This window comes from Trachypithecus francoisi, unplaced genomic scaffold, assembly GCF_009764315.1.
Source record: "Trachypithecus francoisi isolate TF-2019V2 unplaced genomic scaffold, Tfra_2.0 Lachesis_group17, whole genome shotgun sequence".
NCBI lineage: Eukaryota > Metazoa > Chordata > Mammalia > Primates > Cercopithecidae > Trachypithecus > Trachypithecus francoisi.
The window spans coordinates 88875401-88947489 of record NW_022681462.1 but is presented as its reverse complement, the minus strand read 5'-3'; the positions used below and the strand labels follow the sequence as shown (position 1 = coordinate 88947489).

The window sequence follows — 72089 nt, the reverse complement described above, 5'->3', positions numbered from 1 at the left end:
CTCAGAGAAACAACCTAATTTTTACCCGGCTCCACCAGGCTTTTGTCATCCATCACTGGGGGAGTAGACATTATATCTGGCAAAATGCCCTCTGATTCTCTGTTTGTGCAAAACAATATCAAAAAAACTAATTAATCCCAGCCGTGCATGGTGGCTCAAGCCTATAATCCCAGCACTTTGGGAGACCAAGGTGGGCAGATCACCTGGTCAGAATTTCAAGATCAGCCTGGTCAACATGGTAAAACTCCGTCTCTACTAAAAATACAACAGTTAGCCAGGTGTGGTGGTGCAGGCCTGTAATCTCAGTTACTCGGGAGGCTGAGGCAGGAGAATCGCTTGAACTCAGAGGCAGAGGTTGCAGTAAGCCAAGATCTTGCCACTGTGCTCCAGCCTAGGTGACAGAGCAAGACTCTGTCTCTAAAAAAAAAAAAACTAATCCCATACTCAATCTCTTTTCTAGAAGGAAAAATAAAAGCTCTGAAAACTTTAGGTAGGAGAGTAACTGTGAGTATTTGGTAACTAGGAATGACCTAGGAGGAGACGAAATGGAAAACAATTTACACCATCATACTGCAGAGACACAGAAGTCGTCTTTCCCTCCTGAACTCCTGCAGAGAATCAGAGTGTTTTAACCTCCAGAGAGTAATGAGTTTAAGAGACTGTGGCAAGATCACCCCTGGAATAGACATTGATGTCCTCACAATGGTCACTATTAGTGCTGAGCTACCATCAAGTGGCTCTGAAGACATCAGACAAGAGATGAAAGAAAATAATTTCACAGATGTCAATCGAAAACTGTTGCTGAGAAAAGTTAATATGATCTGAGAAGGACTTCATCCCTGATTGACAAAGCTTAGTGGTGGAGATGAGAGCTATTTCAGTCTGGGCTTAAATGTAGAATGGGATTCTATTTTAATCTATACATTAGTTAAGATAACATGCCATTTATACAGATAGACTGTGGTTTCTCCAGGGCACACTGACGGGTTTTGTTTACATGGGAGCTGTAATACATCTATTTCTTGGTATCATATGAGGCAGATTAATCAGTCTAAAGTGTGGCTTTTTGGAGGTTTCTGGAAATAAGAGAAGAGATGACATTTGAGATTTGTGGTCATTAGTTTAAAGAGAGTTCAACCAGCCCGGTTATGACATGATGGTATTTTTTCCCCGTCTGATAGTATAGAGATGCTCAGGTACAACTCAGTGTAAGGGAATGGCTGAGTTTAACCAGGTTGGGAGTTTAGGGACAAGGGTAGTATGAGTGAAAGGAAATAAGGGAGGTGGTAACTTTTCAAAGTACTGAATATGGCACTGACGAAGGAGCCACAGCTTGATCGGGAGAAGACTGAAGCCACAAGGAAGGTGAGAGAGTGAGAAAGTGTCAGGATCAACGGATCGGGCATCCTAATTAGGTCAGAGAGTTGTGAGGTCAGTAGAGCATAGGGGTAAATGAAGTGGAAGCCTGATAATTGAGTCACTTATTGGGAGCCAGACTTATGAGTAAGTAGTGTGGTCTTTGAACTGTGGTCCATAGAAGGCAGAAACCCCTCTCGTGCATTTAGAGGTAAAGGTGAAGCACTGAAAGAAGATTCTATAAAGGTGAAATCTTTTTAGCGGACCTAAAGTACTGTTCTCCCTGCAGTCTGCCTTGCAGGTCTGTGCTGAAAGCCTGGAGTATCCTCAGACCATCCCTAAAACCTCAGTGACCATAAGAAGCCCATCCAGTGGCTCCCCTTCTCTGCCAATGGAGGCATTTCCATAACCAAGCTCTGACTATTCTTCCATCCTCTGGTCAGTTCTTCTCCAAATCCATTCCCAGCTCTCTCCTCTCCTTCTACAAGTGAATGTCAAACTCATTCTATGTATTAGGCCCTGACAATGACACTAAATTGCAAACTCATGCTTTGCTGTGGCTCACTCAGCATGAACAAGCAAAACACGTATGTGGGACATACATGTTTACATGGAGCAGAATAGTGGGGGGAAGAGTGCTCAAATGTCCTTACGGTGAGAAAAAGGGGTGGTGGGGTAGCTTCTCCTACCCTCAAGTCTCCTACCTCCTCTATGCAGCAGTTTTCACCTCCCCATGTTCTGACTGACAGGACCAAAAGCAGCATGCCCCTGGTGCCATGTGACATCTCAGTGCCCATCCTACATAGTCAGTGGAGTAAAGCCAGTGGAATGGACAAGGGCTTATTTCCATGATAAGCTCTAGATTTTTCTGTTTCTTTATAGTCTAACTACATAAATAGTAATAAAAATCTATAGTGCAGAGAAGTCAAAGGATGCTTACTTAATACCTTTGATATCCTAGCAGCTATACTAGAGGCATTCCCAGTGATAACCACTGTTAATGTTCATAACGACTTTGAAATGCTTGGGAATAACTGGCCCTATTTACACCAGATAAAATTGAGACTCAGAAACCAAATAGCTTGTTCAGGATACCGTAGTTAGCAAGCAAAGTTGCTCAGACTTGAACCTCAGCCAGTGACCCCCCCAAAGTCCATAATTCTTCTATCATCATACCGTGCTGTCTTTAGTGAAATTGGAGTTGGGGGAAGGGGAAGGGAAACCGTGGTTTCTGTGAAACACAGAACACGTAGTTTGGGGATGTTCTCCAGAAGGCTCAGCCTGAATCCACATCAAGTGTCTTTGAATGCCTGCAATTCACATATTGCTCTTGGGCACTTTCTGATTTGTCCTGCTATAGCAGAGGCAGAGCAACAGCAATATCTGGTTTCAGTGAATGCTAGACTAGGCTGCAGCTCAAAGAAATGCATGAAGAATATCAGTTTCACTTTTTGTCTTATGTTTAAAACAAGGCTTTTCCCCCAACAAGCATGTGCCGCTGAAAACGTCCTTCATAAGCTCCCAGTTGTGATTTCGCTTGAATAAACCATGTGTTCTGATGAATTTTAACCTTCACAAACCGATAGATTGCAGAGCATTTCAGCCTAAATCATGTGAAAATTAAATATTCAGTTTGAAATTTGCCAACCATCTTTCTGGGTTTTTCCCTCTTCTTGAACCTATCTTCAAAATTAAGAAACGTGATTTCAGAATGTTAATAACCATTAGCTAAAGTATTTTTATTTAGAATTTTAAAGATGAAGCGTAAATTATTTCAATAATATTGTCTTCCTCCAAAAGCATTTAGGTTTAAGGTGAAATTACTTATCAATTTCTATATAACACACTCAGGGATCACCTATTTCAAAGGTTTCTCCTTACCAGCTAGGAAACACTGCCTGGGTGGGTCAGACAGCCTGTGGCTGGGGATTCAGGACAGTCAAGTCAGAGCCTCCTACCTGTCTAGCAATGTGTGGTAACCTGGGTCATGAGAACTGCTGGAGCCTGTGGCCTGGAGATAGAAATGAAGTATGGGGGCTCCCACCTAGAGGCCACACCACTAGCCCAGGTGCTGAGCCCTGTTTCGGAATCCCTCACAATATGGCCTTTCCTCTGTAGCTGTGTATCTATCCTGACTCCCACCTTGAACTCCAGCCTGGCTGTGGAGGGACAGCAGTGGCATGTGACCTGGGCTGTAAAGAAAGGGCACAATATGAGTGTGCAGAGATAGAGGCATGGGCATGCTGAGGAGAGAAGCAGAAGACGCCCAGGGCATGTGGTTGAAATGTTAGCAACTGCAACTTGAAATGAACATAGAACTTAAGGAACCCTCAATTGCATGTCATGTGTCAGTATAGAGCCTGCAAATGGTAGGCTCTGGGAATAGAACTTAAGGAACATAGAACTTAATAGGAAATAGAATGTAAGGAACTTAGAACTTAAGGAACCCTCAGTTTCATGTCATGTGTCAGTATAGAGCCTGCAAATGGGAAGCTGGGGGAAATAAACAAGGTTATATCCCTGTGGTGGTCTTTGGCATGTCAAGTATAACAGAGGTCGGCACAAGCAAAATGCTTTCTTCAGTTCCAAATTCCAATTTCCCTCCAGAGAACAATCATATTTCCCTTCAGCTTACTTAGAGTGTGAGTCCACTTGGGGAAGAAAAATCAGAAAAGAGAGGAAGAGAACATGAAGAGAAGAAAAGGCAGCAAAGACATAGAGATTTCTCACTCAAGTGGGGGGCTCAGCACTTTATCTGCAGGGTGTTCTTCCCAAAGCCCACAGTGCCAGTCTCATCATGAAAAAAAAAAAGATACGACAAACCCAAATTGAGGAATGGTCTACAAAATACTCACCCTGTACTCAAAATGATCAAAGTCATGTAAACAAGAGAAGAGGGAGAAACTGTCACAGTCCAAGGAGGGAGGGCTACTGAGGGCAACATGGCTGGGATCCTGGAAAAGAAAAGGATGCTCGTAGGAAACTGGTAGAATCCAAATAACACCTGTAGTTTGGTTTACAGTGATGTATAATGTTGAATTCTTAGTCTTGACAAATGTACCATGGTTATATAAGATGTTAACATTAGAGGAAAATGGATGAAGGGTATACAAGAATTCTGTGCTATACTGGCAGCTTTTCTGTAAATCTAAAACTATTCCAAAATTTAACTTATTTACAAAACTCAAGAGAATCAAAGGAAAAGCAACATGAGCCTTAAAATACATTATCTGACTTCTTTGGAGAGAAAGAGAGCTGTATAAGACTTATATAAAAGGGACCAGCAGTATATGCTTTGGAGTTCATGGACAAAGTTACATAAACCTATGTACTGGCAAACAGATTTATATAGATTAAATAAAAGTTTCCCAAAGTATCTTGCACATGAGTATTATCCTCTACCTATGGGTGAATGGAGGCTCTTAGGAGGAAGGATAACAGCAGTTCATATTTATTGAAAGACTCTGTTTAAAGAACTATAAATTTCCAGAACTTTAAAGGCACGATCTCTTTTAAATCTCACAATCACCTTACAAGATAAATGCTATTATTGTCTCTCTAGACAGAATAGGACATTGGTTACATAGAGTGAGTTTAAGTACTCTACTTACTCCAGGTCTACATAGCTAGGAAAAATGAGTTGGGCCTTGAACAAAGATGGCTGGTACCTGAGTCACATACACCATGATACTCTTCTGTTTCTCAAAACGTCATCCACTTCCCCAGGATCTGAGCCATCTCTATGTTCTGGCTCCCAGCTACGCCCTAAGGATACAGTGAAAAGCCAAACAAATATGGTGTGCTAGATATATGTTTTCAGCCTTTATTTCATTTGCTCCTCATAATAATTTTGAGAGGCAAATGGAAATGCTATTTTTATTCCCATGTTATAGTTAAGAAAAGTGAGACCCAGGATGTCAAGTAACTTGGCAGAAGCTAATGACGGAGAAATAGGGTGGGGGGTTGGGCAAAAAGTCTACCACTCAATTCCCTGAGCTCCTAGCTTTCTGCGTATGATAATCCTCCAATCTGGTTGATTACTACTTTGCTCCATCCATGCCTTTAAGCTTCATTGATATGTCCCAATGAAGAGAATTTTGAGCAGGACTTGGATCTGCAGAAGGATCCACCCTGAACGAGTGAAAATCTGGTTTGCAGAGGAAACCTGGAGACCAAGGAGGCTGAGCCATTGAGATATGCAATGTGAGCCCTCCTGGGAGAAGATTGGGGTCCTGATGAGGCGAGTTCCTGGTGGAACTCTTGCATCTGTCCAGTCTACACAGATGTACACAAGCCTGCTTCCTGAATGATGTTTAACAAAAGCCTTCTCCACCCAAAGAAATGTAACACTTTACCTCCCAAATGCTACGGGTGCTTCCCCTGAGTATTTTAAGGTCTTGTTTGGCAAAGAGACTGTGCTGGTTTCTAGAGATCAATGAGCTGATGGTCATGCAGGAGGCACTCAGCATTTCTGATTGGCATACTTAGCCAATGTCAGAAAGTCAAGGTAAGGGAGGTCATGGAGTCCTGGTATAAGGGAGTCTGTTATTCCACTTGGCTATTAACCACACAGTTGTAAACTTTCTCTTCACTTTTATTAGGTTGGTGCAAAAGTAATTGCGATTTTTGCCTTTATGGCAAAATGGCAGAAATACAGGCAAGAATGGCCTGTGGATTTAGATACTTGTTCACTAATCACAAACTCAAGGACAGAGAAAATGTGGGGCAAATGGCTGTGTACACAGAGCAAGGCCTCAGCCCAGACAAGACAAACACAGCAGGTACAAAGGAAGCAGGGGAATGGTGTGATCCTGAGTGTTTTGGAAAACATTAGAGGCTTGGCCTGGAGGAAAATTGAGACAGGGAAGGAGAGACCTTAGGCTGGACAGGTCAGTCATATGTCAGGTGTAGTCTTAATGCCTGATTGGGTTCCACAGGTGCTGAAAAATAAGCTCACTTACCCATCAAAAGAGACCTGTAGGCCACAGAAACCATTAGCAAATATCACGGAAGAAACAAAATCACAGGTTCCTATTGTCTGGAGCCACAGCACTGGACAGTCCCTGGGTTTGAATTAGAAAGAGAAGCAGGGGCAGATTTGCAGGGCATTGAAAATCCCACAACAATCACCTTAACAATCACCATGAAACTTTGGTGTCCAGAACTCAAATCTTCAGGGCTGGGCCTTGAGTTACAAGTGTCAGGTAGAAGGGGGCTGTTTTTACCAACCCCACATCCTGGCTAGGGAAGTGAGAGTACCATATGAAGGAAAAGAGGTAGAAGACTTCAGGTCCTGGAGCCACCAACTCTGCAGTGGGGGATGAGAGAAAGAATGGGAAAAGCAGGCACAGTCAGAGAAACATCTCCAGCCCTGGCTTCTGAGAAAAACAAGATTCCAACTAATGTTAAGCACTACTCCATTTTCACCAAAAGTAGAGAATTCCCCATGTTAGAGATTTTTAGCCTGTTTTTTTTTTTTTTTTTTTTTGCAGTCAAAAACGTGTATGGCATTTTATGATAGTTCTGTATCTCCAGAATACACAGATCTATGTGTAATACTGCACAGAGTTTATGAACCCACTAAAATCAACGGGATCCAAAAACTCCAGTTGAGCCCCTTGCTCTGAATCCAATGCTTTTAGGGCTCTCGTGGGCTACTCCTGGAACACAGAATAAGCAAAATTGTGAGCCAGCCCAGTTCTCTGAGTTACAGCCCTGACACACAGGAGAGGCCTATGAAGCCACTTCTTTTTTTTTTTTTTTTTTTTTTTGAGACCGAGTCTCATTCTGTCACCCAGGCTGGAGTGCAGTGGCATGATCTTGGCTCACTGCAACCTCCATCTCCCTGGTTCAAATGATTCCCCTGCCTCAGCCTCTGAAGTAGCCGGGATTACAGGCACCTGCCACCGGCTAATTTTTTATATTTTTAGTAGAGACGAAGTTCACCATGTTAGCCAGGATGGTATCCATCTCCTGACCTCGTGATCCACCTGCCTCAGCCCCCCAAAGTGGTGGGATTACAGGCGTGAGCCACCACACCTGACTGAAGCCACTTCTTTACAGGTGTTCAACCACCATGCTTGTTGTATAGAGGCCTTAAGGTTTGCCCAGCTCTGAGTCTAAGTTCAGTCACCTCTACAGATGGTACATTCTGTTCTGGAGGTAGACAAAGCTCAAACTGACAGCATTAGAATCATCTTTTATCTCTCTGGGTACATCTAGGGTCTGAATTGTAGCACCATGTCAGTTTGCTCCCACCCTACACTGGGAACCCTATGCCATTGCACTGAATCAGCTCTTCCCAGTAAAAGGATTTAAAACATTGCAAAATTAGACTGGCTGAGTGAGGATCCCTAAAGCACTGTGTAACCTGCTGACATAACAGCTGGACTACAGCCCAGTGTATAGCCAAAGCCGACATGAACCCTTGACATCCTACCTCTGGGGGAGGCTGAGCCTCCATCTGCCCTTTTACTTCTTCTCTACATACCTTCTCACTTTCCCTTCCCTTAATATCTGACTGTTCTCAAAATTTGTTCTCTAATAATTATTTTTTCAGGCAAGAACACAAAGCACTCAATCTTTTTATTGACTTATCCTGATCTCTGTAAGCCTAAAATTCCTGAGATTGAAACCCCCATGATACATCTCCTACTCGGCCAAATGCCCCCTCCTCCTGCAGACAAAGGAATGCCAGAAGTCCACCTACTCTTAGCCCAGTCCTCCAGGCGACAAGTGCCCCATATCAAGAAGCAGTAGAGAATCCAATCCTCTCATTCTCCTCACATACTACAAACCTGGAGTCATTGAATAAGCATCCCCTAATAGGGAAGAAAGAATTTCATTTCTAGTGGCAGTCAGCAGGAGGCAGAGGCTCTTCCAGCTTAATGACTTGCAAATCAAAAGCATGAAAACCAGAATGCACCTTTGAACCTCCTTCCCATCCAGCCTAGATGTCCTCATAATTTTCTTCCATAGAGTTCCTGGTATTTTTGCTACCAGAGCAATAACCTTCTCCATGCATTTTTTACATGTTGGAGGAGGAGCTGTCCAGTGATCTCAAAGCATATGTTTTTGATTCTCATAAGATTATGGATACCAAAGGAATAAAAATGGAAATCACTACCGCCAAGATATGAAAGAAAGTTTGCATAGTAAAATAATTTAAACCTAACATTTGGACCCAATAAGGCAAACGCAACATTTTTTCCATATTTTTGGAAAATGTGCATTCTCTTTACATTAAGTGGTACCAATAAAAAATAATGATTCTCACTCCGTTTATTTCTATAAGTTAGATTGGCTTATAGTTTTCCAGGACATGGTTTTCTATCAAGCTATATGGCAAACACCTGGGCATAAAATACACTCCGCTATTTACTTCCATGTGGGAAAAATGGGTCACCATTCCTTTCTTTTAAATCTAGAGTAAAGGTCAGCTGAAACCAGTTAGCATATTTAGTACTCAGTATCTGCCGAGAATGAGTGTTACATCAACAATTTGTGGTGATGGTGAGCAAACCCAGGAAGTTCCTTACAGACAGGGAGGGCAATTGTTTTCCAATTCCAGGCCAGATGATTCTGCAATACGTGCTGGTAAGAACATGTGACTCATCCTGGAATGGGATAAAGAAACACAGAAGACCAAATAATGAAGAAGGGCTAGAAAACATTTTTGTACGGACTTCATATGTGAAGCTACTACTCTGGGGGGAAATCCGTCCAATGAAAGCATGGCCCTGTAAATGTTAGAGAAGCAGTGGCTGACCAGGATGAGGAGATGGGGAACTGGGGAAGTGGGGAGGAGTGATGGAGAAGGGAAAAAGGAGAGAAAAGAAAGACAGGGGAGATGAAAAATGGAAGAACGAGAAGAGATTAAATAACGGTTGAATCTGGAACTCACATTGTTTAAAAGAAAGTGTTAGAAGATCTCCCTCCAGTGCTGAGGTGGTCAGAAAAACCAACATGAGCCTGGAATGGCGGGGCGATCACTAAGCTCAGACCAGGAGCTACGGTTCCACCACTGCTGTAACTCACTGTATACAAGCTTCCGGCTACTGAGGACCACCTTTTCTCACCAATTAAATGTGACAAATTCCCTCCTCACCCATCTCTGAGGCCTGTTGGAAGGCTCAAAACAAGATGAATGCAAATGAACTGTGATAGCTATAAAATATTCCACATGTGGAGTGTGAAAGGTGGACGGAGTGGAAGATGGTGAATTATTTACTATTCCTTGGTTTAAGTCTCAGCTCTTTGTAAATCTTCATGTCCTTGGTGGCTATCTATTGAGACTGAAATAAAATCACCTTGAATGCCTTGCCCACCAACTGTAGGAGCCCCAGCATCTCTGGCAATATCTCAGAGGATTCTTAGGGTGGTTCTATTTGTCCCAGTTCCTTCTAGCTCCAATTTCCCGTTCTTCCTGAATTCTTAATCCTGCTCCAGTTTCATCTTCTGCAGGTGTGGGAATTTCTCGGCCATCACTGGAGCTTACCTTAGTTTTTGCATGTCCCCCACAGTACTACAGACACTAGCCTTAGCATGTAGAGACTTTCCATGGGGATTTGAAGATATAGGGTGGGGTTACACTGCAGCACAACAACCAACCTAAAATTAAATGCCAGTGATTCCTTTTTTAACATCCCTTGCTTGTTAAAAACGCCTCACTGTTATCTCTTTGCAAGAGCCCCAACCCGCTGCCACCCAGATTGAATTCATTTTCCTTCGCTTGTATCCCATCAAGCATCAGCCCCTTTACTTCTGTCACTCTTCTCCCTGCCCCTCTTGTTTGGTTCTGGCCCAGGGGAATCACGTCTTCTGGGGAATATCTTTTTAGATACCCATGCACAGACCAATCACATCAGAGGCTCTAAAAGTGGGGTACATGCATGCATATTTTTTTCAAAGCTGCTCAGATGATTCTAATGCACAGTCAATGTTGGAAGCCACATCCAGTCTAGCTCAGTTAAGTCATGTCCTGGGGTAAAGCTCACCTTCCATACTCCAAAGAGTCATCAAAGTATTTAGCAGAACAAAAGACAATTCTCTCCCTCAGAGAATGATGCCAGTTTCTTTTTTTTTTTTTTTTAACTGAACATTACTTTCCCTGCCACAGTGTTATCTTAAGCAATTTGCCAATGATCCACACTTTATGATCCAGAGGTCAGGATCATTCTCCAATGTGAGCATTTCTTGATGAGTCCCTTGCTCTCCTGCCCTGGCTCATTTTCCTAGGCCACAGAGTAGCACCGTGGTCAGGGAAGAAACCAAGGAATCCACACAGAGGAACGTGGTGTCTTTGTTGAGAGATTTTATGGCAGTTAGAAATCCAAACCGAACATTAGTTTGGAATAATGTTGACAGAAACATTCGCAGCTGTGATGAAAACAAAACAAAGCTAAAAAGCAGCTCCATGGTGGTGGTGGTGTCTTGTTTTAAGAGTAGATAGCAGAGATGAGTCATTTTTCTGAATATTTCTTTAAATTTCCAAATACATATGAGTGCCATCTTATTTTGTATTTAACCACTTATGTCATCAGCCTAATGTTGTATGTCCTTAGCAAGCCTCTCAACTTTTCCGAATTTAACTAAAATCAGAGGATTGGGACTGGTGAGCTCTAAAGTTGTTACTGATTTCCTACGAGTTTATAATATCCCAACCCCTCCAACACACACACATCATTTTGTTTATTGATTTATAGGCTATGGAATGATGTTGCATATACATCCTCTCCTTTGTCATCCTAACAACACTGGGAAGACGGCAAGCAGGGCAACGATTATTATCCATTTTTCTAGCAAAGAAATCTCACATTCAGAGAGCACAGTGACTGGCCCCAAGTACACACTGCCAGGACATGGCAGAGCCATTGCTTTGAACACGGTCCTCTTACTCTGATTTAGGAACCCTTTCTACCTGTCATGCCTCATCTCTGCTGTCACCTTGCTACCACTGTCTCTCTTCATGTGCATATGCGTGCATGTGTGCATATGCACACATGCACACACATGTACACACCCCTAACTCACAGAGAGGCTATGTTCTCCATAAACAATGCCACCTGACAAGGATTGATCAAGAAAGGATGTTAGATGCCCAGGAACATCCATACATTCTGTTTCCCGGATGGAAGACAGAACGCAAGCCTGGCAACTATGACCCACTCGCAGACTTTTCTCCCTATTTCCCCTTCCATCCGGCTGTGCCCTCACGGACTCAGCCCAGAGACTCTGCATATCTGCTCTCAGGACAGGTGCTGATGTCAGGCTCTTCCATAGTCTGAACAAGTCTGTGTCACCTGCCCCTGGGGGAAAGCATTTTAGACTCTTCCTTTATTGGGGAAAGAAAAGGTAATTCATAACCTGATAGGATTAGACCTAGTGCAGAGCTGCTAGAATGTTCACTAACTGTTGGGTTTCTGGATCTTGGAGCCAGAGGGCTTGGTGGAAGGCTAACTCATCTCCCTGCCTTAGGAGAGGTCAGACCTGTCACAAGGCAGCAGCAACAGGAGAGACTGTGGGAAGCTGAGCCCTGCTGGAGCCACACCCCTCCCATTATGTGAGTCAGGCCCTGTTTCCTTCTATAGGGTCTTTCTGTGTTTGCCTGAGAGCAGAGCAATCTAGTCCTACCCACAAGGAATACTGAGCCCTGCTCTCTTTGAAGCTCAGAGCTGGTGTCATGAGATTAAGAGTTCGTGGGAATTCCAGACTAAGCAGGTGACTTTGGGGTGCCAGCCTCCGAGAGTAGGATGTTTGTGATTTTGAGTTACCTTGATAAATCTCTTCAAGCTCAAGGCTGTGCAGAAAACCTTGGGTGAGAGCGAGGAAGATGAGTTGTGGGAGAGGGTAGACGCCCTTAAAATGCCACTAAGAAACTGTTGTGTAAGGGTCTATTTCACCACCGATTGCTGGGAACCATAATAAAATCTCCTTCCTTGCTCCCCTCTGCATCCTTCCCCTGTGCTGTTCTCTGAGACCCAGGCTTGGGGACTGAACACATATGGGTCTAGTTGGTGGATGCTGTTGTTCTCCGAGGCTGTAAATTCAGATCGCCACAAATCAGCTTCAGCGCAACTGCAGCACCAGACACGCAGGCGTTCACATTAAAGTTGTGGTGTCCAGGCTGAAATATGGCTGCATGTGTTTCCTTCTGTACCGCCGGCCTGCTGGAGATGCCACCCTGTCACAGATGGTTTATGGAGCAGGGCAGAGAGGATGGAGCACAGTGGCCGGCTACCACCCCAGCCAAGGCGCCTGCCAGCTTTGATCTCCTGCTGGTCAGCCCCACGTCATCATAGATGGTGAGTGATTCCTGACCACAGCATTGTTTGTGCTGACTGTTGTCTTCCCCAAGTAGCTCTTTGTGACATCTCACTGTCACCAGCTAAATACAAAGCATTCTCTGTCCTTTGCTTTATGAATCTGAGTGCTCCTGTATTGGGTGCATATATATTTAGGAGAGTTAGTTCTTCTTGTTGAATTGATCCCTTTACCATTATGTAATGGCCTCCTTTGTCTCTTCTGATCTTTGTTGGTTTAAAGTCTGTTTTATCAGAAACTAGGATTGCAACCCCTGCCTTTTTTGGTTTTCCATTTGCTTGGTAGATCTTCCTCCATCCCTTTATTTTGAGCCTATGTGTGTCTCTGCATGTGAGATGGGTCTCCTGAACACCACAAACTGATGGGTCTTGACTCTTTATCCAATTTGCCAATCTGTGTCTTTTAATTCGACCATTTAGTCCATTTACATTTAGGGTTAATATTGTTATGTGTGAACTTGATCCTATCATTATGATATTAGCTGGTTATTTTGCTCGTTAGTTGCAGTTTCTTCCTAGCATTGATGGTCTTTACATTTTGGCATGTTTTTGCAATGGCTGATACTGGTTGTTCCTTTCCATGTTTAGTGCTTCCTTCAGGATCTCTTGTAGGACAGGCCTGGTGGTGACAAAATCTCTAAGCATTTGCTTGTCTGTAAAGGATTTTATTTATCCTTCACTTATAAAACTTAGTTTGGCTGGATATGAAATTCTGGGTTGAAAATCCTTTTCTTTAAGAATGTTGAATATTGGCCCCCACTCTCTTCTGGCTTATAGAGTTTCTGCCGAGAGATCTGCTGTTAGTCTGATGGGCTTCCCTTTGTGGGCAACCCGACCTTTCTCTCTGGCTGCCCTTAACATTTTTTCCTTCATTTCAACTTTGGTGAATCTGATAATTATGTGTCTTGGAGTTGCTCTTCTGGAGGAGTATCTTTGTGGCGTTCTCTGTATTTCCTGAATTTGAATGTTGGCCTGCCTTGCTAGGTTGGGGAAGTTCTCCTGGATAATATCCTGCAGAGTGTTTTCCAACTTGGTTCCATTCTCCCCTTCATTTTCAGGCACACCAATCAGATGTAGATTTGGTCTTTTCACATAATCCCATATTTCTTGGAGGCTTTGTTCATTTCTTTTCACTCTTTTTTCTCTAAACTTCTCTTCTCACTTCATTTTATTCATTTGATCTTCAATTACTGATACTCTTTCTTCCAGTTGATCGAGTCAGTTATTGAAGCTTGTGCATTTGTCATGTAGTTCTCATGTCATGGTTTTCATCTCTATCAGTTCGTTTATGGATTTTTCTGCATTGATTATTCTAGTTATCCATTCTTCCATTCTTTTTTCAAGGTTTTTAGTTTCTTTGCGCTGGGTACGTAGTTCCTCCTTTAGCTCAGAGAAGTTTGATTGACTGAAGCCTTCTTCTCTCAACTCATCAAAGTCATTCTCCATCCAGCTTTGTTCTGTTGCTGGCGATGAGCTGCGTTCCTTTGGAGGGGGAGATGCGCTCTGATTTTTTGAATTTCCAGCTTTTCTGCACTGCTTTTTCCCCATCTTTGTGGTTTTTATCTGCCTTTGGTCTTTGATGATGGTGATGTACAGATGGGGTTTTGGTGTGGGTGTCCTTTCTGTTTGTTAGTTTTCCTTCTAACAGTCAGGATCCTCAGCTGCAAGTCTGTTGGAGTTTGCTTGATGTCCACTCCAGACCCTGTTTGCCTGGGTATCAGCAGCGGAGGCTGCAGAAGATGGAATATTGCTGAACAGCAAGTGTTGCTATCTGATTCTTGCTCTAGAAGCTTTGTCTCAGAGATTTACCCAGCTGTGTGAGGTGTGAGGTGTCAGTCTGCACCTAGTGGGGGATGTCTCCCAGTTAAGTTACTCAGGGATCAGGGACCCACTTCAGCAGGCAGTCTGTTCATTCTCTGATCTAAACCTCCATGCTGGGAGAACCACTGCTCTCTTCAAAGCTGTCAGACAGGGACATTTACATCTGCAGAGGTTTCTGCTGCTTTTTTTAGCTATGCCCTGTCCCCAGAGGTGGAGTCTATAGAGGCAGGCAGGCTTCCTTGAGCTGCGGTGGGCTCCACCCAGTTCAAGCTTCCCAGTGGCTTTGTTTACCTACTTAAGCCTCAGCAATGGCGGCACCCCTTCCCCAGCCTCACTGCCACCTTGCAGTTAGATCTCAGACTGCTGTGCTAGCATGAGGGAGGCTCCGTGGGTGTGGGACCCTCCAGGCCAGGCATGGGATATAATCTCCTGGTGTGCCATTTGCTAAGACCATTGGCAAAGTGCAGTATTAGGGTGGGAGTTACCCAATTTTCCAGGTGTTGTGTGTCTCAGTTTCCCTTGGCTAGGAAAAGGAATTCCCTTCCCTCTTGCGCTTCCCAGGTGAGGTGATGCCTCACCCTGCTTCAGCTCTTGCTGGTTGGGCTGTACCCACTGACCAGCACCGACTGTCCGACACGCCCCAGTGAGATGAACCTGGGACCTCAGTTGAAAATGCAGAAATCACCCATCTTCTGTGTTGCTCTCTCTGGGAGTTGGAGGCTGGAGCTGTTCCTATTCGGCCATCTTGGGCACACTCCCCTAATCATCTTTTAAAGGTCTTATATTGTAATACTGTTACAATGGCCATTAAATTTAAAAATTGTTTTTGGAGGGGACATTAAAACCACAGCAACAACCTTCTGAGAAGCAGCAGCACAGATGCTATTATTCTCAGTAAAATCCTTCATTTCCCCAAAGATTAAGGACCCCTGCTATAAGCAATGAGGAGCCCTTACAAAGAACCACAGAAGAACGGCCGGGCGCGGTGGCTCAAGCCTGTAATCCCAGCACTTTGGGAGGCCGAGACAGGCGGATCACGAGGTCAGGAGATCGAGACCATCCCGGCTAACACGGTGAAACCCCGTCTCTACTAAAAATACAAAAAAAAAAACTAGCCGGGCGAGGTGGCCGGCGCCTGTAGTCCCAGCTACTCGGGAGGCTGAGGCAGGAGAATGGCGTAAACCCGGGAGGCGGAGCTTGCAGTGAGCTGAGATCTGGCCACTGCACTCCAGTCCGGGCGACAGAGCGAGACTCTGCCTCAAAAAAAAAAAAAAAAAAAAAAAAAAAAAAAAAAAAAAAAACCACAGAAGGTGTCATCCTTCACTGACAGTAAGTGAGCACCCTCAGATACCCAGTCATTTAGTCAACAATCCCATAGTCAACCCCACAGTCAAGAATTGTCAGGAGTGGGAAGATAGACATAATAGAATTTTATCCTCCAGGGGTTGCAGTCAGCTAGAGGTGGTGATAGGCATACACATCATCTTGGTCAGAGGTCATACCAAGAAAGAAGGGTAAATAATGCTTTGGCAGCTCAGAAGCCAGCGCCTAGAAATTTTCCTTCCTCCTTAATCAGCAGTTGTGCTGCAGTAAATAGAACACTGGACAGATGTTTCCCTTATGAGTTGACCTAAGATAAACTATTCCATTTCTCAGAATCTCAATGTCTTCATTTTTTAAATGGATATAAGAATCCTGCTAGGCTACCTCACGGGATTGTTGCAAGATTCTAACAAGATAGAAAATACCTAGAACCTGAAAATCCTTAGGCAAAATACACTACGCTTTCCCTTTAGGAGAATCCAGTCTTTAAACCCAGCTTCCTGCCACTTAAAGTGTAAGTTGTAAACCAGCATAGTCTATGCTGATTTACAAATCTCAAACCCTATCTCAAAAGTTGGAAATCCCAATTTGCAAGATCCTCCAGGTGTGCAAATTAAAGTTTGTATTTGTATGCAAGTTAAAGTCTGACAGCACTCATCTGGGCTATTCTTAGCATAATGTTTTTATAATCTGACAGAGAAGAAAATCCACTTTAGGGCATAGCTGATAATAAGGGAACAAAAGCAGGGACTACAGTTGCCCAGGTATGTTTTGGGCTTGCTGCCATTCAAATCAAGCTGGGCCTCCTCAGAACAGAGGATGTGCATAGGGACATTAGCTGCCTGGAGCACAAGATGCAGGAGCCACAGTCTGGGAGCCAAATCTAGAACCAGCCTTCGGTGCACAGAAACCTTGGTCCTGCTGGATGCTGCCGCTGCTGCACCATAGACATATGGTCTCCTTGTTTCTCAGGTCAGAGTGACACCAGCATACTTGCATATATCAGCACACTCAGAGGGGATTAGGGAACATCTGTAGAGCACAGCCTCCTGTATTTTGCTAATTTTAGGAGCAAGGAGCACAAGGGGGTTCTCAGAGTGCCTGTGTACAAGCCCAACCCACCAAAGTGCCAGTGGGGTGGGGCAGTTCCTGACAGTCAGCAGCCCCATCACTGGCCTCTGCGTGACCATAGCCAACAAATAGACAACAGAGTTGAGAGTCTAGGGCAGCAAGGTCCAGGGGAGGCACCGGAGAAATCAGGATCTGTGGGGTGGCAACAGCAGTTAGGCCAAAAGGATCCCCCTGGTTCAGTAAGTTTTAGAAAAACCACATTGAACAACGTTAAACTTGTTTCTTTACAGGAGACCAGTGCAAGTGTACATCATGAATCTTCAAAAGGAACATATGTAGGCTATATTTTCTGAGCAGTTTTGATCACAGAGCTCTTCTTATCCTACTTTAGATAGAAAGTCTTCAGAGCAGACTCTGGGAAGCACTAGCAAAGATGGAGGCAAGAGAGATCCCTTCAGGGAAGGAAGATGGCCCATGAATGTCTATAGCAGGAGTTCCATGAGCTTTTTTGTTTAGGGTAATCAAGCAATCAAAGCATAAAGATGTTTCCATCAGACATGCCTGCTGTAGTTTGAAGGTTTGTCCCCCTCCAAATCTCAAGTTAAAATTTGATCCCCAATGTTAAAAATGGGACTAATGGGAAGTGCTTAGGTCATGGGGATGGAGCCATAATGAATAGATTAATTCCCTCCCTGGAGGAAGGATGAGCAAGTTTTCACTCTATTAGCTCCCAAAAGAGCTGATCGTTTCAGAAAGCCTGGCATCTCCCCTGTCTCTCTCTTGCCTCCTCTCTAGAAAATGTGATCTCAGCACATCCTGGCTCCCGTTCACCCCCCACCATGAATGGAAGCAGCTTAAGCCCCTCACCAGATGCCCAGTCTTAAACCTTCCAGTCAACAGAAATGTGAGTCAAATAAACCTCTTTTCTTTACAAATTATCCAGCCTCAAGTATTCCATAATAGCAACATCAAACAGGCTAAGACAATGCCAAATGCACCAAGGGGTCTGCTATGATAATAACCACCATCAACATGTAATGAACACTCAGTAAAATCCTTCATTTCCCCAAAGATTAAGGACCCCTGCTATAAGCAATGAGGAGCCCTTACAAAGATAAGAACCACAGAAGGTGTCATCCTTCACTGACAATAAGTGAGCACCCTCAGATACCCAGTCATTTAGTCAACAATCCCATAGTCAACCCCACAGTCAAGAGTTGTTACGAGTGGGGAGACAGACATAATAGAATTTTATCCTCTAGGGGTTGCAGTCAGCTAGAGGTGGTGATAGACATATACATAATCTTGGTCAGAGGTCATACCAAGAAAGAAGGGTAAATAATGCTTTGACAGCTCAGAAGCCAGTGCCTAGAAGTTTTCCAGCCTCAGGTAATGAACACTCACGGTGAGCTAGGAGGCACATCAGGAGTTGGGTTTTATGCACATTGTCTCACTGAATCCTCTGAACTACTGTTTAAGGGAGCTACTACAATTCTCATCCTCGTTTACAGATAATGAAACTAAGGCTTTAAGAAGTCAAATAAGTTGCCTTAAGTCTTACAGCTAGTTAGTGGTACTAGTTAGTGATAAAGCTGACTTCTAAACTAGATCTGACTTCATATGCCTGTTAAGATGCCATAAAAATTCCTTAGTCCTTGGCACACAGGAAATATTATGCCCCAGGAAACACTAGTTGCTTAGCTTGTAGGGTCACCTTTGGGGCAGGGAGTCATTTCTGGTGGCTCTGGACAGGACACATGTAGATCAAAGCCCCAGCTGATGTGCAGGGTTCACTGCTCCTTGGTTGTGTGTTTTAGGTTTATCACCTTCATCTTGTCACCATATTTTCATATGGTGGTTTCATCAAACTCACCATATGGTGAATGTAAAGACCAGGAAATTCAGGAACACTAGTCATAGAGCTTGTGTCAGTTTGCTGACATCAATCTCCACCCCTCTACCTCTGTAATTAGCTATTAGTTGGGTTAAATGAGTAACTCCTGTGTCTCACACATCCATCTGCCAAGGCACTATTTTTATATTTACCAATTTCAAACTGGAAAATAGTTTGTCACTCTCAGTCAATAAACCTGGTATTTTGCAAGAAAACGACTAAAGTGTTTTCCTCTGTGAAAAAAAAAAAAAAGAAAAAGAAAAAGAAAAACTTCCAAAGACTTGCCTCAAGCAAACAGGCCAGCCGGCTTTGTCAGGAATGAATCCACAGCTTCCATGGGAACTTTTCCTTCTGAGTATAAGAATCACTCTTCCATAAGCCACCTTCATTTCTAGTAGAAGAAGAAAGAATAAAAAAGAAAAAAAACAGAACCCTGAAGTCAGAATATTTCAGATGCAAGAGAGTATTTAAAAAAAAGAAAGAAAGAAAAAGAAAAAAGGAAAAGAAAAGCATCTGTGAGCAGGCAACCAGCTTTCCTGCCCTGGCTCTGCTCCTAACAAGATGGCAACATCTCCCCTAATAACTCCCCACTTTCTCACCTATAAAATGAAGGGTTGTGGCGGTGGTTCATGCCTGTAATCCCAGTACTTTGGGAGGCCGAGGCGGGTGGATCACCTGAGGTTGGGAGTTTGAGACCAGCCTGACCAACACGGAGAAACCCCATCTCTACTAATAATACAAAAATTAGCTGGGCATGGTGGCGCATGCCTGTAATCCCAGCTCCTCAAGAGGCTGAGGCACGAGAATCACTTGAACCTGGGAGGCGGAGGTTGCAGTGTGCCGAGATCGTGCCACTGCACTCCAGCCTGGGCAACAAGAGCGAAACTCCATCTCAAAAAAAAAAAAAAAAGAGGGGTTGTGTACTAATACCTCAGACCTCCAGCTCATGGATTCCATGGTTAGTGGACCATATGATGACATTTGTACACCAGCCTCCGTGCAGAATTCTAGGCAACACAGATACCCCTGCTTCACTCCAGGGCAGTGTCACAGTTTTGATCAGAAGAATCATAAAACGAGAAGCTTTAACCTAAACCATTTCAGACAGATGGGATTCCAGCCTCCTTTTCAAGTTCTTTTAAAAAGGTATCCCAAACACCATACAACAGTCTTAGTGTCTAAATAGCATTCATGGTCTACAAGTTTCTCTTTGTCTATGGTCTAAATTTTTTCTACTAGGGCAAAAAATTAAGACCAGCTTTCCATTATATTCTGGGTCATGAAATTATTTATATTTGGTTATAGTAAACAAATTGCTTTCTAATCTGTTACTGTCTTATTTCATTTTTATTATTAATTTTAAAAATATTAATTATTTTAAACATGTACAAAAGTGTCTTAGTCCACCCGGGCTGCTATAACAAAATACTATAAACAGAGTAGCTTATAAATAACTGAATACCATACCATAAACTGAGTAGCTTATAAGCAAATTTATTTCTCACAGTTCTGGAGGCTGGAAAATCCAAGATCAAGGCACCAGCACATTTGGTGTCTGGTGAGAGGGCTCTTTCTGGTTCACACATGGTGGCTTCTAGCTATGTCCCCACATGATGGAAGCGGCAAGGCAACTCTCTGGGGCCTCTTTTATAAGGACACTAATTCCATTCACAAGGGCTCTGACTTTATGACCTAATCACCTCCCAAAAGCCCCACCTCCTAATTCCAACCCATTGGTGATTAGGTTTCAATATATGAATCTTGGGGTGACACTAACATTCAGACTATAGCAAAACATGTATAGCAGAGACCCATATACCCACTTCCCAGATTTAATACATATTCATATTTTGCACATTTTGGTAAATTTAAAGGAGCAATTGTTTTTAAAAGATATAAAACACTACAAATATAGTTAGCAACCTCCTGACTCCTAATCCACTCCCTTTCTTCATCTGCAAAGGCAACCAAAATTAGAAATTGTTCTGTGTGCCTCTCAGGCAGATTTTTATACTTTTACCGCCTATGTATACACACATAGTAATATAAAGCACTGTTTAGGAAGTTTAAATGAATAGAAATGATACCATATTGAATATATTAATGTTAAAAATTGAGTTTTTCTCAATGAATTTTTTTAAGACTCATCAGTATAGAATGTATTTTTATATAATTAAGTTGATCCCAAGGTTTTTGCTATTATAGACAATGTTATTATAGACTATGAACACACTTGTTAATGTACACTTTTCCAAATGTAGGACATTTCTCTAAGACATACACCCAGAAGTACTTGCACCAAGGTACACTTTTACCAGCACTGTATAATTTCCTCATTTTTTTTTTTTTTTTTTTTTGAGACAGAGTTTCACTCTTGCTGCCCAGGCTGGAGTGCAGTGGCACGATCTCGGCTCACTGCAACCTCTGCCTCCTGGGTTCAAGCAATTCTCTTGCTTCAGCCTCCCAAGTAGCTGGGATTATAGGCATGTGCCACCATGCCCAGCTAATTTTTGTATTTTTAGTAGAGATGGGGTTTCACCATGTTGGCCAGGCTGGTCTCAAACTCCTGACCTCATGTGATCCACCCACCTCAGCCTCCCAAAGTGTTGGGATTATAGGTGTGAGCCACTGCGCCCTGCCAATTTCCTCATTTTCTACATCTTTATTTGTAACACTTGGTTGTGTCAGACTTTTCCATTTTTGCCAAATGGATGAGGGTAAAATGGCATTTATTGTCTTCCCTCATTCCCATGAGTTTGAGCATCTTCTCGTATTTTTACTGGACAGTAATGTTTTCTTTTCTGTGAGTTGCTGAACAAAATTAGTTGATTATTTTGTATATTAAGCTACTTTTCTCACGCTTGAGCTACTGTTCTTGCCCTTACTGATTTGTAGGAACTTTCTAATATGTTTCAGATACTAGTCCTTGGTTAGTATATGTGGTGAAAACATCTCCCATCCTATAGCTTGTCTTTCACTTTGTCTACGGTTTCTTTTATCATGCAGAAGTTTGTAATTTTAATATAGGCAAAGGTATCAATTAATTGCTTTATGATTTGCTTTCTCTGTGTTTTGTTCAAGTATTCCTTCCCTTTCCTGGGGTCATAAGTACATTCTCCCAGCCAATCTCACATAGACTATATGGTCTCAGTGTCCACCATCTTTCCTCTCCAGTTCTTTTAAAAAAATCACAAAGATTATTTGGACTATTATAAAATTAATGTATGATTATTCCAGAAGACCTGGGAGAAGCAGAAAAAACAAATCAGTACATTATTAGCCACTTTTAAAATAATTATCATTATCCTTTCAGGCAAATCAACCCAGGGAAACCCTATTTACAGTCCCTCCTACGTCACTGAAAGTAATATGTTACATAGTGGGCAGAGGTGAGCTTTGTAGAAAGACAAATCTGAATTTGAGTCTTATCTCTGCTACCTTCTAGCTGACTTACCTTGAATATAATATTTATTTCCTCTAAACTTCGGTTTTCTCATCTGTAAGATAAGAACAACAACAATTACTGCATTTGGGTTGTTTGCATCCCAATTGGATCAAAATTCTCATGTCAGGCCTCTAGCTGGCAAAAAAACAAAAACAAAAAAAACCTTTTCTTAAATAGTCCTGTGTGCCCCTGCAGTATTATATACCAGTGTGCAAAAGTTCCTGGGGAAATGAAGGAGCAGAGCTATGGACATGCTTATTGGCTCAAGCCTGAGTGATGGGCAGGATCCCAGCAAGACAAATTCCATGAAGTCAGTAAAGCTGCCACCAAGCCATAGCAGCACCCATTCTAGGTTCTGCTCCAATAGTACCTGGACTTCTTCCTTTTATAACCACACACTATTCAGACAGTGCCTAAAAGGGCATGGAAAATAGTTGGAGAACAAAAGCCACCAGCTGACCTCATCCTCAGTACTTCCCTGGTCAGAGGAGCTAATTAGCCAAAGGGAAAACAATTGACTGTTTTGGTATTATATAATTCCGTTGTATTTTTGCCAGGTATCGGATTTCACCACCCACTACCATGGTGTCACGTCATGAAAGAACTTATTGTTAAACACACAGAACAAGGCAAGCTCATAACTGTGCAAGAAGTATAATTCCACATTTTTTGTCTCATTGCAATTGAAATCTTCAGGTCAATAGGTAATTACATTAATGCAACATGTCCTATTTCAAATGAACACTGCTCACGTTGAGAGGGCCCTCGCCTGAAGAAAGACTATTTTTAGGAAGTTTGGCAAAGGAAATTGATGTTTTCAGCCCAAGTATGCACTGCCAAATAACTACCTCCACCAAATTATTTCTTACCAAAAAGGAAAAAAAGCAACAAAATAATATAATCTTCCTTTTCACTATTTTGGGAATTATCTTCCCATGTCTAACTCCCTTCAGCTTTCAGAATCACCTTCACAAAATTGTGAGAAAAGCTTCCTTGTAGGATTGTGAAATTTGAAAGACAAATGGGAGTTCAATGATTAGAAACTCTCATCTTTCCATGCCTTGGAGGAATCACAGAACTTTTTTGTTTAAGGTGAAAATCTGATTAGAGAAGGACTACATTTATGTTCAAGGACCCCAAAGTTATGGACTTTAGATGAAGAAAAATCTCAAACTGCTCTTGGACACAGTGAAAATCCTTTAAAACATAAAAAGTAAACCCCTGTATGCACCCTTTATAGTTGCACAAAACTAATCTTTAAGATACTTTTAAAAGAACTGAGGAGGAAAAATGGTGGACAATGAGACCATATAGTCTACGTGAGATTGACTAGGAGAATGTACTTATGCCCCCAGGAAAAAGAACTACTTGTGTATTATGTCCATAAAGATTATTTGGACTGTTATGACATTAACGTATCATTATTCCAAAAGATCCAGGAAAAGCAGGAAAACAAGTCAGTATATTATTAGACCACTTTAAAAATAATTATTATCACCCTTTCAGGAAACTAGAGCACCTAGCATAGAAAGCCAGCAAGAGAGAGAAAACTAAAGTTTAGCAAGTATCTACTCCAGCCTCTCCAAAATCCACAGATTGCCTTTCAAGATCCTCCATAATTTGGCCCCAGCCTATCTTTCCATACTTAAGCTCTACTCTATCCTATCTGATCTGTCTGGTCATCACTGGCCTTTCCTCTTTCTTCTTCCGAGATGAATCTTACTGACCTTTTAAGGCCCAGATAAAGTCCCAGGTCATCTATTAATAGCAAACCATCCCTGACAACTTAGCTTCTTTGTTTGTCATCAGTATTTGTTAACCATATCATCCCATCAACAACTACCTTGTATTATTAGTCATCATGCATGCATTTCTGTTTTATATTCCCAACTAGATTTTAAACTTATCTTGAGGAAGACTAGGCCTGGCTATGAGGAGAACCAGCCCCCAATATTTCAACATAGATTCTTTTCTATTTTCCCTACATGTCAGCCGGTCTAAGAAATAAAGAGAAAGAATACAAAAGAGAAAAATTTTACAGCTGGGTCTCCGGGATGACATCACATATCGGCAGGTTCCGTGATGCCCCTGAGCCACAAAACCAGCAAGTTTTTATTAGCGATTTTCAAAGGTTAGGGAGTGTACGAATAGGATGTGGGTCACAGAGAACACATGCTTCAAAGGCAATAAAATATCACAGGGCAAATGGGGGCAGAGTGAGATCACAAGGCCAGGGCAAAATTAGTATTGTTGATGAGGTTTCATGTCCCACTGTGCACGCATTGTCATTGATAAACATCTTAACAGGAAACAGGGTTCGAGAGCAGACAACAGTTCTGACTAGAATTTTGCCAGGCTGGAGTTTCCCAATCCTAGCAAGCCTTATCTACAACTGCATAAGACAGACATTCCCAGTGCAACCATTTTAGAGACCTCCCCCTGGGAATGCATTCTTTTCCCAGGGCTTTTGCTTGCTGAGAAAAAGAATTCAGCGATATGTCTCCTATTCACTTTTGCAAGAAGAGAAATATGACTCTGTTCTGCCTGGCCACGCAGGCAGTCAGACCTTATGGTTATCTCCCTTGTTCCCTGAAAATTGCTGTTAACCTGCTCTTTTAGGATGCCCAGATTTCATATTGTTCAAACACACATGTTTTACCAACAATTTACCAACAGATGACGCAATCATCACAGGGTCCTGAGGCGACATACATCCTCAGCTTACGAAGATGATGGGATTAAGAAATTAAAGTGAAGACAGACATAGGAAATTATAAGAGTATTGATTGGGGAAGTGATAAATGTCCATGAAATCTTCACAATTTACGTTCAGAGATTGCAGTAAAGACAGGCATAAGAAATTATAAAAGTATTAATTTGGGGGAACTAATAAATGTCCATGAAATCTTCACAAATTATGTTCTTCTGCTGTGGCTTCAGCCGGTCCCTCCGTTCAGCATCCCTGACTTCCCGCAACACTTAGCTCTTCTCCCCTCTATACTTTATACTTCCTCAAGGGCACTATAGCATAATTTTCAAGAGAAGGGTTCTGTAGTTAGAAGGCCCATGTTCTAATTCTGGCTCGAAAGAAACAAAGTTGAATTCCAAAGTCCTCAACATGTAAACACTTTGGAATCATATAAGGCAGAGTAAATCCTTCTTGCTCAATAGCTTCAAAGACACTGTTGTGGGCCTGGCACAGTGGCTCACACTTGTAATCCCAGCACTTTTGGAGGCCAAGGTGGGCAGATCACCTGAGGTCAGGAGTTCAAGACAGGCTGGCCAACATGGCCATTTCTACTGAAAATACAAAAATTACCTGGGTGTAGTGGCGGGCACCTGTAGTCCCCAGCTTCTCGGGAGGCTGAGTCAGGAGTACCGCTTGAACCCAGGAGGTGGAGGTTGCAGGGAGTCGAGATCGCACCACTGCACTCCAGCCTGGGCAACAAAGTGAGACTCTGTCTCAAAAAAAAAAAAGGCACTTGTGTTATGTTATTCTCCCTGTATCTGCTCCGTATAATAAGGGATGGTCTAATGAGATTCCTGAGTAAGTATCCACAAAGAAGGTGGTCATGGAGGTAGATTCTTAAAATATCCCTTATTTACAAAATTATTCTACATGAAAACAATTCCCTGAAGTCGCAAATAAACTTTTATGCATGATTGAAAGCAAACACCCAATCTTCAAACTTGAAACTGGAAAAGTGGTTCATACATTCACTCTCATAAGAGAAGCAGCAATTAACTTTTAAATACTTATCCTGGTTTTTATCTGAAAACCAAACATTTGAAAACTGTCAATGACTTTTAGCTTTCCAAAGCATTTCGGCTTGATTATTCAACTTTAGGAAGCAAAGATTTTAAAAATCTTGCCATTCATATATTTTAAGAGCCGCTGACACCTAATGGAAGGTTTTGAAAGAACATGTGGTTTCTAGGAAAGTGTGATAACAGTGGGCAGTTCTTCTCTCCAAAGACCTACCATTTCTATCCAACAGAGTAATCCCGGAAGCTGGCCCCAAGGATGCAGCAGGGGTTCCAGAAAGCTTGAGGCCGTGGGAACTCTGGTCTCAGGAGTCTGGAGATAAAGATGAATGGGACTGCAAGAATTAATATTTATGTGGAATTTTTCTACCTTACATTGTTTTCCTAGCTGCTTAGAGGTGGCTTTTGTAGGCCTTGAATGGAGAGAAGATGCTGTTTGGGGTGCCCCACTGGAAAAGCCTGATTAGTAATGGCCGGAGCTGAGAACAGCTTTCTACAGGAAGTCCGCTTTGCCTCAGCGTTGGAAATCAGTGTGGCGCCTGCTACAGCCAAGTGTCCCTGTAGGATCCCACTGAGAAATCACTTGAGTTTTACGAGGTTAGCTGCAGTTTTTGTGTAAACAACATAACGTTTTATGATGGGAAACCTAGCCCTTTGCTTTTTATGTAAAAACATCGATTAAGGCTTTTTTAATGTTTGAAATGTAAAGAAGTGTGAAAAACTAATGTTGTTTCAGAAATGGTCCAAGGAAAAAGATAATGCAGTAGCTACAAGTTTAATGACCTTTCTCATAAAATTATGTGGGGGATTTGTGATAAGCATGGTAATAAAAATGGTTTTGTTGCCTCTAATTCTCCCAGCTGTGGATTAAATGTTTTCGAATGGATAGTACCACTGCTGTCTTTATTCATTATTTATTCCATCACTAATTTAATATATTTCCAGAAGGAATACAATAAATTCAGATTATATTAATTAAAATATTTTAAATAGCAAGATTTATTTTATTTTGTGAGTTTTTTAAATGGGGATTTTTTTAACTGGGGTGTTACCAAAATTACCTTTTGTAAAAGACAACCTAAGTAAAAACCAAATTCAAATGTCAGATACATGTCTTCATACATTTATCAAAACCCATGAAACAAACAACATCAAAAGTGAACTTTCATGTAAACTACTGACTTTGGGTGATAATAATTTGTCAATGAAGGCTCATCAATTGTAACAAATGTACAATTATGGTGACCCAAATTGACTGGGGGAAGGATATGTGTGCAGGACAGGAGGTTATGGGAGCTTTCTGTATTTTCTGCTCAATTTTGCTACAAACCCAAAACTGCTCCAAAAAATGTAAGTCTATTTAAAACATTCATCACAGCATGTTGTGTGTATGTATGTGTGTTAGTACTAATGGTTAATTTCATTTTCTGGCTATCTGTGGTTGAAGCTAAACTTCTTTCTGTTTCATACCTTTGTGATATGTTTCAAGTTCTCCTAAAATGCATTAGCCCTGGTGCTAGGCATGGTGACTCCCATACCTCTTCAGGTACAGGAGACTCATTTTCCCGGAGTCCTACAAATAGGACTACGCACAAAGAGGGAGATTGTCCTGATGACGATGCCCCCAAGGCATACCTTGGATATTGCTTTCCAGACTAATCCTTTGGCACAGGTGTACTATGTTGCCTTTTTTTTTTTTTTTTCCTTTTTCTTGTAAACGCTGTGGTTGGAGAAAAAAGGAGAAACCACAGTTGACCTTTTCTGAGGGCTGCTGGTTCTTGCATCTCTGGTAATTAAGTCCTGACCTTACCAAGGGTTTAGCTCCATATGGTAACATGTGACCATTATCAAACTGACCAGCTTTATCCTCAGGTTTTCATACAAGAAAACAATATTTCAAAGGTCAAAGCAATTACTGGGATTTTCAGAACACTTTTTATCTAAGGCTCATGAGCATGTTAGGGCAGAATGTGATTGTCTGCTGTACTTTGGGCAGCACTGATTGGCAAAGGAAAGGATGGGCCAGGTGAATGGCGCCCTGCAGAGAGGATTCTTATACAAAGAAGATGCCTATTTCTTCCAAAGTGGCAGAGCAGATGGGAAAACTCCAGGAATAAGATGCAGCAGGATGGACACAGAGAGGGACCCTGCTGTGGTCATTCAAGTCCTCAACACACACTGGCATGCATCTTCCTTCCTCAAAGAGCACTCAGTGTTCGGCCCATGGTTAACAGAAACTTCCTGATGTGTGCCTTTCCATGACAAGATCAGGCGATATCAGGGTGATGGTAACACTGTGTGATGATGGGGCATCACATCGGTCTATCAGTACGGTCATTCGTGTCTTTGTTCATTCAGTGTGCCATGCCCCAAGTTATGCCGGGAAGACAAATGCAAATAGGACATGCAACCACGTCCGGTCAGTTTACAGTCTCACTTTATACATCACCCACCTTGAGAGAAGCAGAAAGAAAGCAGACATGTCTTCACCAGGCTCAGTCCCCGTGTTCTGCCAGAACGCACAGCTGCCGCCCTGTCTGCCCTGTTGCTCTGCCTTTGACCTCAGGGTTGACCTGCAGAGATCACACTTATTAAAGGAGCCGGGTCATTTACCCCTGTTCTTCCTGCATGTTGGCCTGCTATGGGCCGACACTGCTGAATTACATGTGGTGTTTTATGAGACAATCAAGTGTCAAGTAGTAATGGAGTGAAAGCTGCCATGCAGATTCTAACACAGGCCACAAAGGAGGGGTCCTCAGAGCCTTCCTGGTCCTAGTGACACCACTGGCTGCTGCCCGGGGTGCCCTCATTTTTGACCAAATGTGAGATCATTGTGTTTTTACCATGTTCCCCCAAAAATCTTAAAGCCTTAGGAGAACAATTCGATTTCTATATCCTTCACTTTTTCTTTCATTAAAGGAAAATCACTTCTCTAGAAAAATAAAAACAAAAGAACTTAGATTGCATTTTTTAAATGAAAAGGGGAACTTTTTTTAAAATGAAAGGGAGGCAATTTTTTTAAATGAAAGGGAGATGACAGAGACAGAGACGGGTTCCCTCTTACCTCTCAAGCTAAGAGTAAAATCTGGGACTTTCAGAAAGGTATGACTCTTAGAAACTGATTAATTTTTAGATCTTAAAAAGCCATACGGTCTCTTTAAAGAGCAATGAAAGCCTGATTCAAGTTGTTAAATTTTATGTTGTGTGTAATGTTGTAATTGATGTCAAACCTTTCACATTTTCTTACCACTGACATTGGACAGTCTACTCCACTCAAGGGCTCAGTTACCGGAGTTGAGATTAAGTAACCTAACCAGGAAATAAGGGCAGAATGGAATTTTATTACATGGAATTGAGAAGTTCAAATGCAAAATAATTAAGTCTGAGCCAAATATAGCCATTCTCTCTCCCATCAGTTTATTTTGGTGGATAATTGGCTGTATTCGGTATTTCACTGAGCTGCATATAAAACTTTATTGCCCTTGTAAAGTGCATGCTGTGAATTCTGATGCTTCTGTGTGTTTGGGGGAACATAATTGTTCCCTTTGCAGAATAGCACGGCTTACCTAGGTCCTGTAACCAAACTAGGCTTCCAGGACGCCTGCTGCTGAAAGTCCTGGTGCTGGGATGTGTATGAGGCACTCAGATCAAAGCTGAAGAAAGAGATGTGTAACAATTGGGAAAATAGCCCCCTGAACCTCAGAACACATTACATGCAAAGAAAAAGACACAGGTCCTATTGGATACGGTCTCTGGCAAGTCACTGCTGGGTTAAGGCTTTTGCATTTGTTGAGGGCTTACAATAAGTTAGTCCACACTGAGTGGCTCATCAGGTCTCAGTGATTGTGATGAATCCATTCTGCATTAGCACGTGGGGTCTTTTCCAAGCAGTCTCTCCCCTTCCCTCCATCCTCAGAGACAGAGGCTATTTGTATACTGTGAAGGCCTGCTTTACTGTGCATCTGAGACCATAGGAACAATATGGAATTGACCTAATTAGGATTCTTTTCTGGGAAAAACAATATACAGCTACATACGGTTTCAGTTAGGTTCCAAGTGCTTTCCTATTCTTTTGACTCCAACAATATGGCAGTGTGTGATGGGTGGGAGGGAGACTGTGGTCAGAGGCTGCTGCTTCAGGAACAGCCCAGATGGTAGAAGGTGAGGCTGGGGGAGGGTCGGCAGCTGCATTGATGATGTAGGCTTAGGCTGTGTACAGCTCTGGGACCACAGACCCTCCAAGCCTGAACCAGGACTTCTAGCCCAAGGCTAGAATATATGAGGAAGCCCATTTGCCATCATAGTCAGCAGGCCACACGTTCAAGCTCCATGTGCATCCCCACAAACAGCCACCCATTGAGCCTGCCTGGGGCCTAGGGTTTCACATCTCAGCAGCCAGGTCTGCCTTCCAAGGAGAGGACCACACAGGCTCCGGAGGTGGACTCAAGACCACTGGGGCAGAGAATTCCCATGTCTTAGGAACCCAAAAGCATGGGAGGGTAGAGTGGGACCAGGTTTAGGATAAACACATCCCATCAACCTGAAAGACTCTTTGTCCTAGGAGTGAACAATCAGACAAGGGTCTGAGTGGAGTCCTCTAAAATGCATTGTCTTGGACAGTGTGGTACTGGCTGGAGCTGCCTTGCTTTAGATCACTCAGGGTTTCTCCCAGGTCCCCTCTTCAAGAGAAATTAAACATCCTGGCTTTGAGTCTTAGCTCTGTTCCTCTCTAGCTTGTAGCCTTGGGGAAGGCATTTAACCTCTCTGAGCCCACCTTAAATGCAGAGAGTATTTAACTGCCCGTCACGGTGGATCTCAGGAGGCTCACAGGAGTGGAAGGACATGGTGGGTCATAAAGGGCTTTATAAATGGGATGAGCCACGTGATGCTCCCTGTCCTAGTTGGAAGAAGGTAGGTTCTTGGGATAGATTGAGAATGGGTCACACAACTGTCCCTTTCTCACCTACACCCAGGCCACAGTGGGAGGAGGAGGGAAGAAGCAATCTTAGTATTGTCACAACTGGAGCCACAGCTGCAAAAGTCCCAGAGAAACATTTTGAATCTCCTCTGCCTGTTTTCCTATTACACGTCATCCCATCAACCTAACCCCCGGCAGAGCTTCTCTCTGCCTCTGGGCTGGCCTCCATAAGAGCTGCAGGGCAATGAGTGCAGGACTCCAGAGCCTGCACTTTGTATTTTCCAGCTGGGCGCTCACTGGACACACTTCAGAAGCTGAGAGGTACTCAGGTGTAATCAATCCATCTGCAAACCTCTCTAAGGCAGCAAGACTGGCCATCGTTTTTTAAACCCTGATTGTCACCCCAAGTGAATTCTCTGCTACAGGAGACAATCTCCCCAGATAATCTGGCTGGGGCAACAGACAGTGGTCCCGGGGGAGAAATAAGCCCTGCGGTACAGATCTGGAGCCCATCAGCCCCCACACGAGTGGAAGCACCAAGAATGGCTAACTACACACCCATGTCATCAAACATGGTTCTCAATGGACTGTTGAGGGCACTCAATGGACACAGTGTCATTTATCAGGGTCAGAACCCAGACCAAGAATGTGGGTACCCATGATAGGCATGGAGAGGTGAAAGAGGTCAGGAATTCCAGGAAGGTGTTTTGGGCATGGTGTAGAGCCAAGGGTAGTTTCTGACTGTCTAGATAGTCTTATGAGGAAACTGAGCAACAACAAGGCACAGTACAGCCCTGATATCTGACCAGCAACTCCATCCTGGAGCACTGACTATAGAGCTGGGAGTGGAAGGGAGGGTCCCCTTTCTCCTTTTGATGAATCCCTCAGAGGTAATACATGGCCATGGAATTAGCAGACACAGAACGATGCTTTTTGTCTTGTTTTACTGCACCAGGGCCTCTTGTTTGTGAATTATTTAACCTTCTGTGGTCCTCCTAAGAATGTCACCATCTGAGTGTAGGTATGGGCCTTTTTATTCAGAACGTTACGGTAAGGAGAGGTAGCTTTGGAACAGGGTTTCTTAACTTTAGCACTACATTTGGGGCCAGATAATGTCGTTGTGGAGGCTGTCTTGTGCATGGTAGAATGTTTAGCAGCATCTCTGGCCTCTGCCAACTAGATGCCCACAACACGTCGCCCCTTTACCCGCAACATTTTGACAACTAAAAGTGTCTCCAGGCATTGCCAATGTCCCCTGGGGAACGAAAGGGCCCCTGTATGAGAGCCACTGCCTTAGACAAATACAGATAGAAACTGAGATGACAGAGCAAAAGCGGACTGCTGGCCTCAGGGCCCCTCTGACTGATGTAAGATTGCTCAGGCAGATTCTCACACCAGTGAGCTCTAAGGCCAAGGGAAAGGAGGGCAAAGGCCACAGGGGCTCATACATTGACAACGACCTACACTAATGCTCCATGAGAGCGGCATGCTCCCAGCAGTGTGCTGAGCTTCTTACATGAATCATCTCGTTGACTCCACGGGAACCAGTGAAGCAGGCACAAATGTCATCCTTAGCTTGTAGGTAGGGAATCTGCGATGTAATAAAGGACAATGACTTACTTAAGATCAAACAGCTGGCTGGCACTGAGACAAGATTTGAACTCAAGCCAATTCAGTCTGGACCTGCACTGTTTACATCAATCCAATGACAACCTTAGTATTAAAGACAGTGACAATCTCCCAGCTGCGAGCTTAGCGGAGACACGGGACAGAATGAAAAGTAACTCCATGTAGGTGATTCCATCTGATCCTCACAAACCCTCTATATGGTAGCAACGTGAGAGGGAGGTCTCCGAGGGAGAGAAAGCACAGCTCTTCTTGGCCTTCCCTAGCCCAAGTAGGGAAAACAGTCAAAATCCAAGTTTCACTCAGTAGTTCTCTTCCAAAGCCACAGCTTTATCTGAAAACCACAGCCTGCTCAAAACACCTTTGCCTGAGTGCCTATACGTGAGATCCCAGGCTAACAGCCTTAAAGACAGAAAGAGCCTCTACCCAAAGCCTAACTCATCATCCTTCAGTGCCTGCAGATTCCACGAAGGGAAAACAAATATTGAATGCACAACTTTTTTTCTTCCTTTAAAAAACAAAATGTCAGCAGCTCAGCTCCGGATCCCAGGAACGCTTCAATCACATTCCAGAATTTGTTCATCATGAGTGGTTCAGGGATGGAACTTGTGGAGGAATGTTTTTTCCTTTCCCCTTGCTTAAAGGATCTGAAGAGTTATTAAAAACAAAAGACGACAGAATTTCAAAAGTACATTGATAGCATCCCTTTAAAAACACACCCAAGCCTGAGATGAATGCTACAATGACAAGATACTGTACTGATTAATTATTAAAAACACATTTTGTGTGGTTTGACAGCTACGCCAGAGCAGTCTGCCTCATAGTGATTAAACCTCTATAAATGTGGTTCCAATAATGAGCTGGTATTGCATTATCAGACAATGGCGGCCTGAGTAAATCTTAATTAGTTTTGTCTTTTGAGACCTTCATTTAAATTCAGAGTCATACAAATGTTCCTGAACCGAGCAACCCTCCTACCCACCCTGGGCTGACACCCCCAGCCCCATGACACTCAAGAGTTCCTGAACAGAGGAGCTGGCATAGAGGATAACTCAGGGGGCGTGGGGTAGGGGGGCAGGCACCAAACATGAAACTGGGGCACCCACAGCTTTTCTGGGAAGCTTGCACTCCAACAGACAGAGACAGCTTTCTTCCAACTGCGAGGGAGGAGAGCCTCCCTAGGCCAACAGCTAGACATTTAGGTAAAAAAAATTATTTCTGAAATGTGGAGCCCTGGGAACAACAACAACAACAACAACAACAAAAACGTGGAGGAAAAGGAGGGGGCTCCCTGTGAGCTTGAAGTGAGGAGTGAGAGGGTAGGGCTTTGGAAGAAGTCTCCAGACAGATGGATGAGCAGGCGATGGGGCCAGCCACCCAGACTGGAGGCTTTTCAGGGCAAACAAACTGGCCAGGGCATACAGCCTTGCTTCAAAAGGCCTACAATTACTCGTTTTATTGCTCAGAGTTACAAGATGATGGTATCTCAAAAGAAGGTGACAGCCAGTTAACAGATCTGTCCCTGAGGGTGCCTGGCCCAGACCTAGAGTCTCCCTTCTCCAAACAGAGATGCAGGCACAATTAGGCACTTTCAAAATGAGACAGCTCTCTGCTTTGGGAACCCAGTGGAAGGCCGGTCAATGCACTGCACATTTTGGTACTAATTAACTCCTAATTTGGGAAAGGGAAAAAAGGGGTGTGTCTGTTTCAAGAATTTCTCCCTCCGGAGATGGCATCTCTGAGCAGGAGCATTTGGCAGTAAAACACAACAAATGTCAGAGCAGAGTGGCTGTGGGCTCCGGGATTTATGACTGGGTTCCGGAATGCTGTTAGAGCCCTAGCCAGAGACTCTGATTTCAGATTGGGACAGATTTGGGTAATTAGGCAAAGTCAGCGAGCCCTGTCCCAGGAGGCAAGAAGCCTGGGACCCACCTCTGCCACTAACTTGTTGTACGAACCGGGGCAAGTTCCTTCCCTTCTCCAGGCTTCCATTCACCATCTATCAAAAACAAACGCGTGGGATTCACGATCTGTAAGGATACTTCCAGCCCCAAAAGTCTACGATTCCAAGATTCTAAAAAGTAGCAGACATTTACCCTAATACGTACACACTCCAAAATCAATGGGACACAGAAGTCAGTGATAAGGGATGACCATCAGAGAGTGGATGAATTAGAGGATCCAAGAAACAATCCCTGACCAAGTGACCCTGCTTTTATCCCCACTGCATTTAGCATCATTGTGAGTCATTCTTCCTCACCGTAAGCCTTCCTTGGCATGGAGCAGAGAGTCCATCTGTGCAGAACAGCCTAGGGCTCCTCACCACTTCTCAGCCCACGCAAAGATCATTCTCCCAGAATGTCTGTTCTTTGGAAAAAGCACCTGGAACCCTTCTATCTGGTCATCTCTACCCTCAGTGGTAAAGTTCCAGTTCCCATTATGAGCAGCATGTCTTACAGGGTCTAGAAGATGCAGCAAATCTTGCTACCTTGCTTCAGGTTAGCACACTGGCAGGTTAGCATTGGCATGGCGCCCTGGTGCCCAGCACCAGCCAGCTAGTTTTTGTGCCACTTTACGACTGCCCTTGCCCCAAAGAAGGCCCAGGCCTGGCCATTTGCTCCAGAAGCTGCCACGAATTCAGAGGAAGGACTGCACTTCCACTAGGAGCTGCCAAATGCAAGTTTGAATATGCTGAACTGGCTCACGAAAAAAATGGCACTTCTTTCCCAGATATACAATTCAAGATTTTCTACTCCTCCCCTTTCTTCTTTTTTCTAGAAAACAATACTTGTCTTTCCTATAACAGTTCTGTTCTCTGAGAGTTATGACACAAATCACTCCTCTGGTGTTTCTCAACCATAATGTGTTGTTGTTGTTGTTGTTATATTTTTAACTATATCTGCCCCCACAGTAGCAGGAAGCAAGTCTGCCTTGATTACTACTCTCTCCTCTATCTCTAGCACAGCTCTGGGTTCATCACGGTGCTTAGGGAGCACTGCAGATGAATTGTCAGGTTCCAGGGTCCAGGCTGTGGGTGCTAATGGAGCTCTGAGGAGTGAGAATAGAGGTCAAGGAAGCCATCCTGGGAGGTAGCCTGCAGTTGGATTTTAAAAACCTGCCACACTTGGAGGGGTGGAGGAGAGCTTCAGGTACTTTATGGCGCGCCCCCCAATGCCTCTCTGATGAGCATGCTCTAATGGTTGCCTGGCCCCTGGATAGTCAGCAGGAAGACGCCACCTGCAGGTGAGTTGGGAGAAGCACCAGGACACAGAGCTGGTCTCCCAAGCCAGCTAAAAGGTTTAGTCTTTCCTTTAAGTTTTGACTGACAGATCTGCTCATGGCCCTGGTTTCCCATTTCCACTAAATCTTCCATGCACAACACCTTTTATCTCTCCTGGACACACCAGCTCACTCCTTGTTGAGTAGCTTTTTTCTCCCCAATCTTCTAAATAAAACCTGCAGGTCTTGCCACATGTTTACTCTTTCATGCAATATTTAGCAAATGAGTCCCACAAATGGATCACAAATTGATGAAATATTAAAAGTTTGCTTTCAAATCCTGGAAGTATTTTCCAAATCATGCCCTTCTCCTCCCTCTCTCTCTCATGTAGACACATCATCAACCCCCTGACAATTTTGGCAGGGCCATCCCCAACTGCCCTGGTTACAGCAGAAGGCTGAGCAAGCAGCGCTGGGGGCGTGTGGCTTTGGGTGGAGACCCCCATTAAAAGCTTGATGACAGGTGTGTCACTGCCTGGCACCCTGAGGGAGTGGTGCGTGCAGTCGTGTGGACAGTATGGTATTGGAGGAGCCTACCTGTGAGGTGGATGCTGGCTGCAAGTTGAGAGGCAGTGACCCTGTGTAAGTGGGAGCACAGGTATGGTGTGGTGGGTATGGCGTGTGGGAGGACCCGTGCTATGGAGGGATGTGTGGTTAAGTGTGTGGTGTGTGCTGTGGTGTATATGTGTGACCATGCATATGCATCAGGCCAGATGTGTTTGTGTATGAATGGTGTAGCGAGTAACTGAGGCTTGTGTGGTGGGGGTGTGGGGCCGAGTAAGGAGGGCACAGAGAAAGGAACGTGTGCATCAGAAAGCAGCTCCGGGGCAGCCAGGTCTCGGCTCTGAGGCCATCTCCAGGAGCAGGAGAGCTGCTTACTCTGGGGAAGGCCAGGACCACTGCCATTGGTGGAGCAGCCTCAACCCCAGCCTCAAGTCTACAGAACTGTGCCCTGTGGTTAAAGAAGCTCAATGTCTGTTGCCAGATGCCTGTGCCCAAGGAGACTGAAGCAAAACAATGGGACAAAATGTTCTTGTTGCTTTTAGGCAGCAACAATTCTGGACTAAGGGCCGGGGTAAGAAGCTGGAGTCCTTGGCCCAAGTGAGGTTTGTGGCTGGATCATGTGTAGCTTCAGTGTTTAGGGTCACATCCTCTCTCATAATGACCTCAGCCCAAGGAAGACATAGTCCACCTTCCCAAACAACTGACAGTCCTTTGCTGCTGCCCAGAGATGACGGCTCTGTGGCAGGCTGCCCAGGAGCCCATGCCAAGGTCAGTGCTTCTGTCAAGAGCTGTCCCAGAAGAGGTGACAGTAGGGCAGGGCCACCTCCCATCATTTCAGTTCCTTCACACACAGACGACTCTTTTAGTCACTCCCATGGTCTGTAAGATGTAAACGTCATGCCCGGCCTCCACGGCCCTCATGTACCTTGTCCCACTCTCCCAGCTAACCTGTGTTCCCTCCATGTTCCCCCACACCAGCCAACCTAAGGCCAGAGAACACACGCAATGTTCAGGGCTCAAGATGTAGCTCAGACAGTCCTCACCCGTGGTGCAGCCTGCGGGGGCCTCTGGAAACGAAGCCCAGAGTCGGTAGTTGAAGCTGAACTCAGATGGGCAGGATATGGAGCGTCATAAATGACTGCTGAAGTGACACTCAGTTCTGAACTCCAGATCTAATATTTTTAAATGTTCAGAAAAGCTGTTTGTGATTGGCTTTGAGGAAAGAGGCATCCCTGTGCCTTCCTTTTCTCATTTAAAACTCCAACATGACAAATTGCTTCAAACAACTTATAACCGAGATGGCTCCAGATGGGAATTATGTGGAGGAAAAGACCTCTGAAAAGTTACCGCCAAGGGCAAATAACACAGGACACTTACCACAGCCACAGGACAGGTACCGTGGGGGCTAGAAGAGAGGTGGCAGCCAGTGAGGGGTAAAGGGGTAAATGGCAGGGCACAGTTCTGCATGGAGTGATTTTAATATACACAGGAAAAGTCCTTAATGACAGAGCTGAGGCCTGCTCACATCTATGCCCAGAAAGGTGCCACCCCCCTATGGCCTTCTCCTCATCTCCCTCACCTCAGATACATCATCTTTTATGCTTGTTTGTCTCCTGGTGGTACTAAATCCCATCCAGGAAACAGAATGAGAAGGAAAATGTCCACTTCTGGCCTCCTCTTTTCTTTCTCTGAAAATGAACGCCCGGCCGCTTTCCAGAACACAACCAGTTAGTCCATTTCTTAGCAGGTAAGTAGAGTTAATCCATCCTTTAAGTATGTGTGGGAATAATCAGCCTTAACATCTACACAGATTCTAAGAGACAGGCAGAGGGAGTCAAAATATCACCATCCAGAGAGATGAGCCCTCCCAGCTATCTTTAGGGACTGTAGCAACAGCCCCCAGACAGTCGCCACTCCTCGAATGTGGTCCCCAGCCTCTTCATGCTCCACGCTGATGCCCCAGTAATCTTTCTGAAACCCAACGTTGTTCCCCTCTTTAAAACTCTCCAACAGCTCCTGAAGTCCCAGTTCTTTCACATGGCACCCCAGGCTCTCCCTGTCTTAGCTTGCCCTTCCCACTCTTTATAGCCACCCCAAAGCCATCTGTAAAGGGCTCTTATGCCTCTCAATTATGTCGTGCTTTCTCTTGTTTTGGAATAATTTTCACATACGTTTCCTTCTGCATATAAAGCCCTTCCCTGCCTTGATCATCTAGTTAACTAGCATGTCCCCTCTTTCCAGAGCCTGCTCTGTCATCACCTCCTTTGGGGACATTCCCTTCTCCATCTTGTTCTAACCATCCCCAAAGACATTGTTTGCCCAGGAATCCTGTCAACTAGATGCTGTATTTTCCTTTTACACCTAAAGGATCTGAAGGGAGGTAGGTGTCCTCTTTGATTCCCATTGCCTCTTCCTCCTTCAAAGCCCTTGCTTCTTTGAAGTGCAAGTCATCAGACTTGACCACCCACTGTTCACCTTGTTGTCATTTACAGTTCTCCCCATTCTTCCTCCTCATTCACTGATGACTTTAGCACATGGCTCTTGTTGTTAACATGTTACCATCCACATGGATAGATAATCCATGCCCAGCACACCAGTGCCTCCATTTCTTGATTCCATCTGATTCAATGATCTTTTCCTCCATCCCACCACAGCACCAACTCCCATGGTTACTTTATATCTTTTCAACTGGTTACTCCGACCAATAACTACATCCCCTCTGCAATGTCAAGCAGCTCCACTCTGTGACCACCTCTTCTCTTATTCAAGAGTACCCACTCCAGCAATGCTGACCTCACTGAGATGTTCAATCCGTGGTCCCTTTCCCTTTCTCACCACCATCACCTACTCACCTCCCACTTCTCACACACACATGATCTCATTCTCTTCCCCATCCAGCTCAGGTGCCTTGGTCAGCACTGTATCTGCCCCCTAACACATGTTTACCTCCTTTACCCTATTTTCTCCATTTATCACACTAGCCCAGAAAGACCTAAATGTGAATAAAACCAGCTATCTGCTTACTCTGAGTCTGTACCCAATGCACCGACACTGCTGGGGAAATGACATCATGATCATGATGATTGGACTTACTTTACATTTGTAAACACAAGTGTCTATACTTCCAGTAATCCTACTTTCTTGCCTGGTGGATTCACTTTCCAAGTCTCCAAGACAACTATGTTGTCTTCTCTATATTGTCTCTCTTCTAGAATAGATCTTCTCTACTCCCCTAAACATCTAAAACCTCACTCTCAGCAAATGCCTCCCGCCATCCCTCACTCTCTTGCCATAGGGATATGGCGAAAATATGCTGTTTCTCCTCCAAGCAAAACAAACCATTCTCTCTGCTCCATAATTCATCTCCTTTCAGCTTCTCAGGACCTTGTTTCTGCAATTATCCCCTTATCTCCCATTGACTCTTCAACTCACCCCAGCTGGGCTTACATCATTACTACCCACTAAAAATGGCTCTTACCATGGTTGCCAAAGACTTACATTTTGCCAAGACCACTGATAAGTTTTCTGTCCTCATCATATTTAACCTCTTAGAAGGAGGAAATTGAAATGCATTATTTTCTAGGTTAAGATGTTATTCTTGTCTGGTCTTTCATCTACCTTAATGACTGTTTCTTCTCCTTTGCTGCAATCTCCTATTGTGCTCAACCTGGGGCTCTGAATGCAGTCTTCATCTCTTCCCAACTACTTTCTCCCTCTGAATGATTTCAGTCTCATTATTATAACCAGCATCATTGCTTTGATAGTCCCAAACCTATACACTAATTCATACATCTCCCCCAGATTCCAGACAGATATTTGAAACTGTCTCCACATGGTTATTGGCATTTCAATTCTTACATGGTCCCAAAAGATCTACTGATAGCTTTCTCCCTACTGCTCTCTCTCTACCCCACTACCCCATCTTGCACACACACACACACACACACACACACACACACACACACACATCAAATCTCCTCTTCCCAGTCCTCATCTTTGTCAATGACAATATTACTTGCAAAATTGTTGAAGCCAGCAATCTTAAAATCACCCTTGATTGCTCTCTTCCCCTCATACTCCATGTTTAATTTACTGGCAGGTCCTGGCAACAATGTTTCCAAATATATCCCAAATCTGACTACGTCTCACACTATTAGTCATCAAAATCTTAATCTAAGTCTCTGACATCTCTCAACTGGTCTACTTAGGGTCCTTCTAACCTCCTTCCTGCCTCCTTTCTTGATTCTTGACCCTATACAATCTACTCTTCACATACCAGCTAGAATGGTATATGTATGTGTATGTATATATATGCATATGTGTATATATACATACATATGTATATATGTGTATGTGTATATATACATATACACACACATACACACACACACATAGTATGTAGCCTTTTCAGATTGGCTCCTTTCACTTAGTAATATGTATGTAAGTTTCCTCCATATCTTTACATGAGTTGACACCTCATTTTTTTTCAGTGCTGAATAATATTCCCTTGTCTGGATCCACCACAGTTTATTTACCTATTCACCTACTGATGGACATTGTGGTTGCTTCTAATTTTTGGCAATTAAGAATAAAACTGCTATAAACACCTCTGTGCAGGTTTTTGTGTGGACATAAGTTTTCAACTCATTAGAGTAAATACCAAGTGCAATTGCTGGATCATATGGTAAGAGTATGTTTACTTTTGTAAGAAACTGCCAAACTGTCTTTCAAAGTGGCTGTACCACTTTGCACAGCAACCAGCAATGAGAGACTTCCTGTTGCTCCACGTCCTCACCAGCATTCAATGCCATCAGTGTTTTGGATTTTGACGACTCTGACCTGTGTGTGGTGGTATCTCATTGTAGTTTTATAGAGCAGTCTTTTTAAGTCTTAAATCCAATTGTGTTGCTCCTCTTTTTAAAGCTTTTCAATGATTTCCCACTACAACAAAAACAAATTTCAAATACCTTACTATGATCCACAAGGCCTCTCCTGACTTGGTCTCTACCTGTTCATGACTGCTCTGATTGGTCAATACCTTCTCTAGTCTCATCGGGCACCACCCTGCCCATGGTCCCTTTGCTCTACCAATTTGACTCTTTCACTTTTTAAACATGCCAGACTTGTTTCTGCCTTAGGGCTCTGCACTTACCTTTTTTTTTTTTTTCCTTATGATGTTGTTCTGCCAGGTCTTCACTTGGGTGTCATTCTCATGAGTCAGGTCTTGAATTAAATATAACCCTACGACAAAACTTTCCTATCATGAAGCACTGATGGATGTGGATGATTGGATAGATGGAGAAAATATAGATCCTAAAAGAAGTAAGATAAAACTTGGTTGCTGTGTAGTAAGCCAATGGACCAATGGAAGGAGCCATAAGGAGGAGGAGCCAGGAGTCCGTGGGAGCAGCCATTCCATATCCCTTTAGAGAAAGGAGGTTAAAGAAGAGAGACTGCACAAAGATATAGTGCAACCCTAAGGGAGCTGGCAACATCAAGTGAAATTAGCACGAGCTTCTGCAGGGGATCTGGAGGGTCACTTGCCTACCATCATGCTAATATACAAAGTATCAGACCTTAATTACACACCACTATATGGAATGAATGTACACTCTACACACCTTGGGCACTTCCTAGGGCCTGAGACTAGAGGCCGTCTGCCTGAGTCAGGGAGAGGCAGGCTCTGCAGGGGATCTGGAGGGTCACTTGCCTACCATCATGCTAATATATAAAGTATCAGACCTTAATTGCACACCACTATATGGAATGAATGTACACTCTACACACCTTGGGCACTTCCTAGGGCCTGAGACTAGAGGCCGTCTGCCTGAGTCAGGGAGAGGCAGGCTCTGGGCCTACTGCATTGCAGTTCTAGCAACCACTCTAGTCTGCATCTGTAGCTATATCCAGTTAGTTCAGAAATCCAGGCAGAAAATAAAATTCAACATCACATAATACCAGGAGCATCACAGATCTGCTGTGGTCTGCAGAGAGTCCAAGCCTGTGCCACTTTATTTTTTACATGTATACAATCTCTTTTTTGATGTTATGAAACTCAAAGCTTACGATTTTTACATTTACGACCAAAGATAACTGACAACTTCACATCTCCTCTGTAATGACTTTTTTCTTAAATCATGTTGATGTTGACATTGTTTTAGGTCATAATATCTCAAACTGTAGGTCATGAACCATTCATTAGTTTGTCATGAAATCAATTTAGATGGTTCACAACCAGCATATTTTTAACAAAATAGAACAGAGTACATGAGAATAGAAAATACCAAAGTGTATCACACAGAGTGAGGACAAGTACTGTTTCAGAAAACATGTTTCAATTATTCATATAATGTACATTTTTACACATATGTGTGTATAATGAGATATAAAATGTAGGGTCACAGCCAAAAAAGCAGAAGCTATTGCTCTAGGTTTCTCTTGACTTTAAAACAAACTACATAAATATGTTATGAATAATGTATAAAATATATTCTAAAACAACTTCAAAATTCATATAGAATTCATTCATGTCAAGGTAGCACTGCCAAAGATAATAACCATCAAAAATAGTATACAACAGGTGTGGCAATTTGGAAGATTCTATTTTAAGGCTGAGATCCTGACATTCCACTAGACTAAAAGTCAGAAGAACTAGGCTAATTTCTTCTCTTTCACTCTCTGGCCTGATGGTCTTAAATAATCCCCTCTCCTTTTTCTGGCCTCAGATTCCTTATCTATAAATGACAAGCTTTGGTTCATTCGCTTCTGAGGAGCCCTCTGTGAAAATTGTGCATTCTGCATCTATAAGAGGCTGCATAAAATGATCAGGCACTTCAGCATCAAATCCTCCTGACTTCAAATCCCAACTCTGTTACTTACCAGTGAGTACCACTGCTAGTTTCCTTGATCAGGAATTGGGAATTAAGGTATGTCTCCCACAGGGCAGGGTCAGGATTAGAGATGGTCTTGTACAGCTCCTGGCATAGACATGAACTCTACAAAAGATGGCTTTTACATGTCCTGCTCTACCTCTCTTTGTCTTTATTTATTATTATTATTACTATTATTATTATTATTATTATTATTTGAGACAGGGTCTCACTCTTACCCAGGCTGGAGTGCAATGGCACAATCTCGGGTCACTGCAACCTCCATGTCCAGGCTCCAGCAATTGTCCCACTTCAGTCGCCCAAGTAGCATGAACTACAGGTGTGCACCACCACATCCAGCTAATTTTTGTAATTTTTGTAGAAACCAGGTTTTGCCATGTTGCCCAGGATAGTCTCGAACTCCTGAGTTCAAGCAATCCACCTGCCTTGGCCTCCCAAATTGCTGGGATTACAGGCATGCACCACCCACCTGGCCCTCTCTCTCTCTGTCTTATCCATGTCTGTGCACGAGCACCCACTGCCCAAAACTTCCCACAAATGCCAATCAGCAGGATTCCCAGTGGCCACGACTGTGGGTCTCTTCCCCATCTCAGAAACTTCTCCACTTGGTTTGCAGGCCTTGGCTGCCTACGGCTCAGTGATCCTCTCTTTCCTTATCTCATTACCTATTTTCTGATCATGTCAATTCTTTTTTTTTTTTTTTTGAGACAGAGTCTCGCTCTGTCACCCAGGCTGGAGCGCAGTGGCGCGATCTCGGCTCACTACAACCTCTGCCTCCCAGGTTCAAGTGATCCTCCTGCCTCAGCCTCCTGAGTAGCTGTGACTACAGGCACGTGCCACCACGCCCGGCTACTTTTTTTGCATTTTTAGTAGAGACGGTTTCACCGTGTTAGCCAGGACGGTCTCAATCTCCTGACCTCATGATCCACCCACCTTGGCCTCCCAAAGTACTGGGATTACAAGCATGAGCTATAGCACCTGGCCTATATCAATTCTATTTCACAGGTTTTCCAGTCCCATGGGTGCCAGGGTCAAGGTCTGAACTCTAGATCAGCCCTAAGTTCATCAGAGAAAGTCACTCTTCACCCATCAGCTAAGTGCCACCTCAGTGACTTTCTTTCTGTATATAAATGCTGCATCAGAACAAAATATCATATGTTCCCTACATGTCCCCCTAAAAATAGGTATAAGTGTTAGGAATAGAAGTATCAAAAGCACACAAGGTCAGCTACATAAATTGTGAAATATAGCCTGAGGCTTTACGTTTTGTTGGTGACAGTGTAAAAATCACACAATTTTCATTAAAACGAAAACGGAAATGCTAAATTCTTCATTCGGACCACTAACAATGAACAACATGGTCACCATGCACATATAATTAGGACCACGCAAACATTTTAATCCTTCTCTGCTTGTACTTTTGTGCCAATCACATCCCCAACCCCACTAGCCTGGGACACTCATCTCAGGTAAAGAACTTCATGAGGTGTGAGGGGACCTAGTAAACTTGGATCCTGCCATCCCTAGACCAACCCTGGCTCCTGTGCCACCCCTGCTTTTTTTCAGATTATATAAGTTCTCCCAGAGCCTTCTTCTCAGCGCAGTAACTGACCATACCAAAGCTTTCATGGAAACAAGGCCACCCAAGAGTGAAGGCGTGGACTCTTCCTGGCCACTGAATCGTCTCAGTTATACCCATGCAGAGCTGAGCTGATTCTGCCTGGAGCTGGGGCCTGCTGGCTTTCCGAAGGCTCACGGTGTCCTTCGATCTGCAGGGTGTGGGATGCTGCAACCAGAACTTGGGAGAAAGGGCAGATCCTATTAATCCAGGCTCTTTCCCACCAAAGAGAGTTCTGGATTTCCTTCTGGTGCACCATGGTCCCCACATGCTGCTCTCTTCCTTAGGCCATAATTTCTCCTGGCTCCAACAACAATGCTGCACTGTGCACTCTGTAAAGTGAGGGCCTGAGAATGGCACAGCCCAGAGCACTGCTGCTGGGAGGACAGATCCCTACACTGCAGGTGGGGGTGATGGCCAGATATGAAGGGAGCTGGGAGGGGAGGGAGGGAGGTAGGCATGGGGTAGGAGGCTGAAGGCAGCACAGAATACTAAACACAAAGTAGTACAACCTTGAAACTGCCTTGCTGCAGCTCTATCACAAAGGGTCTCTTCTCCAGTGCGGACAACAAGGAGGGAAAGAGAGACCTAGGACAAAGCTAAGTAAAGTAAGTATACATAGCTGTTGTACTCCAGGCTGAATGCAAAGTCTCAGGAGGAAGCTAAGGGGCAAGAGGATGACCAGCACTCATGGCACCTGCATACAACCCAGCTCAGTAGTTTCAGCTGGTCTCTGACGGTTCCGCTCCCCACCCACACTGGATAGCTCTCCGTGAGGAAGTAGGTCCTTATGGTAAGCTGAAACTGGCCACATCATAAAATCTATCTATTGGTCCTAGTTCTGGCCCCTAGACAGCCACACACAGAAGGTCACAAGAGGGCCTTTTGGATATTGATGACACTTTTTCTGCCACCTCAACTTTCTCCATACTATCCACCCCTGAAATCTTTCACCTGGTCCTTGTCTGGCATGGTTTCAGGGGAATTCACAATCCCACTGGCCATATCTGGAGATTCCTACATGGTCAGAGTCCCTCGCCAGTCCTCATCCTCTGCCAGGCACAAGCTTGTTAACAGCCTCTACTCCCATCAAAATAGACAAAGTGCTTGGTCCACTGAATTTGGTTGGCAGGGGGTGCGTTTTCGTGAATTTTTTCCTGAAAAGAAACTTAGGGCTTATTAAATAAATGCACACTTACTCTCAGACACACACCATTGCAAAGTGCTAGAAGAGATTTAAAAAGTTAGCTTTCCTGCCTATTCCTAGAGAAGGCACAGCAGGAGAGGAAAAATAAATAGTGTTCAAACAAATGTGTGTAAAAGCCAAACAAATGTTTTCGGCTGTTTCATTCTCACTCACACCCAAGCAGTGTTGCTGATGGATGAGGGTTGCAGGAACTCCCCTGGCTGGGGCCAATCTTCTTTCAAACAGCCACTGCTGCCAAAGCTATCTCCTTACAGTGAAAAAGACTCTGTCCCCACCCATAGATGACATCACCTAGGTACCACCAAAGGCAGGCAGGGGGCACAAGCGTTACATCCAGGAAAGATAGACCACAGCAAGGACTCTTCCTCTGGGTTTATGTCCCCTGTGGTATGTGGCTGAGAAGGAAGGAACCATATCTGTGCTCTGGTGGCCCAGGCCACAGGACACACAATATGGCAAAAGGAAGGGCAGGAGCTGGGGATGGGCCTGAATATTAATCACTTTCCTGAAGCAGATCCTAGATGAAGTTGGTGGCTGCCAGATTGCCAGTGTGCAGAGCCTGGTAGGATGGACAGGTATCTGGGGAGCGTAATTCCAACCAAAATAATGGACATAACATTTACTCCACCTGAGCAGCTATATCAACAGCTCTGCTCCTCTACATACCTGAAAGGGGGCACAGTTGCAAGAACAGAAGAGCAGCTGGCGAGGCCAGAACTACCACTCCAATGCCCTTCACTGGGTAGAGGTGATGATCTGATCCATTCATGGGAGTCCACAATGCAGTTAGCTGAAACAACGCTTTCTCTGCAAAGGCAGAGGCAAGAAATAAGAAACTGGAGCTACAGGCTGACCTGAGAATGGCCTGATTCCCAGGCCCATGTCTGGGAATTTTCTCTTTCCAAATATGAAGGAAATAAAAATAGGTAGGCAGGAAGGCCAAACTATGTTTGCAAAAACCCAAGTCTGGTTTTGAAATGCCTGCTCTCACCATTTCAAGGCTAAGAATAATGGAAGAAGTTGGGAATTCTGGCATGGTCCCAGGGTATGAGTGCACTTGGATCCAAGAGCATATGGATGTTCATGCCCACACCAAACCCTCTGGAGCTAGTCAAAAGTGTCAGGCGCCTTTAGAGAAATGAACGAGGAGCTGATTAAGAAATGCGGCTGCTGACAAGCAGGAATTGCCCTATAAAACATTTCAAGGTGTCAGCGATGGAAATGCACTCCACAGCCACTCAGTGGAGAGGGCAGAACTCCCCCACGCTGTGCAGTGCCAGCAGTGGCCCAGGCCCAGGCAGGCGGCTTCCGTCCAGCTGGGCCTCAGGACAGGACCACCAGGCAGGTCAACCAGTGGTGAGCAAACACAAATGGCATTCAGCTTATCGCTCAACTAAACTACCTTAAACATCTGTGCTTTCCTCTGAAACCTTGTTAGGGACGGAATTGTATTTCTTGAAATTTATATGTAGAAATTCTAACCCCCTCAGAATGGGACTGTAGTTGAAGACAAAGGTAATTAAGCTAAAATGAGATTATTAGGGAAGCCTTAATCTAATACGACCAGTATCCTTGTAAGAAGAGAAGACTGGGACACAGAAACACAGGAAAGACCATGTGAGGACACAGGGAGAAGACAGCCATCCATGAGCCAAAAAGAGAGGCCTCCAAAGAAACCAATCCTGCCAACACCTTGACCTTAGAATTCTAGACTCTGGAATTGTAAAACAATCGATTTTTGCTGTTTACGCCACCCATTCTGTGCACTTGATAATGGCAGATCTAGTGGACTATTACACTCTTGCTCTGCTTGCTCTGTGTTTAATAAAAACAGACCAATGCTCTCATTTGTAATAAGTAGTAGAAAGGGAGCATAAGCGCCATCTTCACTTACCTGAAGCACAACCTCACAGAAGAGGAAGCCAACAGGCTCCCTGGAATACAAGATACTGAGTGAGTGCCAGGCATTAGGATGAGCTGTCTATTCTCATCATTTCCTGCAATCCCTACAACAACTCCAAAAAGTAGCCATGATTATCCCTATTTTGAAGAAGAGAAAAAAGGGACTTAGAGGTGGTAGTCTCTTGACAAGGGTGTATGTCTAAACAAATGGCAGAAGTGAGATTAAAATCCAGGTTTGTCTGGCTCCAAGCTGTGTCTCTCCCTTCAACTAGAACCAATGGTATCAGTCCAGGGAAGCAGCTCTTCTCTCTAATGGTCAAGCTGTCTAATAACAAAAATGGACACTATGCATGCAGAGAGTTCCATAGCTAGAGACATTCAGGCAGGGTCTGGAAGATGGAATTTGGTGGGTTATGGTTTGCAATCACACATCTGCTCCAACTCAACATGGTTAAGACACATTGCTCCAACTCAACATGGTTAGGATACATTATTTACTTTCCACTCATCCCCCACACACACACCCCTGGGAGGGAATGATCTGAATTGCTGAGGGGGTCCATTTAATTTGAAAGTGCCCTCCCAAGCGATTCTAGTCCCTGATACTTGGGGGTGTCCCTGTTGAGAATCCTTGTGAAAGGGGGTTGGGTTAGGCTGATTCTAAAGATCCCTCTAGCCCTGAAGTCTACAGCTCTTGAACATTTATGGAGCGTCACCAGTACACACAGCACTCTGGCACAGTGCCTCCAGATCATTCCCCAGAGCCAAGGGCAGGGGATCCATGCTGGATATTCAATGAGCTCAACCTCTTTTTGTACAAACACAGTGATCTGGCTGGAGAGAGAAGCAGAGTGCCCAGGAATGGCCTTGGCAGGTCAAGACCAAGGCCCCTCAGAGTTGGACTAGAAGTATGCTGTGTTTATTCTCACTTGGCTGGCAAGTCATCACTACCACCCCAATCTGTCCCAGCTGAGGCAGAACAAGCAGTTCTGCCATCGTGACCCTGCCAATGAGTTAATGACAATATCAGGCTGATGACTCAGGGCCCTGTAGCACTCCAATCACAGCTGGGGTCACTCAGGCCCCCATATAAGCTCAGCCAGGAAGGAAGGAAGGAAGGAAGGAAGGAAGGAAGGAAGGAAGGAAGGAAGGAAGGAGGAAGGAAGGAAGGAAGGAAGGAAGGAAGGAAGGAAGATGGAAAAGGAAGGGAAGGGAAGGAAGAGGAGAGGAGAGAAGAGAAGAGGAGAGAAGGGGAGGGGAGAGAGGAGGAGAGGAGAGGACAGGAGGAGGAGGAGGGAGAGGGAGAGAGGGGAGAGGAGGGAAGGGGAGGGGTTGAGGAACGGAGGGGAGGGAGAGGGGAAGGGAGGGGAGGAAAAGGGAGAGGAGAGGTGGAGAGGAAAGAGGAGGGAAAAGGAGAGGAAAAGGGGAAAGAAGCAAAGGGGGGGAAAGAAGGAAGGGAGAGAAGGGGAGAGAGGAGAGAGGAGGAGAGGAAGAGAGGGGAGGGGAGAGAAGGAAAGGGATGGGATGGGAGAGAAGGAAACGGAGGGGAGGGAAAAGAAGGAAGGGAGGGGAGGGAAAGGAAGGAGGGAGAGAGAGAGGAAGAGAGAGGGAGGGAGAGAAGGAGAGAGAAGGGGCAGGGAGGGAGGGTGTGATTACAGCTAGCTGCACACAGGTGCTAAGTCCTCAGTCATGTGGGCCACTTGTCCCATTCTGACTTGTGCCCTGGTGCTGGTACCTGTACTTAGCCCTTGATCAAAAACCCCCTGGTTATTTCTGTCCCTTCCAAGCCTGAACCTAGTTGTCCTCTCTGCCCCTCTCTAATGCTCTCTCTAGGAAGAAGAGGCCTGGGTCTGAGTGCCATACCTTACTTAGAGGACCTTCACTAGAGATCTCAGCTGTGACTTCCTCAGGGAAGCATTTTCTGATCCCAGCCAATGCTAGTTAGAGGCTAGTTTGCTGAGTTCCTAAAACCCCTAAGATAATGCATATGGCATTGTTTTAAATTGTCTGTCTACTGGCCCTCTGCCCTATTAGAATGTAAGTACCTTGAGGGTAGAAACTCTGTCTTCACCACCTTATTCCTAATGGCTGGCATGGGATAGGAACTCAAATTTTATTTACTAAATAAATGAATGAAGGCAGAGAAGAACATTTATAAGGGACACCAAGGTCTTGCCACTAGAGCTAAAATCATAACCTCGTTAAGTTGCACTCCTTCCAGAGGCCTCTGGAGAAGCTCAGGATGGTCTCATGCAAAAGAGTGACAGGAAGGGATTTATCACGGGTCCAAAAGATGTCCTGGCCTGTGGAGAGGAGAGAGAGAACCGGGCACCATCAGTGTCTCCTGCCTGGCAGGGATAAGTTGGCAGTTAGCAGGCACCTCATGAGAGAGAGGGGGAAGTAGAGGAAGACAGTAGGGTGAGAGAGGGAGAGAGCAGTCAGGTAATCCCAGGAGGTAGAGAGAAGCCACAAATCCAAAACTCTCCAGCAGCCAAATCCTTCAGGACCCCTTACCTCCAAGCTCCATTTATCCTCCACATGAAGTTCCCTGGAGCACAAACAGATCCTCATCAAGAATACTTGTGGGCCTGGCACAGTGGCTCACGCCTGTCATCTCAGCACTTTGGTAGGTTGAGGTGAGCAGATCACTTGAGGTCAGAAGTTTGAGACTGGTCTGGCCAACATTGTGAAAACCCATCTTTACTAAAAATACAGAAATTAGTCAGGTATGGTGGCACATGCCTGTAATCCCAGCTACTCAGGAGGATGAAGCAGGAGAATTACTTGAGCCTGGGAGATAGAGGTTGCAGTGAGCCGAGATCGCACCACTGCATTCCAGCCTGGGTGACAGAGGGAGACTCCATCTCAGAAAAAAAATAAATAAATACTTGTGAGCTGCTGCAGCCTACCAGTCAGGACCCACAGCTCCAGAGATGAGGAAATAAGAGGTGGGAACTTGTTCTGCCCTGTCTCCCTCTGGGAGCTCCCAATCTCAGCTCTGCAAGAGCCTAAACTCCACAAGGGGCACCTGATGAGACAGACACATACAGAGCCCTGAAACCTGGGGTGCAGGGGAGGCTCCTGGAAGAAGGGCCTGGGTGTGGACCTTGGTCAATGGGCAGGATTTGTGGGGAGGATGCCAGGTGGGGTTGGAAACCTGACAAATGTGGAAGTTGGGCAACAAGAGTGGGTGGTAGGGAAAGGCATGGAGATGTACAGTCAATACGACTTATTGCTGCTGACGCTAACCTTGATCACCTGGCTGAAGTCACACTTGCCAGGTTTCTCCACTGAAAAATTACTCTATTTTTCCCCCATCATTCTTTGGCAGTAAGTCACTGTGTGCAGCCCACTCTTGAGAGATATGGAGCTATGTTCCACCTCTCTGAGGACAGAGTACCTACATAAATGATTTGGAATTCTTCCGTACAGGAGATTTGTCTGTTCTTCCTCTGTTTTTGTATTCAATCATTTGTTTATATAAATTACTACTTTTTATTTTCTTGCTCAAATTGTTTCAACTTTGGCCATTGGGAACTCTTTTAGCTACTGCTGCACTCCTATAGTACCCCTTTTGCTGAGGGTGGTTGGGTGGTTTTGAGCACTTTCTTATTTTACGGCACTACAAGATCCTCCAGGCTCACCATACATATTTCTTACTCCAGTCCCAGAATCAGCCCATAGTTCCTCTTACTAGAGAATGGTATTAGAAACCAATATCTAGACACTATATGTGCTCATTGCTACTGAGGTGTTCTTGCCTCTAGGCTCTCTCAGCTGACAGAGAAAGTAAATACATATGAGTATACTAATGTGTGTATCTACACACACCTGTACATTTAAATACATAGCTATGTCTATATTAAACTAAACATGAGTTTATGCCAATGTCTCCAACTCTAATCTGTTACAACACAAATCATTCTGGCCTCCTCTCCTTACTTGTCTGTAACCTCCTTCTCTAACGGTAAGAACCAGGTTCCTGCCATCTGCCATCCATTTACTCTATTGTTCAATTCCAGGATACATGTATAGCAGTATCAGGGCTACCCAGCACCCCTATGATGGTGATGGTGGTTTTTCTATGCTATTTAATGCCATGATTCCTCAAGCACAGGGATCCTTGCAAGGCAAATGCAGACCTTCACAGGTGCCCAGAAGTCCCAACCCCTGATTCATTGAGCAGTCAGCTCTCCAACTGCTAGGACCTCCTCCTAATAGCCACCACTGTACTCTCATGCCATGCACTAGTGAGAAGCAAGGAAGTCAAGCCAGGCATCTTCCCTTCCCATGAGCCCACTGCCCCCACCCACAGCAAACTGGCAACCCCCAGGGGTATTACAACCCCTGCATTAGAGCAAACCAGGATCAGGGTAAGTGAGAAGCTCACATAAGCCAGGGCTCCAAGCACATGCTACATTGTCCTATCAGACTTGACTTATGAAACACAAACGCAAAGATCAAATTATTACAAATTTCAAGTCAGTGAGTGCGGCATATAAATCCCAAGCATGGGGCCCATCTAAGCATGGAGCTCCTGGTTGACTACACTGGTCCCACACTCACGAAGCCAGCCCTGCCTGGCACTCACATGCCCCAGAGAGGCCCCTGTCATCTATTTGCATATTGCCCTCCCAAAGTTCAGTCAATCCAGCCTACTATGGGCCACATCCTGGTCTTCTTCCACAGCAGTGTCACTAGGCAGTAACCCTAGCCTCTAAAATTCATTTTATTTGGACATATATATGTATAAATACCCACAAGAGAGAATATCTTTCAATGAAACTTAAAGAAATTTTTGTAAACTGGAAAAGATATCAGCCTTAACGTGCTTGGACATAGAGTTTTCTCATGGCTGGAGCCAGTGATGTGGGTGGCTGGGGTCCCTGGAATTTTATCTGGGTAAAGTATTTTAGGAAGGATTAAAGGAAGAACTCACAGATTTTCCAAGGAGCTCTTTATTTTGGTGATCTGCAAGATACCCTCTAGCCTCCCAGCTTCCTGACCCTCTGAGTACACTGAGAGACAATGCACTCAGGACACTAGACACTGACATCTGGATGCAGGGAATGAAACCCTGACCTCTCTCACCATGTGGCCTCCACAAGTCATTTCGTCTCTGAGCCTTAGTTGATTCCTCATCTATAAAATGGGCAGGGGGTGGTCCCTGATGATCTCCCTCATAGAATTTCTATGAGTATGCATTGGAAATGACATCTATGAAGGCTAACACAGTACTCTACCCATGGAAGTGCTCAGTCAAGGGTGGTGGCATGTTGCTGAGTGCTTGACCCCTGAGACCCAGCCCCAATTTCCAAGGAAATCAGACAGAAAAAATGGCTCTCTCGCTAAGCCATGGAGATCAGCTTAGGCAAGCCCTGGGTCCCTTGTTCCAGAAAAGATTCCCAGGCGAAAATAGCTTTTGCAACATCTATATGAAACAATGGCTTTTTCCAAATAGTCACCTCATAAATGAACAGTCTAAGGACATCTGATTGAAGCCTCTTTGATCTACAGCTTTTTCTGTCCACAGGCCCAGGGCAGACAGATGCACATTGACCTCCTGGGGGCTCAAGGCCACCGCCAGGCCCATCTGTAGTGAGCGATCCTGGGCTGTGAACACATTTGTACAGTGCACCACCTGTTACCCTACAAATAAGAGGGCATTCATTTCAAGGCCTCACCTCCCTCTACTGCTTCCATTAGCAGCCTCCTGAAAAGCCAGGCCCTAAGAATGGTTACTTCCTGGCCACAGAGGGGCTCCAAGTCGGGGTCAGGTGTCACCTTCAGGTCTGTGCACCTGCCCACACCCTCTGAGACTGAGCAACTGGCTTAGACAGGCCCACTGTCTAGGAGGGACCCCAGGAGCCTGACCTTTTCCAGAGGGGACATGTGGGACCTCTTTCCACAGAGAGGGAAAAGGATTCCCTCACGCTCCCCTTCTTTCTGCCACATGACGAGATAGCCCTAGGGTCAGGAAAGCCACCGGCTGGCAGGACTGACCAGCAAAGGAGCCCTGCTGGTGGCCACCTGGGTGTATCTTAATCCTGGCCCAGCTCATGCGAGTCTTTAAGGGGTGGCTTCAGAGGCAGGTCCATTCACAGGGGCCAGCTCAGGGACTGCATTTGCTGTTCCAGCTGTGAAAGCAGGAGGGGCTTCCCTGACCTCCACTCCCATTTAGCTTTCAATGAGTACCCACTGCATGCCAGACCTGGGGCTGGGGCTTGGGGGTTCAGGGCAGACAGGCAAGGAAGACACTTTGGGAAGCACCAGGTCTGGTGGCTTACAGGTGTTAGATTTTATATATGGCTGTACCTGGCTGGGTTTTTTGAGTACTTATTATGTGCCAGAAAGCACAGTAAGCACTTAACATGTATGGTCTCATTTAATCCTCACTATCGAACTATGAAACTGTTACTGTTTCTATACCCATTGTATAGATGAGAAAACTGAGGCAGAGACAAGTGAAGAAGTCTCTTTAAGGTGACAGAGTGTGTCAGTTGCTGCTCTGGAAAGCAGATGTCAAGCAAAATTAGAAGTGCAAGAGATGTATTGGGAAAACAACTGTGAAAGATAACAGGGAGAGGGAGCGGGAGAAGCAGGAGGACTTTCAGGCATCTGCAAAAGGATTGGCAGGAGGAAGAAAGATTTGGCAGAAGGGCCTGACTTTGATGCATATCTGAAAAAATCTCATGGCCCAACAGAAAGCTCCAGTGCAAAGATTGCCTGCAGAGGGTCCCACACAGAGCTGAAATAGCCAGGCCCCTGGAGTGCAGATGTGCTCAGCTGTTGGCCGGGAGAAGCCCAGGATGAGAGCAGGCTTGGCTCAAGCACTGCAGAGGATCCCAAAGATGCTATAGCTGGAGACTATCAGCCAACTGCCCCACTGCAAGCTGCTTGACAACATCTGTCTTGCTTTGAGGTCTAAGCCCCGCTCCTGGGAAAGTGCCACAACAAGGAGCTGTGGCTCAAACCAGGTCTTGTGCTGACTTCAGAACCCATACTCTCATTCGTTATGCTAAACAGACAAATTCACGGGTGATTGTGTCTCTGACTGCTCTCTCCAAAACTTATTAGTCAGTCACCTAGCTCTATGGAGCCCTCACGTATACTTCTCTCCATGGGGTGTAAAGAGAAAGCCTGATTATTGCCTATAGGAGGTTCCAGCTGAGGAAGACAAGACTGAAAAAAAAAGGCACCAAGATGAACTGATCAGTCTCTGCCTTCACAGAGGTCACCTTCTAGATGGATCCAGGAACCAGACAATTACAAAAGAGTGAGAGAAATGTATGTAAGGGAAAGTGCAAGGAAGGATGAGCCCTAGCCCACCCCTGGCAGTTATGGAAAGCTTCTTGGAGGAAGGGGCTTCTTAACGGACTCCTGGAAGGTAAGCAGCCATTAGCTAGATGAAGAGGGGTAGATGAGGATAGGAGAACATATATGTTTCCCAGTGGGAAGTGGTGGCAGTGGGGAGGGAAGGAAAGAAAAGAGAGAAAAGGGAACAGTATTTCTGACAGAAGGAACAGCCTCAGCAAAGGCCCACGAGGCAAGAGAAGGTGCAGTGCATTGTTCATGGAGCCACCAACTGTTCTGGAAGGCTGTGGATGAGAAGACAGCCTGGTTGGTAAGTAGCCCTGCCTGCCCCACTAAGGCATTTGTTCCTAGGGCAGTAGAGGGAAATGCTGTAATTAAGCACTTAGCCATGTAGGGTAGAAGCTCATTCCAGGGAGAGACCACTGAGGGCAGGCCAATCAGGGAGGGCTTTGAGGTATTGGGAGGGCTTGAAAGATTATCAGCAAAAATGTCTCCCATCATGAGAGCTGATGGAGTCCTCATTAAGGTTCGCATAGTTATAATCCTCCAGAACTAAACCTGAACTTAATCAGGTGATATGGGAAAATGAGAACTAAAAATAGAATTGTTACTTGATTCTATTCCTACATCTTCACCCTCCAGAGGGAAGTTTATGAGGGATATTGGATCTTTCTGACCATGTTTTTAATAACACTTTTAGCCAAAAAGTTCCCCCTCAAAAATTCAACTACCTGTTTGATGCATGCTTTGACTTCTCTGATTAACCCTACTCACAGGGCAGCCTCCCTCTAATCCATATTGCTGGTCTTAAAATGTATTTTAGAATTTAAGCCTCAGCTCATCTCAAAGTTGTGGCCAGGTAAGATTCCCCTGGGATCTCCATTTCAACAGTTATCATTACTTATTGTTATGTAAAAAACCATCCCAAACTTTGTGGCATACAAAAGTCCTCTATTAATATTATTATTAATGTATCTCTTGCAGTTTTGAGGGTTGACTGTGCTCATCTAGTTGGTTTTCTGTCAAGATCTGCCATGCAATTGTGGTCAGACAGAACTGGAGATCAAAGGCTTGCTCACTCACATGTCTGGCAATTGATGCTGCAGCTCAGACTCCTATATGTGGCCTCTCCCCATGGCCCAGAATTCCCCAGAGCAAGTGTCCCTAAAAGAGGGAGAGCCAGTCCAAAACTGCACCAACCTTTAGGGCCTAACCCTGGATGTCCATAGCGTTGCTTCACCACATTCTATGAGTTGAAGCAGTGGCAAAGACCCACCCAGGTTCAAGGTGAAGGGACACAGATTCTGCCTCTCAGTAGACTGGCAAGGTCACACTGCAAAAAGAGCACGTGGGATGGAAGATATTGTTGTGGCATCTGTTGAAAATACAGTCTGCCAAGGTCACAACATCACTGCCACAACCACACTTCAAACCATTAACATCTTTTCCGTGTGCAACATGCCCCTGTGCTGGCCCTGAGATCCCCAAGTCCCACCGTAATTGGCACTAGCTTGACATCCAGGATCTTTTCATTTAAATCAGGTCCAAATGCCAAGGAGACCCCACAAGTGTGGTTCTTCTTCCACAGGGCCTTGATCAATATAAAGACCTTTGAATGAGAGTGACATGTTATCTGCCCCCTATACACCCAATATTCAATGGTGGAATGAACATGACTACTATATATACTCCTGTTTAAAAAGAGGGAAAACTAGGCCCCCAAGAGTAGTGGGATCGTAGTAATCTCTCAGCAGTTTCCTCCCTACATGTGCAATTGATCTGAAAGGCAAATGGTTGCATTTACTCTTGTATATTTTCACCTCATTCTAACTCAGAGTTGGTAACCCTTGGCCCCAGGGAATGGTAAGTGGAAAGAAAGATTAGCCCATGGCAAGGCGGGAAATGAAGCATTGCTGTGGCTCCACTGTGGGCAATCTGCTCCACACAGTCATGGAGCTCTGTCGGTTGGGGTGTTCTCACCACTACACTCTCCCTGGCCCAGGCGACAGGTGGATGGGATTGGTTTTTCAATGGCAAATGACCCACAGAGCCAGTCTTATGTTTTCTCTACATAAGCCGGGACACAGACCTCTCTTTTGGTTCAGTTTTGGTGTCAATAGGCAAGCACGAGTCTGAGACCGTCAGCAGCCATTTCTCCAACCCGAGGACAGAGCCGTCTGCAGAACAGAGCCAGCAGCAGAAGGCAGCAGAGCCAAGGATTCAAGTGAGCAGAGCCTAATGATGTCATTTGAGCCAAGACTTTAATTCAATAATAAATCCTCCTACTTGCTTTAAGATAGGTTAGGTTGGATTTTTGTCACTTGCATTGGAGAGTATCCTAATACACTCCCATTTTTCTCCCTAAACTCTTTGCCCTGACCTAAAGTCTAGCCTCCCATGGCCCTCTAAACCCTCCTTCAGGAAGAAAGACCCCCTTGAAGCACTTAAGTTCATCTTATTGTGCTTATTGGGGCATTCCCAAGTGGAGAGGGAAGGCTGTGTTGTCTTCCTCAGTCCTCCAGTCTTTCCAAACACTGGAGACAATTAGAAAGTAAAAACAGCTCACACACAACAACTGCCTCCACTTAGGCTCAAGCCTGTCCCTGTCTCCCTTCACTCCCACTCCCAGTTGACCATAATAGTGAACAATCTCCAAGGTGTACACATGCTGCAGAGGGAAGTGCCAGGATGGTCTCACAAGAGAGCTGCACAACACTCAGTGCAGACCACCCTGGACACTTCCCTGGCCAGAACCGACCACTCTCCAAGGGCCCTACTGTCAACTTTTCTCTTATATGACTTAGAACCTTCTGGTATCAATACGTTCAGCAGGAAATGGCTCTTTGATCACTGTAAAGTCCCTGCTGATTGTGAAGATTAGATCAACTGTGGTCTGTAGGGTCCCCTCTTCCAAGATATAAATAACTGAGACTGCACTGGGGAGCAATTAGCAACATTGAGCACCAGCCCACACTCCCAGCGTGGTCAGATTTCATGCATGCTAGACCTGTATGGAGCCACGGGCCTCAGATGCAAGGGTCTGAGGGGGAAGACTTTGAGCATAAGAGAGTGGGGAGAAAAGGAAGGTCAAAGGTGCAACATGCAGCAGAAAAGGCTGAGACATGTCGTCTGATACCCACCAAGCTCCACAGCTCTCCCATTCCACACTTTGAACCCACAGCAACCTACCTATGAGGCATGACCCAGGTGAGGATAATAATTTTCAACCTTCTTCCAGCCCCTAAACATATGTCATTTGTTTGCATGGACACTCCCCTGAGCCACAGGCCGAAGCACAGCTGAAATTCACTGTGGCCACACCTCCTTCTAGCCTGTGGTGTAACTCCATCCCTTCCCATTCTACCCAGGAAAGTTATTGTATACTTCACTTCACTAACCACCATTAGTAAGAACCCACCTGTGGCTCAGCCCCCAACAGCTCCAGATGGTGAACATGGAAGGCATCACCCTTTGAGCTGTGGACTCAACCAGCTGAGAGTACGGCCCACTATCAGACTCAAAGTCTGCTGCACGTTTATTCCAGTAACACCTCCCTTCTGGTGTGGCCTTTAAGTGCTCTTAACATCATTCCACTGTGGTACATCTCCAGGCTTAAGTTGACAGTGGACCCCTATACATTTAAAAGCCTGTTTCCAGACAGCGCCCAGTGGACTCCCTCGATACTCCTGGGAGGTGGGGTTGGCTATCATCATGATTCCCTGCAGATTCATTTATTTGTTGAGGACTTGTTATGTACCAGACATGGTTCTAATAGTGAATAGAACAAAGACCTTTGTCCTCAGGGAGCTTAAATTCTAATGGAGGAATAAAGACATTAAAATAAAAGCATAATAAATATGTAGTATTACTTATATAAGAAGGTAATGAGTACTACAGAAAATATGAGAGAACAGGGCAAGGCAAAAGGGAGATGACGTGCATGGAGGATGGGGAAGTTTCCAAGATTAAACAGGGTGGTCAGGGTCTGCCTCATTGAAAACATTAAGATTTGCACAAACACTAGAAGGAAGTGGGTGAGCAAGCCAAGGGGCATGAGGAGACAGTATTCCAGGCACAGGGGCCGCCAGAGCACAGGCCCTGCAGTAGACCATGCCGGCCAGCTATGAGGAACAGCAAGGAGGCCACAGTGACAGGGAGAGAGTGAGCCGGGGGAGACCAGTGGACAGGAGGCTGGAGAGGAACAGACAAAGCCAACCAGAGGGAGGACTTGCCACCTAAGGCCAGAGGTGCAAGACACCCTCATGAAGGGCAGCCCCCAGAGGCTATTTACTCCCCTTGGTCACCTGAGGGAGCCATCCTGCCTCACCCCTGCACCTGCCTGTGCCCCACGGGCAAGAGAGCTGACAACCAGGAAGAACCAAATTAAAGAACCCCCCAGTAATCAGAGGGCCTCTCCTTTCCTTATGCTGGGCCCAGAAACCTCCGATTGTAGATCCATGGTCCTGGGATCTCCCAATCAAAAGCTGGCATGCACGAGGCAGGGGCAAGCCAGGCCCAGGACGTGGCGGTTTCACATCCTGTACTGCCAGGGCCCAGCGGCCATCTGGCTGGGCTTTCCATGGCCAATCAGACAGCAGGCAGCTGATACTGGGACTGCCGGGGCACTGGGGCCGCAGGAGGCATCTGAGGCAAAGCTCCCCAGCTGCTCAGACATAACCAAATCAGGCCTTTGCAAGGAGGGGGAAGAGTGCATTACCAAGTCTGACGTGCCAAGAGCTCCTTGGATCCACTCCGCCTCCCATGCCTCACCCTTTCCTGGGCTCAGCATGTTAGAGTTAAATGGCTCTATTTATTGCCATCCAAGTTTTTGTTTGGTGGGGCCCAGTGTGGCTGACCTCAGCCAACAGTGACAAGTGGCCATCCTCAGTCAGCAGACACCAACCTTGCTGCCATCTTTCAGCATTCCCACTTTCCCCTTTCTCACACACAAATGTCTGCAGAGCTGTGGGCGGACCAGACCCCTGAACAACTCACAGAGGCAAGAGGCCTGGTGGATGGTACTTAGATGAATCATAGGGATGACGGTAAAATCGCTCATTTTCTCTGGACCTCAGTTCCCCTTCTTATAAAATGATAGACCTGAAAAGTAATGATCATACAACTCTTAGAGACAACTGAGTACTCTATTTTGAGGGCAAGGAAGGACTCTGAATCACAAAGAAGAACTGATGAAATTCAGAGACCTAAATCTGAATTGCTGTGCAGATGTTGCTGCAAGAAATGAGAGGGGCTGAGAAAGATAAGGGACCTCCCCAGGATTGCCCTCTTAGACTTCCTTAGATCGCCTGGCTTAGACTTCCAGTAGATGCAGAATATCCTTCTTCTTTCCCTCCACTACACAGATCTGAGACTGGAGCTAGAAATAAAGACATGGTACTTCCATGCCAAACAATGAAGTAACAGATGGGGCAAGAGGCCAAGACAGTGGAGCTCCAGGGTACGTCTCTTCCTTCTGCAGATCTGGAGCCCCCACGCCTGGGGGTCTATTTCAGCAGATCATCAGGAGCACCAGGAGCACCAGGAGCACAGCTGCCAGAGAAAGTGTTAAACCAAGGAGTCCCTCCAGGTGGAAGAGGGTCAACAGGAAGGCAGTTGAGCACAGAAACAGGAGTCTGTGCCTCCAGCTTCTCTGTTGACTGAAAGGAAAATGCTGGAAGAGACTGACCTTTGATGACATGGATTCAGAGTCTGGTTTTGTACATGTCTGAGTTTAGACCAGAAATCAGGAAAAAGGTCAGGCAGAGGGGAGACACATGTTTGGGAGATGTTTGCAAAGAAAGATGTAGAGAAAGGATTGGAGTAGATGACAGAGAAAAAATTGAAAGGGCACATTGGAGCATCTTAGAGAACGTCTGCATTTAGGAGTTGAGAGAAGGCGGAGTAGCCAGAAAGGGAGGCAAAGAAGGGGTGTCGAGAGAGGTAGGAAGCATCAGGGTTGCATGGAAGTAGGGCCATCATGAGTGCTGTTGATCAAACAGTCCTGTCTCCCCCACCAGAAGCACAGCAGAACTGGAATTCCTGACTCCCTGCAATGGTATCATAGAAGTGATATCTCACTTCTATGATATCTCACTTCTGTGTGGCACATTTGAGAGTCTCCTTCTTCTTTCTCTCCACTACAATGACCATGAATGTTCCAGCAGTGACTGCACTGTGGGTCCAGGCCACTCAGGAGTGAGAAATCAACCTCTGTTGCATGAAGACACTGGGGTAATTGTATCTGCAGCACAACCTAGCCTTTGCTGACTCATTAATCAATGGCAGGTTTCTAGAAGGAAGAAGGTGACCCACAGGGAGAATGAGGCCTGGGAAAAGGTAGGTGTTGAGTTTAGCAAACAAGTTGTATCTTAGTGACCTTCAAACTTGGAGGTTAGAAGCAAGAGCCAGACTGCAAGGTATGAAGGAATGAAGTACTGAACACAGAAAATGAAGATGTCTCTTTGAAATATCTTGGGGAATGTCAGAAAAGAAGGGGGTTAACATGAGGGCCAGCAGGGAGGGGAGAAAAGCTTCAGCTTTTATTCCTAAGATAAGTCAGTGAAGAAAAAGGGGATGATAACAATGGTGACCTGATTTGCCCAAGCTCATGACTTCTCCGTCCAGTTGGGAAGCAAGAGAAGCGAGAAACTAGATCTTCCACTCTGCAAGTCTCCCTTTCCTTGTTCCACATCACTCTAGGAATTGACCAAGGGTCAGTGGACACAGCTGACACTGGCAGGAGTTGGGAAAATGAGAGGGAGGCTCTTGGGAAGAAGTAGTAGGGGGATGGTGGGGAGACAGAGAAAAATCAGTGGAAAAATTATCAGTCTACAGGAAGCAGGGAAGTTCAGGAGCCCCTAGGGACTGACCTCCATGAGGTGGGTTTCTATATTCATTGAATGGGGCTAACTCTTAGGGCACAGAGTCATGGAGAAGATCAAGAGGATGATGCATACATAGCAATGCATTACAAACTTCAAAGCTCCAAGGACATGTGATGGGATATTGGCTGATCATCACTGTTGGGGGTGTCTTTACACAGAGAGTCTGTTGTCCCTGGTTGCTACCAATAAGACTGCACTCCCAAATCAGGCACCATGGCTTGCTGATGGAACAACCTCAGGTTCACACCAGCAGCACACACAGTTCTTGCACACTCTAGTGTAAACCAAGATGAGAGACCTAGATCTCACTGAGTGATCCTGGGTTAGTCACCCCTCCTTTCTAGGCCCCAATGGTAGAGGCACCAATTGGGAGAAACAGGACAAACAATCTCTAAGAGGCCTCCCAGCTCTGATATTTTAAGATGCAGGGATTCAATTAGATCCCCAGCTAGTCTATACTTCTCATATAAAGAAAACTATTTGTAGTTAATTAAACTTGAAACAGTTACTATTGCGTTAATTAGATGAACAGACACACACACACACACACACACACACGCAAAATAATAACTGTCAAATGATATTTTGGTTCTTGAATTCCTTTGACTCAGTCCTCAGATCAGTTACACACATACTTTGGCCACATTAAAACCCTTTTACTGCCAACGAAGGCTCCAGCTGAGCTGGCCAGCAACAACGTGCCCTCTTCCTGGCCAGCTGAGAGCCCTTGCCCTGTGTCTGCCTCCACCAGGCACAGGGCTCCAGCTGTCAGTTGCCTTGAAAGGGCACACATCGTCAGTCTGCCCACATATCGTAGCCCACCCCATGATGGGTGTATTACTGAAGCAAAACACATAAAATCAACACTTGAGCCTGTGCTCACCCTGACTTCATCACTGCCGCCAAAGACAAGTGCTAAGCTCCATGAATTGGAAGTCTAAGCTCTGACCTGCTTCAGTCCTGCCCATCAATACCCTCAGTAGAAAGTCAAACCTGAGATATCCTAGGGAGGCTGATACCCAAGAAACCTCCCCCAGATTCTCCCATATGTGTGTGAACCAATCAATCTCTCTCTTTCTCTTTCTCTCTCTCTCTCTCTCTCTCACACACACACACACACACACACACACACACCAGCAATAACCAGGAGGTGTTGGCCACAGTTCTTAGAGCTGATCCCCTGGGCTGGGTGTGATTAATCCCTCTTCTTTCCATGGTCTAAATGGGACCAGACAAGCTTAAAGACTTGGTCATAAATTAGCTCATGCACAGGATAGTGGAATCAAGTTCTACTGAAAGCAGCATTCAGGCCCTCCTGCCTCTCTGGTCCAGCATGGCTTTGCAGCCCAGCAAAGGAAGAACATGTCTGGTTTTCAAGCAACTGGGTCTGGGACTCTCATTTTCACATCCAGCTTGAGTTGGTTATGGTCTTCCACGAAAAGTAAAATGCCACGCCAAGCCTGCCCCACCTGCAAACCTACCTGACACCTTTCCCCTCCTGCCCTGCAGTTGACAGCCATGTAACCCCAGTGGTGTTGTGGTGGGCCTCACTTAATCCTTGAGTGGAAGGAGCAAGGCCTGGGGGCAGGAAGGGGTCCTTAAAAAGTCATCAGATCTAGGAGGCAGCTCTGCCGGTCCTAAGAGGTGTTCTCTCCACCAGCTCCTCCAGAATTCTGGGACCACATCGTTCCACCCACAATTACCTGAGGAGGTGCAGGGGATGATGGGACACAGGAGCCTCTGCAGACCCACTCTGTGAGTTTGCTGCTAAGTGTTCCCATTCAACAGTATGAGAACATTCACAGTCTGAACTGAGCAATGCATCATGAATTCAACAGTGTCCTGCTGCATCTCACAGCATTCTGCCTTGGCCATACCCTTCTGCTGCATGTCACTTATATCTTCTTACCACTGTACAGAAGCCCCAGGCTCATGCTCAGGAAGCCTAGGTTCTTGTCTTAGTTCTTTCACATCTGCACAACCTTGGACAATTTTTTTTACTCCTCTGAATATTAGTTTTCCACTCTCTAAGATGAGATGAGCACTACTTACTGTTCGCCCTCCCTGCTCTACTGTTGTGGTCTCAAGCCCTGAGTCCTCTACCAGACACTTCCCTGTATAAACTTACTCCAAGGGCCACATTTTATAGGCATAGAGAGAACACTGCAAAAGCAGGGGCACTGCAGGAGTACAGAAGGTCCTGGCCTTTGTCATTGCCCTGGCTCCCCACCAGAGTCCTAGAAATTCCACTGCAAGAGACTCAAGTCTCAAAGCAGGGTACTTCCTCCTCACCCAGACCCTGCCTTCAAACGGCACCTCCACCAGAAAGGGAAATATCTGGGTGACTTTTATTCACCCATCTCTGTCTCTTATTGGATAAGGCTAAACTCCCTCACCTACAATTCAAAGTCTTCCAGAATCTGGCCTCAATCTCCTCTTTCATCTTTATGTCTCATCTTGCCTTGGTTGCAGCTTTAGCCCCAGACACAGCGAAGGACTCACTCTTTCCTGAACTTGCCATCTAATCTTTTGTAGAGAGAATGTCAGTAATGCCAACTACAGATCAATCTACCCATTCAATAAAGAAGGTCCCTACAGACTTTCACAAAGCAGTTCAAAGCCTAGCTCAATCTGCTACTTGTTAATAATTCTTAAAATGAATAAATACATATTTCTTCAAACCCAAGTTTTCACTGCTTACTGCTGGCCCTCCCTGCCCTAGTGCTATGGGCTGAATTCTTACCCCCTACCTCAATTTATATATTGAAGTCCTAACACCCAGCACCTCAGAATGTGACAGAATTTAGGAGAGAAGTTCTCAAAAGAGGCAGTTAAGTTAAAATGAGGTCCTCAGAGTGGGACTTAGTCCAATATGACTGGTGTCCTTATAAGAGAAAATTTGGACATAGACATGCACATGTACAAGGAAAATACCATGTAAAGACATAGAAAGAAGACAGCTACCCATAAGCCAAAGAGAGAAGGCTCAGGGCTGGGCGCGGTGGCTCACACCTGTAATCCCAGCACTCTGGGAGGCCAAGGTGGGCGGATCATGAAGTCAGGAGATGGAGACCATCCTGGCTAACATGGTGAAACTCTGTCTCTACTAAAAATACAAAAAAAATAGCCAGGCGTGGTGGCAGGCAGCTGTAGTCCCAGCTACTCAGGAAGCAGAGGCAGGAGAATGGCTTGAACCAGGGGGAGCAGAGCTTGCAGTGAGCTGAGATTGTGCCACTGCACTCCAGCCTGGGTGACAGAGCGAGACTCCGTCTCAAAGAAAAAAAAAAGAAGAAGGCTCAGAATGAAATTAAACCTGCCGACCCCTTGATCTTGGAATTCTAGCTTCCAGAATCATTAAAAAATCCATTTCTATTCTTGAAGCCATCCAGCCTGTGGTACTTTGTTACGGCAGCCCTAGCAAGCTAATGCACCTAGTGAGGTGCATCCTTCCACCCAGCCAGCCCAAATACGAGTCACAGAACATCAGAGTGGAAAGAGCCTCAGATTGTTGAGTCCAACATCCTGTTTTTCAGACAGACACAGGGAGGCCCAATAAAAGGAAGAAATTGATCAAGGTCACATAGAAGGTGGTGGCTGAGCCTCCACCCAGGGCTGGTTTGGTCATGAAACACTGAGCCCTGGGGACACAGGTTAGGATGCACTGAACTGCCTGAGCTGAGCAAACACACAGCTAATTAATTCCCCATGGAACTCTGCCCTACACATATCAAGGTTGAATATAAGCGCTGGACACACAGGCCCTGACTTCCTAGCTCTGTCCAGAGATGGCTATCTCCACAAACCCTGCATAAGCCCACAGTGACCTGAGAGTGCAGAGTGGGTCTTCCTCGGCTGGCACCTGAAATCAGCTTAATATAATCTAGCGCCATTTGAGATGGTATGAAAAGAAAATGAAGGGGGAAGGAGGAGAGTTACTGTGGTCTAGACCTGCCCCTGAACCCCAAAATCTCCTGCTGAAAGCCAGGCTGCCTTCATTAAGTGGTAAATCTTAATTCCATTTTTCATCGCCATCTCAACATTTACTAGTATTGTATTGTTGTATGTGTAGTATTTGTTGAGTGAGTGAGATTCAGAGATACTGCATGAAGTCAGTGCTCCGGAAGGTTAAGGAAAGAGGATATCCCTTTAGACCAGGTAATCAGATGCAACTTTCTGGGGGGGTAAAACTTGAGCCAGTCATTGAAGGATAGGTGGAGCATAGAGAAAAATAGTCATTCCAGACAGGCAGCAGCCCCAGAGTCAGATTTCATTTCAGGTTTCTACTGCATCACTGAATTTGTTCTCCGAAACAAATCTGTGCTGGTTTGGAATTTTATCCACAGTAATGAACATTGACAAATGTAGTTTAAGGGAGCAGAGTAGAAAGAGAAGGCACAGTCCTTGCAACAAGGAGTATACAATCGGAATGAGAAGATCAAGCTTTATTTTTTTATTTCATTTTTGAGACAGTCTAGCTCTGTGGCTTAGGTTGGAGTGCAGCGGCACCATCTCGGCTCACTGCAACCTCCGCCTCCTGGGTTCAAGTGATTCATATGCCTCAGCCTCCTGAGGAGCTGGGATTCCAGGCACGCGCCACCACACCCAACTAATTTTTTGTATTTTTATCAGAGACAGGGTTTCACTATGCTGGCCAGGCTTGTCTTGAACTCCTGGCCTCAAGTGATCCACCCTCCTCAGCCTCCCAAAGGATTACAGGCATGAACCACTGTGCCTGGCCCAAGCTTCCCTTTTGAAGTCAAGCTCATGGGTCATGGCCAGCTCTTTTCAGCAGTGGCTTGGGGGTCTGAAAACAATCACTGGACTATTTGAAACTCTTCACCACCTTCCCGGGTTCCTGAACGTTTAGGGGCAGCATTTATTAAGGAATAAGGGAAGAAACACCTCCAGGCTCACCTTCAGAGTGAAGACCAGGCACTGAAAGTGGACTCCTCCTGAAGAGACACCCACAGCACTGCAGTGACACTAGTCAGCTGCCGGAACCTGGCCTTCTTGATTGTGTTTTCTGTGAGTTCCTATCAACAGGGGCTGACCATATGAGGGTCAGGTCCACAGCTTACCTCTCCCTCTGCCAGTTCCTGAGCAAAACTCGCATTTCAACCAGGGTTTCACAGCCTGTCTAGCTCTGAACACCTTCATTATCCATCTGTCCAAGTTTAGGAGGTATGAACTGGTACCTGAATGACAAAGATCTTTTTTGGAGGTTGGAGAGGCTGAATGTTGACCATAAACTAGAATTGTTTGTCTTCCAAACTCTATGGGTTCATTCTGATAATCTGAAAACACTTGTCTGCTTTGTGCATAAACTGGATTGAAATATTCTTAGAGTTCTCAATCAAGATATATTTTTTTAGGGGTGGGCAACAGTTGATTTTATAAATATATTTTCATTCTCCCTTGTTGTGAAGTAAACAGTATTCCCATTACTATGTTTATTATGTGGCTAAATGAGAAGTAATAGGATTGAGTCTAGGCTGGGACAATGCCACCCCAAGGTGTGAGGGCCTGTTCTTGCCTATGGAGAGAGGGGCTCCCTCTCACTGGACACCAGGAAGGAAGGAAAGAGGGCCAAGGGCAGGCTCAGAGTGCCTTTCACACATGTGGCCTTGGCCACAAGAACTTTGAGATATCTAAGAGGGAATTTCAATATTAAAAAGGAATCTTCTGGTTGGAGTTTGCCCAGAACTAGAAACTAAAAACTCCTGGCAAGATGTCTGAAAAACTAATAGCCCTTCAGGATTAGAAGGTAGATATTATGGATCAGAGACTATGAACTTGGAGAATGTGCTGCGGGAGCCATGGTTTATTGAATTTTCTATGCTATTTTTCCCTGTTCTCCTTTAGTAATCCATTACTATCTTTAGAAATGTCTAGCCTGCCTCAGCTGCTCCAAAGAAAATCAGGATAAACTTAATTAAAGTCCATGGCCAGAGTGCTCTGTAGGAGCAGCTATGTTTATTACTATGAACATCTTGATGAAATAGACAATTTCTAGGAAGATAAAAGAGAGAACTATTAACAATGCTGAGAAAAACTGTGGACGAATTATCTCTACAAAAGGCTCTGAGCTCAGACAGTTTTACGAATGAGTGCTTTCAGATTGTTATAGAGCAGAGAAAAAAGATGGAAAGCTTTTCAATCTCTTTTATAAGGGATAATTTCATGACAAAACCTGGCAAAGATAATATACAAATGAATACACATATAACATTATATAATATATAAGTAATACATACACAGACCAATGTTAATTATGTATTCATTTTTCATTTGGGATTTTTGCTATACTATGTACTTGAGTATGCTATATACTTACACTCAAGTATATAATATAGAAAAAATGTATTCCTCAGGCCGGGCGCAGTGGCTCAAGCCTGTAATCCCAGCACTTTGGGAGGCCGAGACGGGCGGATCACGAGGACAGGAGATCGAGACCATCCTGGCTAACACGGTGAAACCTCGTCTCTACTAAAAATACAAAAACTAGCCGGGCGAGGTGGCGGGCGCCTGTAGTCCCAGCTACTCGGGAGGCTGAGGCAGGAGAATGGCATAAATCCGGAGGTGGAGCTTGCAGTGAGTTGAGATCCGGCCACTGCACTCCAGCCCGGGTGACAGAGCGAGACTCTGCCTCAAAAAAAAAAAAAAAAGAAAAAATGTATTCCTCAAGTATTAATATATACTGCATACTTGAGTATATAGTATAGCAAAAATCCCAAATGAAAAACTATGCTAATATTTGGGTATATACTAATACTATATATATGCTATATGTTATATACTGTAGTATATAATACCATATACTCAAATATATAGTATAGCAAAAATATATGCTCAAGTATATAGTACAGCAAAATCCCAAATGAAAAACTGATAAATTCAGGAGATATTCAAATAATAATTTAATATGACTAATATTGTATTTATCCCCGGAATTCAATGATGGCTTTGATAAGGAAGTATGCAATAGTCTACATCAGTCTGTCACAGAAGAAAAGCCATAAGACCATCCTAATAGATTCAAAGATACAGATTTTTTAATGTAATACGCTTTGTGGATTAGAAAAAAAAAAAACTTAGCAAACTGTAGACAGGATTTTACACTTGTAATCGACATCCTGTTCATCGTGAAATAATAGGTACCTGTCTACCAAAATTAGAAACAAGGCAAGTAAGACTTCTAGTACTATCATGATTATATATTTTCTATTTCTGGTCAATAACCTGAAACAGAAACATAACATTTTTTAAAAGTTAGGAAATCAAAATATCATTATTTGTAGACAATATATCCTAGTCTGCCAAAAAAAAAAAATTCAAGAGAAAACTACTAGAACTAACAAGATTTTAGTAAGGTGGGCAATAAGTTAAAAATATACAAATCTATAGATGATTATATACCAGAAGTAGCTAGTTTAAAAATACAGTGGGGGGAAAGATTATATTTAAAGTGAAATAACAATATTAATAATAATAAACCTAAAAACAATCTTCATGAATAAACACACAAGTTCTATTTAAAGCATTATTTAAAATCTATTGTGGGCCGGGCGCGGTGGCTCAAGCCTGTAATCCCAGCACTTTGGGAGGCCAAGACGGGCGGATCACGAGGTCAGGAGATGGAGACCATCCTGGCTAACACGGTGAAACCCCGTCTCTACTAAAAAATACAAAAAACTAGCCGGGCGAGGTGGTGGGCGCCTGTAGTCCCAGCTACTCGGGAGGCTGAGGCAGGAGAATGGCGTAAACCCGGGAGGCGGAGCTTGCAGTGAGCTGAGATCCGGCCACTGCACTCCAGCCTGGATGACAGAGCGAGACTCCGTCTCAAAAAAATAAAATAAAATCTATTGTGAGCCGTAAACGCAGACTTGAAGAAATATCATGTTCCTGGTGGAAACATTAATTTTTTTTTTCAAATTCTTTCCCAAATATTTTTTGAAAAGAAGAATTGTATATGACAGGAGGGGAAGAGCAAGGCCTGCAGGACTGCCCTAACAGGTACTGTACACCCTCATGCTAGAAGCATTCAAGAACACAGAGAAGCACAATCCTACCCAGCCATGTCCACGTGTAAAGATCCAATGTCTCAGAGAGAGGAAAATGCGCAAGCTTTCGAAACATGACAGAATATGAGGCATGACAATACCTGATGTCAGCTTTGGAAATTGTGAAACTTAAGTTTTCTTTGTTCTGGGACTGTTCAGAAATCACTAATTATTCATAGAGGTAGGAAATTAAATAAGACTGTGAGTGCCATCTCATGGAGAAAGACACCAATACGGTGTCCAAGTCACTTTTGTCACGGTTCTTCCCAATCATGTAAACTTATGGCATCTGACATGATACAAAGCCACAATAATAAAAACAGTAGGGAGCTGCAATCAGAGTTACGAATTAAATCACTCGACAGGCTACACAGCTCCAAACATATAAATAGAGAGATTTATTATTTTACAAAAGTAGCATCATTCATCAGGGAGGAAAGGAAGAATTAATGGTTAAAGCATTAACTAAAGTAAATGGTTTACTTTTGAGGGGGAGAATAAATTCTGAACTCAATTTTATGTGAGCATAATTCCAGATGAATAAAGAGTGTGCCTAGAATTAATGTTAAAAAAAACTAATTAGAAAAACATAAAGAAAAGTAGCAGAAAGCATGGAAACTTCATGAGGGCAGGGATTTTTGACTGTTTTGTTTATCACTGTATCTCCAGCACATAGAGTAACACTTGCTGCATAGGAAGGGCTCAATACATTATTGAAAAGATGAATGAATGAATGAAATTTTTTCCATTATAAATTTCCTGATTATGTCCTTTGCCACATTTTCTACTAGGGTTTTTTTTTTTCTTTGATTACTACAATTTGCTTTTTTAAAAAAATCTTCTTACATGTTAAAGATCATTCTGTGTACATTAGACTGATTGCAAAGAATCTCTCAAATTTGTTGTCTTTTCATTTATTTGATTTACATGCAAAAAACAACTTATTTGTATGAGGTTAGCCAATTCAGTCAATTATCTTTTATAACTTCCTCTGATTATCATTATCTACAGAAAGTCCTTCCTGATTCCAAAGAGCAGTCTGATCCAAGTTATTTCAACTGGGGGGCTAGCCCATCCTCCTCTTCTTCCAAGGCCAGGGCCCATTTCACAGGCATCCGATTCAGAAGATTTCCCTCCCCAACTAGACTCATCAAACCCCAAGCTTCCTTTCCCTGCTTACTCTTTTGCATAATTACACAGTGAGGTCATGTGTTTACCATACCATTGTTCCATCGCCATGGAGATGATGAGCCGCAAAGCACTGGCAAGAGGCCTCCCATGCAGGATGAAGCCAAAGAAGAAGAAGGAGAGAAGAGAGGAAGGACACGCCCATTAACCAGAGGACCCAAAACATATCTCAAGGAGCTCATGAAGTCACCCTCATGCACACAGTTTCCCAGGTGTCAGATCTGTTTGGCAAGCACAAAACCTTCCAACCCAGTTTAGCATGTGGCTGCACCCAACAAGCAGCCTCCGACCTCAGAAGATGAGGTTCCTTTCCCTTTTAACCTCTGAGGCTCCTAATCTGATCCTGGGCTGGCTGGTGGCCTCCTGTTTTCTCTCAGAATATAACTCCCTGTTTGTAATCACTTTACTGCATCATTCTTACCCTCTCTCCTCCCTCCAGATTCAAATCTGTGCTCCCCTCTACTTTCAGGACAATCTCTCTAAGACAAGAATCTGACTGCCTTACTCATATTGTAAAGTCAGTGATTAACCATTGTCCTAAGGGAAAACATTCTAAATTCCTCATGATCTGGCCCCTGCTTCTATTTCCAGTCAACTGCTTACTGCCCACTTCTTTGTGCTCTACTCCAACCATATTCTGTCTAGCATTTGAAAATACTGCTTTTTCCATCTAAAATAATAACTTCCTCTTACTGATAACACT

General features: G+C 44.6%; 1 long non-coding RNA gene across 1 annotated transcript; it reads right to left on the bottom strand.

The window, feature by feature from the left end:
* Window positions 1-18976: 18976 nt before the first annotated feature.
* Window positions 18977-28571, bottom strand: LOC117063027. Its single transcript, XR_004428678.1, has 3 exons — window positions 28450-28571; window positions 22241-22283; window positions 18977-19177 (listed from the first exon to the last, which is right to left on the bottom strand). It is a non-coding gene; the product is annotated as an uncharacterized LOC117063027 (long non-coding RNA).
* Between the last annotated feature and the right edge of the window lie 43518 nt (window positions 28572-72089).